The sequence below is a fragment of the Dermacentor variabilis genome, chromosome 7, assembly GCF_050947875.1.
Source record: "Dermacentor variabilis isolate Ectoservices chromosome 7, ASM5094787v1, whole genome shotgun sequence".
Lineage (NCBI taxonomy): Eukaryota > Metazoa > Arthropoda > Arachnida > Ixodida > Ixodidae > Dermacentor > Dermacentor variabilis.
In genome coordinates this window covers 135,671,442-135,743,530 of record NC_134574.1, presented here as the reverse complement: position 1 = coordinate 135,743,530, position 72,089 = coordinate 135,671,442, and the positions used below count along the sequence as shown (strand labels likewise).

The 72,089-nt window shown below is 43.2% G+C and overlaps 2 protein-coding genes and 1 long non-coding RNA gene across 4 annotated transcripts; all 3 read right to left on the bottom strand.

The window, feature by feature from the left end:
• Positions 1-14,218: 14,218 nt before the first annotated feature.
• On the bottom strand, positions 14,219-21,308 carry LOC142588860 (amblin-like). Its single transcript, XM_075700680.1, has 3 exons — positions 21,254-21,308; positions 17,634-17,816; positions 14,219-14,463 (listed from the first exon to the last, which is right to left on the bottom strand). Exons 1-3 carry the CDS (start codon positions 21,306-21,308, stop codon positions 14,219-14,221), a joined length of 483 nt encoding a protein of 160 aa, XP_075556795.1.
• Positions 21,309-35,512: 14,204 nt separating this feature from the next.
• Positions 35,513-47,406, bottom strand: LOC142587160 (papilin-like). Of its 2 annotated transcripts, XM_075698050.1 has the most exons (5): positions 47,269-47,406; positions 46,025-46,210; positions 42,952-43,131; positions 38,830-39,009; positions 35,513-36,113 (listed from the first exon to the last, which is right to left on the bottom strand). In XM_075698050.1, the coding sequence occupies exons 1-5, from the start codon at positions 47,318-47,320 to the stop codon at positions 36,022-36,024; spliced, it is 690 nt and encodes a 229-aa protein (XP_075554165.1). In that variant the 5' UTR covers positions 47,321-47,406; the 3' UTR covers positions 35,513-36,021. The 2 variants fall into 2 exon arrangements, with proteins under 2 accessions (XP_075554165.1, XP_075554166.1); XM_075698051.1 differs by lacking the exons at positions 46,025-46,210; positions 47,269-47,406 and adding an exon at positions 44,937-45,225.
• A 6,084-nt stretch (positions 47,407-53,490) lies between these two features.
• Positions 53,491-63,663, bottom strand: LOC142587159 (uncharacterized). Its single transcript, XR_012829378.1, has 4 exons — positions 63,496-63,663; positions 61,584-61,766; positions 57,064-57,243; positions 53,491-54,086 (listed from the first exon to the last, which is right to left on the bottom strand). It is a non-coding gene; the product is annotated as an uncharacterized LOC142587159 (long non-coding RNA).
• Positions 63,664-72,089: the final 8,426 nt, after the last annotated feature.

Sequence of the window (72,089 nt, the reverse complement as noted above, 5' to 3'; positions counted from 1 at the left end):
TTTACACAAGCAAGTAATCTACTAAATCCTTGAATTATTTTTTTTTTGAAAACTAAGTGCTGAAACATCTGCAGGCAACTTGTAAGACATCAGGCGCATTATAGGTTCCCACAGGTTTGGCATTGCGGGTAGGTGACCGGGGAAAAGTAAAAGGAGCTCTGGCGCGCGATTCTCCATCAGACACAGAGGAATTACAAAACAGTTACTACCTGGACTACTTGGAAATGCTCGTTTTCGTAAATACACGCCATAAATATGGCATACAAAGAAAAGAAAACAGAGAGACGTTGTGGTATTTCTGAACGCATACATAGGTGAAGATAAAGTTTCTTTCAGCTCACTGGCAGAGCTCATATGGTTGTTTTACTTACCGAACAAGTACTATGCGGCTTCCGTTAAACCAGCTGGCGAGTACTTATGGTGCTTTCCATCAATATTTTGAGTAACGTGAAAAGGTTCAGTCCGATATTAGGAATAAAGCCTGAAGTTGAAAAATGACTCCTCGAGCCAGAGCGTACATACTTGCTTACGCGAAATCTTTTGGCCATTCCGGCACAGTAGTGGCTGGGAATACACCACGAAAATTAGGTTTGTGGGCAAATTGAAAAGTCTACTTACCTGAAGTCCCCGCATTTACTTCCCTCCAGAATGTATCACTATAGGTGATTGCTTTGGTGAACGCACTACAGTGTTTGGCAGGACGTCTGATGTGGAACATTTCGGTGGCAATTGCGGAAGAATGCTTTTCCTTTCTGGTCAAGCTTGCTGCCAATAATTAACTTGTGCATTCAATTCGAGCAGGTTAATAAATTGTTTTCAAGAAACGTAGCATTGCTGAATGCACGTTATATAGATATTCATTTACTCGGTAATTAAGATGATTCAATGTCAAAATGAACAAGGAATTATTCGAGCACCATTACTTGTATTCAATGGAGTGTTGAGCACCTTGACAAAAAAACTGGGTACCTTTCACCCATTTATCAACAGTCGATCATAATTTGTTAGTCACGCAGAGAACAAAACAAAATGTGTTTCTCGCCACACGTTGTTTTCTTATGAAAAAGCATGAAGTATGCTACACATGGAAATTTTGCTTGAGTTAGAACAAAAGCATAAAAGAGGGCAAGAACTTGGAAGACTCTTAAGCTTCGTCTTTACGAGTGGAACGCGATAGCGTTCATCAGTGCATGTCTCGAACACACTTCAATATGTTAAACGCAGCAACCCACTCACTGAGTCTCCCTAGTATCCACACCTATGGTATGTGGCCACCAAGACGGACCTCAAACGGCAGCTGCAAAAGGGGTTCGTGTTTGAGTTTCCGCATAAAAGAATAACATTGCACTTATTCTTTCCCGCCACATACCCGACACTCTAGTGTCGCTTTTGCCCTGTCCCCATAGCAGATCCCTCCCATATCATGTGGCAATGCCACATCAAAACTCCCCCCCCCCCGCACGCTCAAACCATTAATTAGTAGCGAGGAGCTGTGGGAGACTGCCCTGCGCAGCTCCGATCCCACCCTACAGGACTGAGTCCTGAGGTGGACTGAGGAGGTAGCGTAGGCTTACCCCGTCCGGTAGACGGACTTCTAGCCACATAATGTGGTGATGGACGCCTGCTGGGACTGGAGTACTTAGACCTCCCTCTCTCCCCCCCCGGCCCCTCCCCTTTCTTAAACAGGGAATAAAGTTCATTCATTCATTCATTCATTCATTCATTCATTCATTCATTCATTCATTCATTCATTCATTCATATATTCAAATTACAGTCCGACGCCATAATGTCTGTAGGTTGTGTATAAGTCGTGCTGAACAAATTTTCTGAGGTATTTGACTTTCAGAAATTCAATTAATTGTGTAACGCCTCTGCGCCCTGCGGACGACTTGCATAATTGGGAATGCTTAATTAGGAAAGATTTTTCGGTAAGGGACAACGCCGCCGACACCAGATTTTCTGCGACACGGGGCCCCCAACGCTTTCGCCTTCAAACCATGAGCTTGGAGCAGTTGGCGACATATATATTGAGGCTGAACAAACATTACCAACACCATCATAAATATAAATTATCAATGCAAGTGGTATTGCGTCTTGAGAGGTCTTTAGAAAATATTGGAAAAACTTAGAGTTCACGGCAGTTGATCGAACTATTCTTTACTATGTACCGGGTTGGGCAAATCGCGTGCGAAAGTAATCGATGGACCAACTTTATTCACTGGGCATAGACAGTGGCTTCTAAAACGAACTTCTTTCAGGTCACCGCAGGTCTCTGGGCACATGTCACTGGGTGTTGGCCGCTGCCCAGTAAACCCTCTTTGACGTCATTTTGTGCGACTGGGCGAGTGCCAATGAATATGTGTCACTATTTGTAAACGCCAAAAATGTTTTTAATTCATCCGGCGTTGTGCGGAACGAAACGCGTGACGTACATAATTATTTTTGTCGGTGGATGTAATCAGGCGCTTGCCAATCGCCGACTTTGCGGAGGCACTGCCAGACGGCACGACGTATGTGCAGAGGGAAGGTGCCAGAGAGATGTCCAGCTTGCATACACGTTTCACGCACGACGCATTTCGTCTGTGTTGATACGATGCGTGGCTCCACTGCTTCAATAGTAATTGCAATGACGTCGGTGTTCCATTGCGAGATTGCTCCTGCAGGAATGCTTATGCATTGCTTAGACTGAATTGAGCTTGTTGCCAGGATGACCAGACAAAAAGCTGCAAGTAGCAGCTTGAGAGGAAGCCGGCCGCCTCGTACACATAGTTTGTTAAAGTCCTGTTATGTGTGCGATGAATAGGAATGCACTATTATAGGAGTACACACAGTCCCGAACGAGTTCTTTACATCGTACCTTCTTGCAAGCAGAGAGCAAACAGACAAATAATCTGTGCCATGTTTTTGCCGTTACGAATTGTTCATGTCAAATTTCACAAATGTGTCATAATTCATTTCATGAAATGAATTTCGTGACATGTGTTATTATTATCATCGCATTGGGCCTTCGGGTTTTCGGTCGCTCACATGCGCCTTTTCAGAGTAATGCGTTTGGTCGGCCATCCTCTCTAAAGTGGATATTATTGCTTCTCCAATATTTCTTTCTCTTTACTTGACTTTACACAACCATATTCATTCGAATTATTTATATGGTTACCAATGCTAAGGTGATCCTAGTTTGTAATACAAGAAAACACTTAATGTTTCTTGTTAGTCAATTGTTTTCTCAGTTTCAAAGATGAACATTATCGGCAATATGCGCTCCTCAATATGCGTTATCAATGTCTATGCTTGCATGTCAGATTTGTAATAGATAACAGTTATCAAAAACACTCAAATGAAAACGCATTCATTTTTGTCCCGACAGTTACAATAGGCATCTTGAGCAACACCATTTATTTCAAGGCCGCCAACAGTTTGCTCGAAGATTACTTTAACTGCAGTGGAATATATATCTAAACTTCCTTGTCTACTTAGGTGCTTCTTGGAGCAGTGACTTTTAATGAGGTGGTGAAATGTGCGGCAAATGTTGACGGCATGGTTTATGGGCATTTGATGTCAGGGAGGTACCAGATGACTGAAAGGAAATTGGTATCGTAGTGCTTGAAGTTGGTTGGATGGTAGTGGCTGGTTGGAATGCATTAGATGGCAGGTTAGTATTAGATGATCGGAAGGTGCTAGATGACGCATATGTATTGATTGGTTGAATGGCATTTGGTGGTAAATTATTGACTGGTTGGAAGCCATTGGTTCCTTGGAAGGTATTGAAATGTTGCATGGTATTAGAAGTTTGAATGACATTGGGAGCCTGGGAGGTATGGGATTGTTGGATGGTATTAGATGGTTGAATATTTGGACGGCTGGTGCCATTTGCTGGTATTGGCCCCTTGCAGCCCAAGCAAGATTGCTTATCTGGTGGAGAAAAAAGAAAGGGCATGATAAATTCTGGGTAGTTAAAAAGCCTTTCTAAATTTAAGATATATGTTTTCATGTTGACAAGAAATTCGTAATCACTCTTATTTAGTACACCAATCGCAATAACTCTAGATCTTTGGTTATCTCCTAGTATTCGTTTCATGAATGGACATCATACTCTTTCAGTTAATTGGAAGGAAATGTGTTTTAAATAAGGTGGTGTAGTGATCGAAAAGTCACCTCCACCCACAAAGCGAATAGTAAGAAAATGGTCAAAATTGCAGTGATAGGTATCTAGTACTGCACAGTTCACAGGCAGTCCTTCCTGTGCCTGAATCATCTAGGTTGTGAGTGTTTAGTGCATTTCATTTATGAAGAAAACAATTGAAGCGGTCGCACGTTGAACATCACCGGGCAAATACATCGACCTTAACGGCTGTCCCGCCCACTCACCGGAAGCTATGCCACATCAAGGTGCCACGAAATATTATGAGTAAGTGGTGACTTTTTATGCCTGTTTTCTGCACTTGTAAATGTTCGCCATCATCATCATCATCATCATCAGCATCATCATCATCAGCATCAGCCTATCTTATATTCACTGCAGGACGAAGCCTCTCCCTGCAATCTCCGATTACCCCTGTCCTGCGCCAACCGATTTCAGCTATCGCCTGCGAATCTCTTAGCTTCAACACCCTACCAAGTCTTCTGCCGTCCTCGACTGCGTTTACCTTCTCTTGGAACCCATTCTGTAACGCCAGCGGTCCACCGGTTATCTAACCTGTGCATTACAGGACTTGACCCAGCTCCATTTGCTTCTCTTAATGTCAATTAGAATATCGGCTTTGCCCGTTTGCTCTCTGATCCCACACCACTTTCTTCCTGTCTCTTAACGTTACGCCTTATATTCTTCGTTTCATCGCTCTTTGTGCGGTCCTTAACACGTTTTCGAGTTTCTTTGTCTCAAACTTTTTGCTCATATGTTAGCACCAGTAGAATTCACTGATTGTGCACCTTTCTTATCAATAATAATTGTAGCCATTGCAATGTGTTTTACTGCAACAATTACTGCAAAAGTAATTTTTCGAAAAATTTAATAGGACGTGTCCTCTGACGCCCTAGAAATACGGAACATTCAATTATCGCGTCACTCTTCTCCACTCAGAGTACGTTCGGAAAAAAAGCACTTAGCCGCTCTTAAGCGGTAATCACTATGTCATTAGAATCCAACAAATCTTTCGACGAAATAAAATTATGATACAGGGAGCGGGTAATAAAGAAGTATAGGAACGTGGCCAACGCATAGGAATTAAAAGCACCCATGCGAAAAGTATGCGCGTACTAATTATTTCTGAGATTGTTAGTAGGTTTTATTGGGAGTGCCTCATAGCATGTCTATTTTGTGCGTTGCATGGGAGTAGCGAAAGGGACATTTTATTTTCACTCTTGTGACACTACCGCAATGTAATCCGTGCCCTGATTGTACACGCTGAGCTAGTTGATTCTGATAGTTTGGGGTGACCATACAATGAGTTACTTGACAATTCTATTATCTTTTTGTGAACCGCTTAGAGTAAGCTTAGAGTAACTGTCAATCTGAGTGCACGATATCTAGAGTAAATAAGCCAAATAAAAGCTTCGTTGCAGCTTTAGATAGCTCAGGAAAGCCGCACATCACGCAAGAGCCAAATTTGAAGCTATGGATTGCTTCGATTTGGGATTGTATAAAATTCAGCTAATATAGGCACCTATTGGCACTTGTATGTTTCATTCCAAAATGTTAGTTGGCCTTTAATGTGACTGTATGCCAGCCAGGTGAGCCAGAAATATTCTGCAGTTTTACGTGCGGAAACCGCGACATGACTATCAGGCGCACGGTAGGGCGGGGGGGGGGGGCGGGAGACTCCGTATATATTTCGACCACCTCTGGACTTACTATGCACCTACTGCACGTACGCGGGCATTTGTCCATCTCGTCTCTATCGAAATGCGGCCGCAGAGGCCGTGGTCTGATCGTGCGCCTTTGGGCTTAGTAGCACAACGCCATATCCCCTATACCACCACAGCGGGCGTTATCCAGATGGCTTGAGAGAACCTTGCTGTAATCACTTTCGGGTACCACATTCTAGATATGCAACCTCTTGGCAGTATTCAATGGACGCGAGCATCTGGATTTGCGGTCAAAAGAAGGGTTTACATTGGGATGACGAATCTGGCCATAAAAAGCACAATATACAACGAGTTTCACACATGGTCTTGCCCAAGAGATTCTGATGTGAGTAAATAAAAAATTAGCAGTGGATGCAGAATCATTACTCTCTCTCGCTCTCTCCACTCAAATGAACCCGATTTACCTCTAGCACGACCGGTATACTGGATGACATAATCAAAGAATTCATGTGTTTATTTTTGTAGAGCCGATTTCTAGTTTTTGAGGAAAGTGAGATCACGAACAACTGCAACAAACTGTGCAAGAATGGTGCATAAGTATACTAATTATTGCATAAGGCATATTGCAAGAATGTCCTGAAGGACGAGATTGTGTTAAAGTAGATCCACTATGTTATGGACCAAAAAGACTGCAAATCAGGACATCTTTCATGCTGTGGTAAGATAAAATCTCTGACCCTGATGCGTGTTCTTGTGCTCAGTGACCATCGAATGACTGTTATAAGTATATAAAAAGCACAGTGTTAGAAGATATGAGTTCATTTGCCGAATTCTCGTGGAAAAGTGTTTGATTGAAAAGATTCCCCTGAAGACGGAGCAAAAATAATCGCATGGTTAGCAAAGCTTTTGGTGAAAATAATATTTAATTCAATGGAGAATTTCAGACGGCAGCAATAAATTCTCGTGAAGTGCTGTCCCCGATGGTGTAATTTGTATTCATCATCATCATCAACCTAGTTACGCCCACTGCAGGGCAAAGGCCTCTCCCATATTTCTCCAACTACCCCGGTCATGTACTAATTGTGGCCATGTTGTCCCTGCAAACGTCTTAATGTCATCCGCCCACCTAACTTTCTGCCGCCCCCTGCTACGCATCCCTTCCCTTGGAATCCAGTCCGTAACCCTTAGTGACCATCGGTTATCTTCCCTCCTCATTACATGTCCGGCCCATGCCCATTTCTTTTTCTTGATTTCAACTAAGATGTCGTTTACCCGCGTTTGTTGCCTCACCCAATCTGCTCTTTTCTTATCCCTTAACGTCACACCCATCATTCTTCTTTCCATAGCTCGTTGCGTCGTCCTCAATTTCAGCAGAACCCTTTTCGTAAGCCTCCAGGTTTCTGCCCCATATGTGAGTACTGGTAACACACAGCTGTTATACACTTTCCTTTTGAGGGATAGTGGCAACCTGCTGTTCATGATTTGAGAATGCCTGCCAAACGCACCCCAGCCCATTCTTATTCTTCTGGTTATTTCAGTCTCATGATCCGCATCCGTGGTCACTAGCTGCCCAAAGTAGATGTATTCCCTTACCCCTTCCAGTGCTTCGCTACCTATCGTAAACTGCTGTTCTCTTCCGAGCCTGTTAAACATTACTTTAGTTTTCTGCAGATTAATTATCAGACCCACCCTTCTGCTTTGCCTCTCCAGGTCAGTGAGCATGCATTGCAATTGGTCTCCTGAGTTACTAAGCAAGGCAATATCATCAGCGAATCGCAAGTTGCTAAGGTATTCTCCATCAACATTTATCCCCAATTCTTCCCACTCCAGACCTCTGAATACCTCCTGTAAACATGCTGTGAATAGCATTGGAGATATCGTATCTCCCTGTCTGACGCCTTTCTTTATAGGGATTTTGTTGCTTTCTTTGTGGAGGACTACGGTGGCTGTGGAGCCGCTATAGATATCTTCCAGTATCTTTACATATGGCTCATCTACACCCTGATTCCGTAATGCTTCCATGACTGCTGAGGTTTCGACTGAATCAAACGCTTTCTCGTAATCAATGAAAGCTATGTATAAGGGTTGGTTATATTCTGCACATTTCTCTATCACTTGATTGATAGTGTGAATATGGTCTATTGTTGAGTAGCCTTTACGGAATCCTGCCTGGTCCTTTGGTTGACAGAAGTCTAAGGTGTTCCTGATTCTATTTGCGATTACCTTAGTAAATACTTTGTAGGCAACGGACAGTAAGCTGATCGGTCTGTAATTTTTCAAGTCTTTGGCGTCCCCTTTCTTATGGATTAGGATTATGTTAGCGTTCTTCTAAGATTCCGGTACGCTCGAGGTTATGAGGCATTGCGTATACAGGATGGCCAGTTTCTCTAGAACAATCTGACCACCATCCTTCAACAAATCTGCTGTTACCTGATCCTCCCCAGCTGCCTTCCCCCTTTGCATAGCTCCTAAGGCTTTCTTTACTTCTTCTGGCGTTACCTGTGGGATTTCGAATTCCTCTAGGCTATTCTCTCTTCCACTATCGTCGTGGGTGCCACTGGTACTGTATAAATCTCTATAGAACTCCTCAGCCACTTGAACTATCTCATCCATATTAGTAACGATATTGCCGGGTTTGTCTCTTAACGCACATATCTGATTCTTGCCTATTCCTAGTTTCTTCTTCACTGTTTTTAGGCTTCCTCCGTTCCTGAGAGCCTGTTCAATTCTATCCATATTATAGTTCCTGATGTCCGCTGTCTTACGCTTGTTGATTAACTTAGAAAGTTCTGCCAGTTCTATTCTAGCTGTAGGGTTAGAGGCTTTCATACATTGGCGTTTCTTGATCAGATCTTTCGTCTCCTGCGATAGCTTACTGGTTTCCTGTCTAACGGAGTGACCACCGACTTCTATTGCGCACTCCTTAATGGTCCCCATGAGATAGTCGTTCATTGCTTGAACACTAAGGTCCTCTTCCTGAGTTAAAGCCGAGTACCTGTTCTGTAGCTTGATCCGGAATTCCTCTAGTTTCCCTCTTACCGCTAACTCATTGATTGGCTTCTTGTGTACCAGTTTCTTCCGTTCCCTCCTCAAGTCTAGGCTAATTCGAGTTCTTACCATCCTATGGTCACTGCAGCGTACCTTGCCGAGCACGTCTACATCTTGTATGATGCCAGGGTTCGCGCAGAGTATGAAGTCGATTTCATTTCTAGTCTCACCATTCGGGCTCCTCCATGTCCACTTTCGACTAACCCGCTTGCGGAAAAAGGTGTTCATTATCCGCATATTATTCTGTTCTGCAAACTCTATGGCATAGGCTCTAGGAATAGCAGAGGAGAATTATTAGTATTGCGCCACTGACTTGTCTCCAGCCTGCTTCTTGCCTACCCTGGCGTTGAAGTCGCCCATCAGTATAGTGTATTTTGTTTTGACTTTACCCATCGCCGATTCCACGTCTTCATAAAAGCTTTCGACTTCCTGGTCATCATGACTGCATGTAGGGGCATAGACTTGTACCACCTTCAATTTGTACCTATTATTAAGTTTCACAACAAGACCTGCCACCCTCTCGTTAATGCTATAGAATTCCTGTATGTTACCTGCTATTTCCTTATTAATCAGGAATCCGACTCCTAGTTCTCGTCTCTCCGCTAAGCCCCGGTAACACAGTACATGCCCGCTTTTTAGCACAGTATATGCTTCTTTTGTCCTCCTAACCTCACTGAGCCCTATTATATCCCATTTACTACCCTCTAATTCCTCCAATAACACTGCTAGACTCGCCTCACTAGATAGCGTTCTAACGTTAAACGTTGCCAGGTTCAGATTCCAATGGCGGCCTGTTAATAATCGTTAATACAAATTACAAATTACCGGACAGTAATTTGTACTAACGATTACCAAATTGCGCTGACATCTTAGAGCGAGGACTGAAAGAAAAGGTAATGCAAGGTAAGAAAAAGTGAGGAAGTAGGAATCAAAAATTAATTTTATGATTCTCTTGTTTATTGACTGCCGTGGATTCGTGTGCCATAAATTTGTACCTGAATTTTATTCCTGTGAATGCAGGTTTTTGCGTGAAAGTACTGAAGCATATATAAGGTTCTGAGAGCCGCATGTGACAAAAACTGTCAAAGAACGGCGCTGGATTCTGAACTGTAATAATTTCTTTGGGCAGCCTGCGTTATTGTGCGTCAGCTTTTGACGCGAAATTTGATCCCATATTTGCAACAAGCTCCCTAATTGAAGACTTATCCCCTTGAAAACTTAAAGTTGATGTCCTCTGAATGTAAACTACTGTTTCGGGGGCAGCAACTTAGATGTGCAGCGACAATTCAAAAGTACACAATAATGCTGCCATATACCTTAAATAAACAGGTCTTCAAAGGTGTCTCCAAGCTATGGAAAAAGATGTGGGACCAGTGGGTTGGGTTTATAGTGGAGCAGTTTGAAGCTAGTCACATTGATATATCTTAAAGGTTATGTTATTTTATGGTAAAACGCGCTGCGCAAATTTATAGGACAGACCTCTTGTAAGAATCTGTAGTAAGAATAAAGTGATTGGGGGGTGGAGCTCCGACTTGTGTTTGGTTGTTTTGCTGCGAAATTACAATATAATGCGTTTAAAAAGGCGTCGCTTAAGGGTGCAAAAAATGTGGTTACTTCATTTGAGCTTTTCTGCTAGGTTATTTTAAGGTCCAGAACTTTTAATGATGGTAGTTCTACATCTGTTAACTGCCTCCTTCGTGGACACCCAGTTTAAAAAAAAATTCGGGAAGCATCCATGAAGACCCAGTCAAAGATGCTCAGGAGAAACAAGTACCAGCCAATCACGCCAGACTAACTTTCTTTGTAAAGGTAGAACAAACACCAAATATAGTAATATAAACACGGGTGAACTTACAGCTGCATCTCCACAGGCAAACTTTCTGAGAAATGAAGCCGTTCGCATTTTTTCCACACCATCCACGGTCGAATTTCAGGCAGGTGTCCTGCTCCTCATCGAAGTACCATTTTGTGTTGAGGTTGAAACAAAGTTTTCTGGCCGGCTTGGCACTGCAGATTGGCCTTGGTTTTCTCATCACTGAAATAATAAGTTCATATGAATATTTATTTGTACAGCGCCCGAATTACCAAGAGGAGGCGGTTATCTGGTTGAAAAACGAGAAACTTTCATTATTGTAGGAAGCAGCACTAAGAGTATTACTACTCCTTCATTTCCGGGTTCTTGTTATCATTTACGCTCTGCCTTGACACTCGAATGATCACAATCCGACTAGTCTAACTGTAAGTTATTTTCGTTCTTTATTACCAAATGTATACTGACAAACCTTGTTGATCTATATAATGATTGTCATGATGTTTGGGAGAAATGAAGTACAAACTCCTCAATGCCTGTCAATACTGTACGAGTCGCATCATGTCTGGTATTGTATGAAAAACTATATTACATATTTTTGAAATAAATTAACATTTCTACATCAACGTGACCATATTCAACTTACAGCATGAACAAAATTAAAACAGCTTTAGAAGTTCGGTCATAATGCAAACTAGAAAATAATTACAATCGCAATTGCTGAACATCCTTCACCACCCTCAGAGGGGCAAAAGAATATTTATAATAAGAATGTTTGAATAGTGTAAATAAGGATAATATTTGTTTTGGCCTGTCTTCAACGGGGTCGTGTTAAGGCTTTTCGCTGTTATGGGTGCAAAAATAAGCGCATGATGATGACTTAAATAAGTTAGGACTTTGTTTTACAGCAAAGGGTACAACTTTGTGAAAGCTTTTATAAAGAACACGGGAAACAATTGCCGGACCAATCAGTTAAGAGGAAGCTTTAGTTCAGGTGCTCCTATCTAAATACACGTACAAGGAGAAGCCGTTTTTCTCAGCAACCGATGCACAAAATTTGATGAGGTTTGTCGCATTTAAAAGAAAAACTTAAAATCTAGTGATTGTTGGTTTTGAATTTTCGTTTCAGGTCCTCAATATGTTATAAAAGTAGTCAGAAATCGAAAATTTTCAAAACATAAAACTATAAAGTTACAACTCTATAACTCAGCAACGAAAAAGGATAATACAATTCTGTGAGTTGCATCGGGTAGTACATCTAAAGCGGACAACATTTGTGTGTTACATATGAATCTAAAAAATTGTAATATGGAAATACAGCTTTTTAACAACCCTTCTAAACAACGTAACAAATCACGTAAGACACAAAATGACGTATCGAATTTGTCCGCTTTGAATGATCTATTGGATGCCCTTTATAGAACCACGATAACTGCTCTTGATGCAAAGCTATGAATTTGTAAACTTTGTGCTTCTATTTTTTTCAAGCTTTCCAACTTTTCAAAATCTCTTTAACAACATTCAGGAAATAAATCGAAATTCTCCTTCCATAAGTCGCTAGAATTTACCTTTCTCTCTCAAATACAACAAACTTCATTGAAATCGGTCTAGGGGTTATCTAAAAAAACGTTTTTGCGTTTTACATGTATTTGAATAGGCGGCGTCGGAGTGTGGCCCGAGCTAATGCTTCCTCTTAAACACGCGGGGCACAATCTTTAACATGTCACTGTAACACATATTTGCAGATGTTGTTTCCTGTTGTGTTAAGTTGCCAGTCCCTCGATGTCATCTAGCCATCTGTAACAATAGCTGTTCTCCACACAATTATATCGCAGACGGGACATTTACTCTTAAAAAAGTTCGCACTATTTGGGGCTTATCTTGTCCCACAACAATAATCACCATTTGCTTTGTTAGAGTTGCCCTTCTTGAACAATCTGCGCTCGCTACTTTCCTGTCGAGAATGCTATGTCATGCAGATAACGCGCATGCCGTTCGTGATATTGAAGTACCTGATTCGAAGCGGTAAAGAAAGGAAACGCAAGCAAGGCTTACGACAATTATTGTTCAGGAACAAGATATGCCCGAAAGGGTGCTAACTTTTCTAAGAGTGAGGCTAACAGAAGACAGCTTGAGAGCTAATTGAGAGTCGCAGGGCTACCCCATCGTGCAAATGGACATTTGCGAGGCTTCGTGGATTCGTTATTTATGGCCTAAAATGGTGTCGATTATCCACAAGTTTATATAACTTAAGTGAACTTAAGAAGTGATCCCAAATTACCCCAGTCTCCCAATTCATACGCCGGAAAATGTCCTAACGTCTTTCCATCACGCAATCTGCTGCCATCCTCGACGGCATTTCACTTTGCTTGTCACGTTATGATTCGTTCTATTACATTCACTACCAGTTTTTTTCCTCTGGCTTTACTTGCCAATAAAAAACTCTACTTATTACTGTGAGCTGTATTATCTGGGTGTCGTGTTCTCTCTCTATGCAGCAGCAATCAATTCGGGCATCTTCAGGTTATGTGCCTAAATTTTTCTTGCGTCGCTCCTTCGTATCTGATGGCAGTATTATGCTGCAAGTGTCCCTACCCTAGAATAGTACTGATATAATGCAATAAATGTACACTGTAATTTCTAGGCAGCAAACGAATAGTAACATTTTAGTAGCCTTAACGGCATCATTATGCTATAACCCTTGTTTTTGACGAACCGCTTCAACAAAATTACGCCGTATTAAGAGAAGCGCGTTTAGTCAATGCGAGAGGAAAGCTTCAGAAACTTAACGTATCTTCTATTTTCTACAGACACTCAGCTGGCTGTGAAACACAAACAGCCTAAACGTGTTGATGTCTCCGCGGTTGCCCATTTAAATTCAAGGAAAACAGCGAATCGGTCGCGCTTTGATCTCTGATCGCACATACATAACAAAACACGCTACTAGGCTTGCCCCTTTATTCAGCACAAAGCATATCTTACATCCTGCTCCAAACTTTAGCTCTTATAGCGCACGGCGATAGCTGAATAGTGAAGCCGGCATATGTGAAACTCCTTGCAAGAAAAATGAATGAAGTATTCGCTACATGCGTTTCATACAAATAAATATATTCTGAAATGCTATGGCAACAGGTAGTGAGTTTTCTAAAAACCCAGCGCTTGAGCGTCGAAGTTAACTTGTATGTGCTTTATTGACACGTAGCGATTGTTGAAGCCATCGTCAGTAGTGGCAGCGGAAATTGTATTTTTTTTAAAGGGCAGACTTCGCTTAGCAACCGGCATTTGGAGGATGTCAAAGATAGCCCGGTGAACATGGGCCACGGCGCTGTGTTTGTACTGTTCCTCAAGTGTTTAGGCCTACTGTGACCTTGCGCTTCAAGAAGTGATGTTTGCCGAGTCATCTTCAATAATAACGCAAAATTTGTGCCGATAAGATGACCTTTCCAGGATATATTCATATTGATGATTTTGTGAAATAAGTTGAGCATCTAAAGCACTATAGCGGTGATAAACTTTCAATTTTAAGTTTCCTTCCTAAAATGCAGCTCATGTACTCACGAAAGTAAGCACGAGCTTACTTTCGTGGTGCTCGCGCACTGTGCAAAGAGGAACAAGTACTCACTTTCACACACTTCTTGGCATTTCAGTTCAGTCTCGAACCTGTTGCTATTACTTCCGCAGAGGCCATGCTTGAACATTTTGCAAAACTTGAGCTTTCTGTCATAATACCAAGCTCGAAGAGTGTCTCCACAGTTGCCGAGAAGGGGTTGTTGCAAGCAAACCGGTGCTTTCTTCCCTACTAGATAGGGAAAATTCACACAAAGGCGTTTGCCTTCAAGGTAATGTGAACAACATGTTTTTCTAGGGGGGGGGGGCGGCGGGGTCTTCAGGAAACAAAGATATTAAGTGGGGAATGGCCATGTCACAAAAAATATCTTGGAAATGTTCGTGAGAAACGTGGTGTCACTGTTAGACCTCCTTGGTGGTGGCCATTTTCACGGTGGAAGTAATAGATGCGAGCTTTTCAAACTCTTTTTCCAGAATATTGAAGCAGGAAAGGAACAGATCATGCAGGCATGACTAGCTTATTTCGCATGACGCTTGTAAAGTAGATACTTTTTGCTTCAAATAAGCAAAAGAAAACAACTTATCTAAGATTTCGAAGTGAGATATAGGTCCCAACAATTTCTGTGGGCCATTGGCACGTGTTTGCTGTGTTTCGACAAACTATGACAGAGCACAGTTGATTTGAGCTAAATTCTTCGCTGTCCTTCAACACATCTTAATAGGCAGCAAAATAGAACACATCTTTTCAGATGTGCACTTCACAAGTGCCCATGGCTAAAGTAGTGATACCCAATAAATTTTTAAACACTGAATAGCACTACATTCGCACACAATCTGCATACGTCATTTTTGCCCCACGTGCCTGACAACCTCTTTTTAATATATGTACGTCACAAAAAACACGGCATCAGATTGAATACATTTTAACTCGATTTCCTTATGCACCTCTTCATCATCAACATCATCAGCCTGGTTACGCCCACAGCAGGGCAAAGGCATCTCGCATACTTCTCCAACAACCCAGGTCATGTACTAATTGTGGCCATGCCATGCCTGCGAACTTCTTAATCTCATCCGCCCACCTAACTTTCTGCCGCCCCCTGCTACGCTTCCCTTCCCTTGGGATCCAGTCCGTAACCCTTAATGACCATCGGTTACCTTCCCTCCTCGTTACATGTCCTGCCCATGTCCATTTCTTTTTCTTGATTTCAACTAAGATGTCATTAACTCGCGTTTGTTCCCTCACCCAATCTGCTCTTTTCTTATCCCTTAACGTTACACCTATTATTCTTCTTTCCATAGCTCGTTGCGTCGTCCTCAATTTGAGTAGAACCCTTTTCGTAAGCCTCCAGGTTTCTGCCCCGTAGGTGAGTACTGGTAAGACACAGCTATTATATACTTTTCTCTTGAGGGATATTGGCAACCTGCTGTTCATGATCTGAGAATGCCTGAGAGATCTGAAAAAATGCAGCCGGAATTTGAGAATGTCAGTCTGCCTGAGAGCATTGTAAGCTTTACGGAAAAGGAGAATACACGTGGAAAATAATGGTTCGGAGCTGTCGTGTAGTGCTACTCTACACTGGTAAACATCTAGGGTAAAATTCACAAAGATCGTCATTGGTTACTGCTTCTTTCCATTCGCTAGCTGTCTCGGATAATATATATGTTCAGCATCAGGATAGGCTGGACTCAGCTCTAGTGAACAATTTTAGTCTAAAGTGTTTTGTGAATACGGGCTGTTATTCTGTTTATTTTTCTGAACCGCGCCTTCTGATTTTTGATAACAAAGGCTAACTGCCGGTAGGTTTCAGCGTCTTCAGGTAGGGTGAATTGCATGTGATTTTCGCGGTTACCTACCACTTTTCTTAACATTCTTTAATTGAAACAACACTGGAAATAAATCTATTGGATCTTACCTCGACTAAAGTTGAGGGTATTAGTACTACCTGGGGGGGAAAGCACTGAAATTGCAAGGATATTTCACAGAAGGGGCATTAGCAAGGCTTAGAATGTTTCTGTGCAGGTTCTTTTTCTCAAATTCTCCATGGAATTTTTTAGGTCAGAAAAAAAGGGAGCGGGGGTATGTCGGTGGGAGGATGGTTTTGGGCAAGATTGTTCATGCTCATGAGAGCAACAGGGCGAAATGCGTAGCATATAAGTTCGTTCACATTGCAACGTAGTGGCCGTCCTTTCACAGAGCACTGCTCGAAGGAGGTGTACAAGAAACAACTAACAATATTCACGCGTACAAAAAACAGTATTTCATAAGCAAGGTGGCTGTTACCTCCGTTGGTAAATACATATTGTAGTTACAGCAGCGGATTGTGAAGTTAAACGCCAATAAACATAAGAAATCCCTGTGACCTAATTTCAAGGTGGATACTACACAACTGCGAGAAACGAGTCCATATATTGGCTTTTGAATGGAATGTAGAAATCACCCAGTTCGCATGTGTCTGAACTCCATTGCAGCGAAGCAAACTACGCCTACATGAAAAAGAGCCCATTCGAAAATTGCAAAGCTACGGCAGTTATTGAAGCTCTTAGCCCTTTCAGACGCCACTTTTTCCCGTTGATTGAAAACTTGCTTTCACCACATCTCTTGCATTTTCAGAATCATAGAAAGTGTACGGCTGCAGAAATTATGGAGGATTTTCAATTGTTTAGTGAGTTTTGTCAAGCTTACAAAATTCCGACTCCATGCGAAAACTCCCTGCAGGAACATCAAATATGAGAACATTTACTACTTTGTGTTTTCAACAGCTTGAAAAGCACTTATCCAGCCACTTGAATATTGTACCTGTTGCATGACATTATGAAAAACAATAAAATAAGTGAACCCGCTACATACAATATACTGACCCAGAGTAAGAACACCTGCCATCTACCTTCCCACTCATCTTGCTAAAATATTCTGCACGTTATTCAAAATTGCAGCACAGTTCCAATAATAAGTGTTTCAATATGTATGAAACGCATTTTAAATATTCTTGCTTTCATCAGTGCTTTCGCTATTGATGCACTACCCTGCTGTGCACAATTGTGTAGACAGCGTCTCAAAGGTTTAGGCTCAGTTCTCGACAGTCTAAGAAGTGAATTTCTTGGAGGAAACTTCAGTACATCAGCTTTAGATGCTTGATGAATGGCAGAATAAGGAAGCGAATAATTTTTAAGCCTTTATTAAACTTATTGTTTGATGTTATTCGCATTGGAACGCGCTTAAACAATAGCAAATTATCAAAGCGTATGGCTGGGGGGTCTGGGGCGTTTCTCGGATACACACGATCGAAATGTCCATTGTTCTTGCTCCATGATAAGCAATTGATTAGGCACACTGAATGACGTTATATGAATAACAGGAGTTTTCCACGCAGTTGCATTATGACTGCAATGAATACTCACCCATGCACACAGTGACGCATTTCTCTTCCGTCGGGAATATGTTGCCGCCGCCGGCACAAGAGCCCATTGGGAGCTTCTGGCATCTGTTAGTTCCAGGATCGTAGTACCAGGACTGATTTAACGGGCTGCAGATACCTAACATTGGTGGCTTTCGGCAAAAGTCTGGCTGTACTCCAGGAGCAGCTGAATAGTTAAGGTAGCTGTTAGCAGTTCAAGCAGGCCATTTTTTAGGAGTGTACAAGTAAATTGTTCAATTCTTGCCTGCTGTGATGTCCAGAGGCATTATTCCCGTGAAAACATTGAAGGCATTGCAGGAAGAAGTGAACCGTATGCAGTTCAATAAATCCGTACAATTTGGTTATCCTTTCCGCATATATTTACGGCACTGATGAGGATTGCATTTTGCTTCTGCTTATTGCACGAGAAAAGGTATAACACAGCCATTTTATATGGCAAGCGAAGCTCGTTCGTTTCTGCTAAGTGCAAGATATGTCAGGTGCAGCTTTCACGTATGTTTCCAAATTTTCTTTCAGTTAGTTTTTAATGAGTACGATTATGCACGTAAACGCTCTTGCGGTAAAGATAATAATAATAATAATAATATTTGGGGTTTTACGTGCCAAAACCACTTTCTGATTATGAGGCACGCCGTAGTGGAGGACTCCGGAAATTTTGACCACCTGGGGTTCTTTAACGTGCGCCTAAATCTAAGCACACGGGCGTTTTCGCATTTCGCCCCCATCGAAATGCGGCCGCCGTGGCCGGGATTCGATCCCGCGACCTCGTGATTGCGGTAAAGAGGTACATATCCCTGCGTATGACGTTATTTATTTATTTATTTATATATATATTTCAAGATTACTGCCAGCCTCTGATTAGAGACCTTAAGCAGGAGTGGTTATATACGTGACGAACAATACATTAAGTACAAGGTGCGAAGCGTGAGCAAAATGAAATAGCACTGAATTTGAATATGTGAACAGTGCGTCATCTTCGAAAACGTAGCAAATAGCGCTATCAATGTAAAACCATTCCAGAAGAAGAAGAAAATGCAAACTGCTCGTGCACTTAAGCGAGAGTAAAACAAAACTAGAAGAATATATGTATATAAAGCGTGGCAAACGATTTCAGAACACACATCCTATCAGACAAAGATAATATAGTAGCGTGTATAAAAATATGTAGCAGTAGCAGATGCATCAGAAACCACGTGCGTTCAATTACGTGGAAGGACAGGCCGAAAAAAGAAAGAAAGGAAAGGAGGGCAGTGTTGTACCGCGCTCATTTATACAATTTCCTTAAGCAGCTTTAAGAATGATTCAATGGTGTCGCAGGCAACCACCGCAGCAGGAAGTACATTCCATTCCCTAATGGTTTGGGGAAAATACGAGTTTCTAAACGGTTCTGTTTTGCAATAGTAATCTTTAAGCTGCTTAGCGCGGCTAGACCGAGTTGATGGACGAGCGAGAGGCTCGGTATACGTGTGCTTGTCGATGCCTAATTTTACATGATAGAGCAGATACATGCGCTTTATACGTTCTTTATATCTCCGTTTTTGTAGTGCAACTAGTTCTGCTGTTTCGAGCATAGTAGTTGGTGATGCATACCGGCAAAAGGAATTGAATACAAACCTTATCGCCTTTCTCTGAATTTTTTCCGCCTTTTTTATGTTAATATCGCTATGTGGATCCCAGATGACGGACCGTACTCAAGAATCGGGCGGACGATAGTTTTGTAAGCTAGTAGCTTTATTTCACGGGGTCAATTTCTTTAGCAATGCCTCAAGTAACCAAGCTTCTGCATGGCTTTCTTTTCTATGTATGACACGTGCTCATTCCACTTTAAGTTCGAGCTGATAACTACGCCCAAATATTTAGAGCTTGTCACGCGGTCTAAAATTTGCCCATCGATTGAATACTGATTGTTTAAAGGGTGTCGTTTCCGCGTTACGGTCATCGCTACAGTTTTTTTCGCATTGATTTTCATTTGCCATGTGCTGCACCATGATTGCGCTGTAGACAGCGACGTGTTTAACAGCGATTGGTCAGCGGGACTACGGATTTCTCCGGATTTCTCCGGATTTCTACGGATCTCCCAGTGATCTCTAAACCTAAAATCATGAGCACATTATAGAAAGAAAGTTGCTAATAATTTCTAGCGCATCTGATTCCGAGCTAACCACGTATAACTTTGTAGCAGTAGGATGCTTGCTTGACAAGACGGCTAGTACACCAGAAGTAAAAACGACCTCTACCCATCATACCACCGTGAGTCTGCTCGTCCGTCGTAGATTTAGCAAAGAGCTAGCGATCTTAAAAGACGAGTAAAATTCCCCTTAGGACACTGATGCGCAAACCTATAACGGCCATTTCTGGTATTGTTTGATTATGTACTGAGCGCTGTTTCCTGCCAAATTTATCTAACAACCGATTCGAACACATGCGGTGCTGCAAAATACGTTCACTTCATGGCGGACTTTTCGCACCTTTTTTGATGTAAACTCCAAGCTTCGACTCATCAATGGCACGCACCAATATGCTCGCCACCGCTCAATAAAGAAGTTGTCTCTATAGCTACTCTATTACTTGGCGTCGGTAATCTCAGTACGCTTTGGAAGACTGTACGGCAGCCACAGCAAATGAATTCGTACTGAACTACTAAACGCGATCGTTTAGTTACTGACTTCTTGTTGTTATCTTAAGATAAATCTGATTGTCGTTTCAACCTCAAAGAACTGTATTTCTTATTTCATCGCAGAAAATATTTGTGCTTGCTAGTGAGTTATAAGGAAGGCACTAATTTTATTGCGGACGAATTTGGTTACGACGACCAATAGATGGATTATGACAGGATGTTGCTTTGGTTTGTTGACAAGTGTGTCTCTGCTTCAATAGTGAAAAATGTTTTTTGTTGTTGTTGAAAGAAGACAGCAAAACCATACTGCTCTACAGCTTTTGAGAAGGAGGTGCGGTATTTTCGCGGGTTTCGTCGTCTTTCGCAACACAAATCGTCAGTTATAAGTGAAAAAATAAGAACACTGAAACAAAAATAAGCCTCAAACACTACTGCCGCATGAAACGCGGTAGTTATAAAGTTTCTATTAGGGGAGCGGTGTATAGATATGTATTGTGAAGTCACTATGTTGACAAGACCGGGCATGAATGTGCCATGAACAAAAAAATTTCTGAGCAATATTTGCTTCAATTATTTCAGAAGACCTAATTCCATTAGGCGAGTGATGAGGTTTACAGCGAACTCTAGAGACACTAACGAGTATTCCTTAATTTCTCTTGCATTTGTGACCGAACATTTCCTCGGGGAGTGAAACGTTAGCATGTCTTACCTCTTTTCCTGCCGAAAGTTTTCGAAGGCTTTGATAATTTACTGAAGCCACGAAGCCAATGACAAAATTGTTATTCTAGTATTTCAGGGTCTACAGGTTTTGTTATGTTTATATATAGGACATATTGTCCAATCTATTCGTTTGACATGCCAAGTACTACACAAAAATTTTGACGAGGACACAAGTTTCGGAAACACGACTGATAGAAAGCAGTTCTCACAAACTATTCTGCAACGAGGTGATGATTGTGTTGGGAGTGTGAAAGATGATCACTTACCTTGAACGCGAATTACAGCGATGAGAACAAGTGCAAGGTATATCCGCTTCATCATTACGTATCTGGGCTAGCTATGAGGGAGAAAAATGAAAGCTTGCATCCGGCGCTTTACATTTCCACTGTTTTACTTCCGCATACATTTCTTTGAGTAACGGCCTTGAAAAATTTATTTTTCACAAAAGACGCTTTCACTGGCTCACAAAACAATCTGCCTTGAAGAACAATAGATGTTCCGCACAGCTATACAAGAGGACATATTTTGTTTACTGGGACGTATTTGTTTTTTAAGAGAAGGTCCCAGAAATTACCATTGTCTGAGTATCCTTCGTGTCGTAAAAAGAACATTTGAAGGTATCTTTAAATAAGTCAAGATAGCATTGAATAGGTACTGACGGATATATTATAGAATGTGTGACTTGATGTAACCTGCGCATTTAGGTTGTCGAATATGAACAGATGAGGTTGGTGGAAGTAGCAAGAGGGTTGCACGGATACAAAGACCATACATACTCGCCACGTTAATTAATATATGGCAGCAAAGAGAAGCAGGCATACTTTAATGGCAGTCAACCTAACAAGGAGCATAACTACCAATGCCATTGCCACATGTTTCTTCCAGGCGATCACGTGACGCTGGACGTAGAGCATCAGTGCCAATCCTCCTTAACCAGCGCACTGTTTAGCGTGGCTTCAGTGGGGCAATTAAACAAAATGCACGATTCATTGGTGGCCAGAGCTGAGCTGGTTCACTCTGATCTGTTTCTATGCCTTTTATGCCAGTTGTCAGCAGCTGACAGCGTAGACACGTTTCCAGATTTTCGCATTTCATGATGAAATTTTGCACGCGTTTATGGCAATTTTGGCAGTCTGCCGTTGTTCATGGCTCCTGATCTTTTCGTTGCTGCTTTCACAATTTATTTGGCGTATGCACGCATTGTCCTGCTGCAGCGAAAATTTTCTATAAACATTCGCAGTTGTTAGTGATGCTTGTCCCATCTGTCTAGCATTGCTTTGTTCCTTCCATGGCGCTTCACCACAGTCAGATATGCATCACCAAGTGGCCCAAAACTCTTCTCTGCTAAAGGTTCTGTAATATAATTTTAGGCACTCCTTTGGTGATTTAGCTAAACACGAAAGAGACACATGCACCTTCTTATTCAATGAAGCGGACGAGTGAATTTCTCATGTTACTAGGATAATATGCTTGAGATAATTTTGTTATTGGCACCCTGAATACTAAAATAAAGTGTGGGCCTTCAATGCAGCCATTGTATCTTTCTTTTGCAGAAAGGCGTGAAGTTATGTTTTCGTGCAGTTAAGGTTTGAATGCATGCAAGATGAAGAATGCTTAGGTTGTCTGTTCTTCAAGCACGCTTGTGGCGTACTGGCTGGGTCACAGCCATGTGAGCATCTCCATGTCCTCAGGATTTTTTTCGCTGTTTATAATGAGCAAAATGCGTTGCTATTGGTTTATTTCGTACCCTTTTCTACGTGATTAGATGGCTTGGGGCGCACAACACGTAGTCTACGAGAGAGAGTCCTGTCAAGCAATGTAATCTTCCCTCCATAATTATTTAATATGGTCGTGGGGTTAATAAATGTGTGTATGATAAAAAACTTAAAGAATGAAAACTGCTTCAAGCTTAAGAAACTTGCATTGTACGTAAAGAAGTGTGCACGTGGTAAATTTGTCGCAGCAATGTGTGCTCGCGTTGGCACTTTTCCTTGCGTTTGTTCAGATTTGTGAAAGAGCTGCTACCACCGATGCAAAACGCCTTTATAGGCCGCAGGGTGCAGTATCTGGTTGTAATATTAAAATAACAGGTGGTAAAAACCGGCGTCTGCTTCCAGTTTTCTGATGCGCCGCATCGTGTAAACGCGAAGATATCACGGTGCGTTACATTCCATTCAACTCTAAACTCGAGCCGCTGAATATATTGCGGTATTTGATGAGAAGGTCAGTGTGCTTTAGAGATATCTATGAACGGACACTGTGTTTTCTGCTTTATTTTGGATTTTTTTATTGTTTCGAAAACAATTGCACCTGCTCGCACAATGTTTGCGACCGGCATAAAAGATATATCTGAGCCCGTTTACTGCTACTTCCATCCGGAGCATATGTAAGCTACATACAAATATCTTCGGCGAGGAAATGACCAGCACCAAACACCAGGGCAGAGGCAACGAAAGTTTTGTTTCGCAGTGAAATGACCTCAAGTTAGAGCCTTTGACTGCCACTCTGTAAGACCGTACTTGAAATCGGCGTGAGGCCACGCACAGGTTTTTCTTTACTTAATCATTTAGTGCTTCAAGAAGTTCTGCCACTGAAATTTGTTTATTTATTTAGTTTTGCTTATATGACAATACTGCAGACTCGAATTGGAGTCCAAGGAGGAGTGGGCGCATGAACCTAATGAAAACAAAATTACAAGAACAAAGGCAAAGAACAACAAATTATGCATTTACACTTTTCAAACAGGCAACAAAATCTATTACAACAATACTCTGTGATAGCCTATTCCAGTGGGAAACAGTATTGGGAAAAAAGAATATTTGATAATAAAGGTACAAACCCGGTATTCTTGTAAATGTTTACTGTCGTTAAAGCGAGTGTTTCCCGTGATACAGGGATGAGATAGCGAGCCTTGTCAACCTGCGTCATATTAATGTAAAAGAGGTATAAGAACACGAGCCTGTGTTCTGTGCATCTTGATCGAAGAGTCTCGAGGTCTAGCATATTAACCATATCTGTCACGCTGTCTGCCCTTCCTTAGTGGTTGCAAATGAAGCGAATGGTCATTCTCGGCACCTTTCGAATTCGTCTGTGTTTGTTTTAGTGTGAAGGTCCGATAAGCAGGACGCATGCTGCAAAGTGGGTCCAACCAGTGCTTTACACGCCGTAAGTTTCAAATTTGTCGGGGCTCTCGACCATTTCCTTCGAATGTTCCATAGGACCCTAAAGGCGGTGCAGCATATGTTATCGATATGTTGGTTCCAGCTTAAAGTTGCTGTTGTTGTTACTCCTAGGTATTTCACAGCTGGTACCTCTTCAATTACATCCCAAACAATTTTGTGTGCATGCTGTGACGGTTGTTTCTTGTTAGATACGCGAAGAACTGAACATCTTGGATATTTAATGTCATTTCCCACTTGTCGCACCAGCAGCGAATATTCCTAAAATTAGTGTTAAGGAGTTCTTGATCACGTGGTGACCTGACTGTAGTGATCACAACGCAGTCATCTGCAAAGAGTTCAGCACTGACTCCAGGGTCTAACATAGTCACAATATCATTGATGCAAATTTGGAAGAAGACTGGCCCCCGGCCAGAGCCCTGGGGTACACCTGAGGTCACGGGAAGGATATCAGAAAAACTATAATTAATGTTAACATATTTTGCCCTGTTGTCCAGGTATGCTATGACAAAATCAATGAGTGTGCTATTTATTCCAAAATTATAAAGCTTCTGTATGAGTTCTTGTGTGGCACTTTATAAAAGACCTTGGCAAAGTCAAGAAACACTGCATCAACTTGACCTCCACCGTTAATTGCAACAAAAAAGTAGTGGCAAGTAGTAATTAACTGTGTAACAGTGGATAACCCACACCGAAAGCTGTGCTGGACATCTGACAACAACATGTTTTCTTCTAAGCAGTGAACCAATTCCTTGCAAAGGATGTGTTCCAGTAGCTTAGAAATAACTGAGGCTATAGGTATCGAGAGGTAATTGGATATTGTTGAGCGATCACTTCCTCTAAAAAAAGGGACAACCCGCGCATTTTTCCAGTCGTGAGGCAATGAAGAGCGCGACAAAGAAGCAGTAAAATTACGTGAAGATAGTACGATATCCACTCTGCATAGTGGTGCAGGAATGCCGTAGGTACACTGTCTGGCCCAGCTGCCCTTTTTTCTCGTCCAGGTTTAGGAGTAAAATAAAAATGCCTTCTTGAGACACAACTACGTCACGAATTGTTAACTGGAACCCCCCTAGAACAGAAGCAATACTCTAATCTATAGGTGCAAACACTCAGTATAAGTACTTATTAAATTCATTGCCTACGCGTTGAGAATCTGTAACTTGTGCCCCATTAACACGTAAAGAAATTTCGTTTCACCTGTTTTCATTTATAAATCTCCAAAATTTTCTTCGTGCCTCTTTCTAAGGCCATCGATGCCATGAGCGGACATCAAATGACTAAGTACATAGCCCCCCCCCCCCCCATAACGTTCGTCGCTCTAAATAAGTATTAGTGGCACGTGGTTATATCTAATTGCGGAAGTGGTATTCTAAACATATATTTCAAGATAAAGTTTGGCAGAGTTTAATCCGGTAAGGCTGTAGCTAGTTCTTCGGGCATTTTTCTGTATCCAAACTACCTGAATGACGGAAAAGATGTAGAACTGCGAGAATGAAAGCGGATATGAACGAGGACTTGCGGTGTTACATTCGTCCTTTAGTTCTATTTATGTACATAACTATTATAAAGACACGCCACGTTGAGGGCATATAAAGTTGCACAACACAGTCAAGTGAAAAGGAAACCTTCAAGACAGATGCACACTTAAGTCGCCTTTGAAGTTAGGTAATCAAGACTAGCAGCATTCTCAGCTACACCCAGAAGCTACCACTACTCAACCTAACATTACAATCCTGAAGCTACCACAACACTCAATGTGTCGCATTTATATATATATATATATATATATATATATATATATATATATATATATATATATATATATATATATATATATATATATATATATATATATATATATATATATATTGTCGAAGGACGCTTTCGCGGAAAAAAATTTGCGTCGGCTGATGTTGGTCGCATGAGAGCTCAGTCTTTAGATGTGTCCAAATTACGCAAAATTCTGTCACAATCTACAGGGTTTCAATCGACAAGGCGTTATGTCTTTCCTGAAAGGGAGAGCCAATAAAAGGCTCTCAGATACAATGTAATAGCGCACCCACACCAATGAATATATGATCTGAATGACAACTGTTGTGGAAAGTTCTCCTACAAGACGGCCCCGTTGAGTGAAGGCGTGACCGCAATAAGTGACGATGTCTCCCAGTAAACCCTTGCGCCAAGTATACAAACCTCTCAATTTCATGCTATTTAAAGGTTTCACTTCGGCAACGTGGGTGACACGTAAGCGTACGGGTGCTGTAGCGCACACGACGCTTTCGGCCCTCGGTACGCCTAGATGCCTGCGCTGTCCGCATATCAGATCGGTGTGCGCGACTAGCAGGTCGTGGTACTTTGCGTGTAATCGCGGGCTTGTTTCACGCTCGGAAAAATACCTTTATGTAGCACGTATTGAGCCGCATAAAGCTGTATCGGGAGTTTTTCATGCGGCTCTAAAGGTTTCTCATATATACTTTTCAATCTAACTAATATTTCAGATCATAAATTACCGATAACCAATTATTGAATTAGGCGGAGCGCAAGAAATTATCTGAGTATCTCCAAGCGACAGCAAACAACGTTACCTTGTTTCTGTTCTGCTAAGTGGCATTTGCATATTTTTAAATCTTGGTGCATGACAGTTGGGACACCATGTATAGCGGCTCCGCCATTAGATGGATAGGGTGACGTATACATATAAGCCACCGGTGAAGCAGAAAAATGGAACCTCCGACCCAAGGGTACACATATCAACGTTGTCCCTATATTTTTTGAATAGGGCCACTGCATAATATATATTGTTTGAGAGGGCGCCATCACCAGCCAAGAAAGCGGTCCCGTTTGTGGCATGGTCTCTATGGAGCGTTTCGTAAACAATAGATTTCACGTGAAGCTGCAGAACAGTAGTTTTTCGGTGTCCCTCAATGTACTTCTTTTCTAGTCCACCATCCCAGATTTTGCTATTGTCTGCATAAATTTCATGACAGGAAAGAACATTTGAATCTTTTGTTCAACTCAACAATGTAGCATCGCAGACATTAAGACATCGAGGTTCTGCAGAAATTGCTACTCAACCCAGTGCTTAAGTTGTTGTTATACTTAGTGTGATTTTTTAGGAGGTCGAAAGTTTTTCTTATTTCCGCGGGAAGAGATCAGAATTTTAGTCCATCTGCTGGTGCATTCGAACAGGCAGGCATTACTTGCACAAATAATTCAAATGCATAATCTTTTAATAAACTATTTATAAATAATGTTGAGTAATTAGCATTTGCCACATATTGCAATTTATAAATGATAGTGGCTGGGACTACAAGGCATATCCACTTGTAAAGAATTGTGTGCATGACGCAACTTGCGACATTGGTGCTGTCAAAGTTGTGCGAGATATGCGCCGTAAAAATGCAGTATGGTTCAACTTAGTTTCTTAACTAAACGTCATTGTATGCTTTGAAGCACAAAAGTAACTACAACGCCAATGTATTTTTCCTCAAAGTTCAGGATACATTATCTTGAGACTTGTGCCTTGAGAATTCGTTCCAAGTGGATCCACCTTGCAGTCTCACCCTGTAGGATTTGGAAATTGCAATATGTACCATAAATTAATTAGTGGAAAATTAATCAGTGAGTTATGCCTAATTGGTCGATTGTGCATTTCAATGTTTTGTGCAAGTAATCTCTGCCTCTTCGAGCAGACGAGCTCATGGACTAGAATTGTTCTTTGCTGTCTGCCACAGGAACTTTTTTTTTTATTTTGAACATTCTCAAAAACCTCCGCTATGAAGATCTAAGGCTGTTAGATGCAGCGGGCAAATTTATTGCACTCGTGGAACTTGAGCTCCTTAAAACGCCTATGAACTACCGGTAAAGCAAACATATTTTGACATGAAAAATCAGTTTTGCATTGATTGAAACAGTTACAAGCACTCTTCCCTCTGGCCAGCAGGCACGAGAAAGCATGTTTTCTTTCAGGTACATTTAAACCCAAGATATTTCATAGAAGACAACCGCAAAAATGCATGCTTACTGTAGACGACTTCACAAAATGTTTACGATAAGTTTGTATTACAGCAAGAACATATACAAACTAGCACAGCCACTGCGCATAGATTACAGCCAGCACACTAGAAGCAATTTGGCTGTGGAGCATGGTTGAATTGAAGGACAATTGGAAAATGACAAATGGTATGAACACATACACAACAGAAAAATTGTCTGAAAATTCTTATAGGAGAAGTTAAGTGGGATGGTAGTAACTAAAAATGCATATTGCTTGTGTTTACAATCTCTGGTTCTCATTGGTAAATAGGCAGTGCAAGACGCTGCAATTGAAATTTGCTTCAATTTTAACACAAGTGGGACTAATAGTGAAATTGAAAACATAGCGCTCTGAATGACATATATGAGCCGCGGTGATAATACGCCCATCGAAGGTCAAGTACGTACAAAGGTCAGGCGCCTCTTGAACATCATTTTATAATTAAGTGCGTTCGATCTCAACTGCAGAGCCGAAGTTGCTATAGCGCTTGTTCACTTGAATAAAAAGACCATAAAGCCTCCCCTAATGTTCACATCAGCCGATTAGTAGCATCCTACGTAAGGATGGTCCAAATATCTGTATTCCTGTCAAGTTCCTAACACAGCTTACGTGAGAATAGACATTGAATACAAAACGTTTAAATACGCATTGAGGTGCGGACGAAAGCTCCACGAAGGTACTTGCTGGCGTTTCGTGTCATGTTTTGGGGCACTAGATCAGAAACTGACTACCTAAAAATACAGAGCCCTTTTGTACAGAAAGGTCTTGTTACCTAAATATACAATAAAACTAACTATGCGACAAGAAACAACAAAATCAGCGAAAAGCATACGCAAAAATTGCGCTTCGTCATGAATAAAGCAAAGAGGTTCTAGAGAAGTCCATAACTATGCAAGTTATTATGCTCCCGAGTATCTATTGGTGACCTGGCATGTTGTGGCTGCGGGTGATGTCACCGCCTGTGCTGCAGGCAAAATTGGTCAACCTGAGCTACAGCAGCCCAGCTGTTTCAGCAGTCCAGCAAGTGTTGTCGCATTCTCGGTGTTTATGTCAATGTGATATCAGCGTGCGGCCGCAGCAACATGCAGCAGGATTCTCGCCTAACTGGACCAACGCAAAACTCATTGTGGAGCTGCGGGCAGACTAAAACGACTCTGTGCAAAGTCAGCATCAGAAGCCGGGCAAAAAACAGTGGCGACTGGAATCCGGGAACTTCGCTCTGGTTCTGTTCACTCACCCATCTTTGTTTCGGCTTTTTAATATTTGTTTTCTATGCCTTCATTTCCACGTCCCACTCACTCAGGCATATTTCACCGCAAACAATCCATTTACGCGCATTTCTTCAATTCGTTGTCCAGCCACCCCTGCCATTGCCAATGTCATGAGCTTTTTTTCTTCGGGTATATCAAACACCACGTACGTGGGTTTTACCTATTCTGGAATTCAGGCAAGCACACTTATTGGATGCAATATGCTAAACTTGGGGGCGGCCCATGTTATGTTAACGGCAAGGAAACAACGCTGACAGAATGGAATCGTTTATGCCATGGTTGTCCGAACAGATGTGAGCCGGGTAGCTTGCGGGAAGCGTTTTATTTAGAGCCACCTTGCTTACAAATACAAGGGTGACAGGGGAGGGTGATAAAGCAGAAGCGTGGATATATATCGCCATGCTACGCGGTGCTATGCAACCTCCCTCCGGACCTGTTTACAACACTAGACTACGGAATGTAGCGGTCAGGGGTCTTCTGTTTCTAAGCGGGTAGCGACGCTTAGACAGTGAGGACTCCTGGCTAGCCTGGAGGCCGGGAACCCTGGCATGACGAACAAGGGGCTGGTCGACTTAGGGCTGTGGCTCAGGCTGCAGGAATGGTGCTAAATGCAGCGTAGTCTCATCTTGTGATGGTACACGCACGACACGATGTGGTTCTTTTGACGAACCCAGTGAAAAAAACCTTAAGGAATAACGACACTTAGTTTGTACGAAACTAGACCCGTCTGCGCGAGCACAGCAGCGGAGAACCATTTCTCAACCGGGCGGAAGTTCTTGGCTTTCAGACGATCACCAGCACTAAAGTGCTTGTCTTGGGCACCGTCGTAGAGTTTGCATGAGCTGTGTCGAACTGAGGGCAGTGCTAGAACAAGCCATGTGGGCAAACGTCTACGAAGCAACGGGACCTCTGAAACATTGCTTTCAGTGGTATGCACAGGGTTACAAGAGGCTTACAAGAAGTCCCCAAGTGCGCATGGTCGTGATGCAGAAGAATTCATGAGTAACACTATCTCCACAGCCTGCACAAAGCCTTCGTTGGACCCTTACGGCTAGGCGGATATGGTGCGGCGCGCGCATTATGTGGGCCAATGCTCCGCTTGTAGCTAGAAAAGTATTGGATGTAAACCAAGGGCCATTACCAGATAGGATGAGCGGTGTAAAACCAAAACGGCGAAACAAATTGCAAGCATTGGACTGTCTTCTCAGCTGAAGTGTCTTTCATCACGAACAGCTCCGGCCCCTTGGAGTGAGCGTCAATAACGAAAAGTAGCATGACACATTCGACTGGACCTACGAAGTCCACGTGAACTCGTTCCCGAGGACGGGTCGGTGAAGCCCATGGGTGCACCGCAGCGGGGCAAAGCAAGCTACGAAGCGACTGATAGGACTGGCAGGCGCTTACTTGATGTTCGATGTCGCGGTCTACGGTTGGCCACCACGCGCAACTTCTCGCCAACTCACTGGTCCGCATGATTCCTGGGTGCCCCTGCTGGAGCTCCTCCAGCATGAACGACGGGAAACGTTCGGAATGAAGACGCGAGTACCAAGCACTACGCACCCTTGCTGCAAAGGAAGCTCGCAGCGTCTGCTGAAAAGCAGCTTGAATTAATTATTTCGCGCACGATTAGGATATCCCTCAGCACGTACTGTGAGACAGCTTTGAACGACATGTCGTGGCTCGTCTCCTTAGATACTTGCCGATAATTCACAGGCAGCCTACTGAGGCGCAGGACATAATAGTTGTATTTCTGCGCTTCACCGAAGGCCCGAAGTCGAAAGACCGGAAAGACAGTCGGAATCACCATTTTGGGATGATAACATGAACTAACATGACAACATGATTTTGGGACGAGAACCGTCCAACGCTGTAATCTTGCGACAGCTATGGTAGGAATGCCTTTCTGGGGTCCGAAAATTGTGTGCAGTGTCATTTACTAGCAATGTTACGCCCATAAAGGTAATAATGAAAGTTCTCCAGTCCAAAAATTAACGCTAGTGCTTCCTCGTCAGTTTCGCTTTACCAAACTGCGGCCTTGCATGAAGTTCTCGATGCATAAGCGATTGGGAGACATTGACCACTTGGATAGATGAGTGAGCACCGCACCAGTTCCATACGCTGACGCGTCGCAAAACAACTGTAGCGGGAGGCTGGAGTCGTAGTAGATCAGTACAGGAGCACAGATAGCAGGCCTTTCACTCGAATCAAGGTATCCTCACAGTCTTTGCTCCAGAACCACGGCATGTCGCTGCGCAAAAGCCTTTTGAAGGGCGAAACCCCAATGAACAAATGTGGAATTAATTTGCTGTAGTAGGTAACTAGCCCACTTGACGAGCTGAGTTACTGCTTGTCTTTTGGCTTCGGCTCCTTCTGAATCACTTAAACCTTATCGACGGCTGGACGAACGCCATCGGTGCTTACAAGTACTGTAGCCACTCATTAAAAAATCGCCGTTGGCCCGCTTAATCTTGACGCCTCTTTCTGATAACCGCTTCAGCATGGCTCCGAGACTGCGCCCGTGTTCTTAGTCGGTCTTTAATCTCACTATGATGTCATTGATGTATTATGCGACACTTTCGAGTACTTTCAGTAAGTTATCCATTATTCTTTGAAACACTGCCGGAGCCGAAGCTATGCCAAATGGGAGGCGATTCACAACGTGCAGCGCTTTGTGAGTGTTCAACGTTAAGTAGCTTTTTCAAGACTCGTTCATCTCGACTTGCTGGTACGCTCTGTTGAGGTCCAACTTCGAGGACTTTTTCCCTCCTGCTAGGCTAGCGGAAAGCTCGTCCCCTCTCGATAGGAGGTAGTATTCAGTGTCCTAAATAGGGTTGAGGGTGACTTAGTAATCGCGGGAACACCTGATAGAGCCGTCGCTCTTAATCACTGGAACAACAAGCGTCGCAAGCTTGCTGCTTGCCTAAGGGAAGATAATGTCAAGTTTTTCTAACCTCAGAACTTTTTCCTCGCCAGCTAAGGCAACGCGAATGGTGCAAGCCTAGCCTGATAAATCTAGGCTGTTGGTTGTCCTTGAAATACGCAGTTGTCTTCTCAGCATTGATTCGACTGAGGTCGTCTTTCAACAAGTGCTCGTGCTACCGTAGCCGCGATAAGAGCGCCGTCCGAGCTTCCTCCGTTGCAGACTGCACCGGCCAAGACGGCGTTCAATGCCCGTATTCTGGCCCGGTCGAGCTGAATCTGCAGCCACTCTCATCCTAGAACAACTTGCGCATCTTGTGGAACAACGTAGAGTGGTAGCCACTACTTCCAGGTGTTGGTCTCGACATTGACGTGGAGCACGCCTGTCGGCTCGTTGGCTTCACCGGTATACGTCCGCAAACAATGACCGGTAGGCTCTTTCAGGTGACATACATCGCGGCCCCAGTCTCGAGCTTCACCTGCATTGGTACGCTGTCCACAAGAACAGTCACCATTATGGCGGTTACATGGGTGCTTGACCTAATAACACTCAAAGGAAAATTCTTCCCGCGTTTCGACAGAACTCACCATAACCTTTTTTTTTCTTTTGGTGTCTTGCCTTAAGGTTGCAAACGCGCTGAATGTGACCTTCCCGCTGGCACTGGTGGCGGGTAGCGTCTGCATCCGGAAACGCCGCGGCTCCACGGCTTGAACGGGCGCGGGCGCAGTACGCAGCCGTACTACAGAATACGTTCCGGTGGGAAATAAGGACCTTGAAGCCTGATTAGGTACGTACGACCACTGCCTAGGTAGCAGTAGCCACGACCTTGTGTGTGGGACACGATAGCTCTCCAGGAGCCTCTCGGGTTCTTCGCCGAGGTCAGTGCCATTACCCACGTAGCGTCTTAAATCGGCACCACTGGCGAGGTACGACTGGACTGGAAGGACACATTCTTCCGAGACTTGCATTTGTTGCAGTTCTTCGAGTTTATAAACTAGTGTCATATCTGACACCCATACTGACACGTACCTTATTGGTAGGTTTGTGTAGAGCGAAATCTTGAAATCGGGAAGTCTCGAGGCAGGCGTCCAGGGTCGCTTGAGTGATACGGTTGTGCACAGTGGACATGTCATATCTAGCAGTAGGCTTGATAACCACTTTCTACCACGATGTCCTTGGCGACACCGCAGACGTACGTGTCAGTCGTGCGGGCAGGCCTTGTGATGAGCGAGGCCTTTTCGGGGCTGCTGGAGCTACATTTTCATCCAATGGAAGGCCAGTAGCTTCCTTCGTTCTCTTGGCCGCGGTGGGCTCCATGACAGGGGCCTTTGCTGCTCCATGTTGCTGGTATACATCCCCAGGGTACCGTCTTCGCACGTTGCACTTGTCCATACGAAGGAGACGCTCCTGACTTGAATGGCAGTTGTATTGGTAATGTTCCCCTCCCTCGACGCAGCGGACACCAGCTTGGATGCTCCGCGCCGACGCGGCGAGTGCCGCGGGGGCACTCGCACTCGCGAAGCCACGCAAGAACTTGAGCTGGCCGACGCAGCAGGAGGGTGTAGATGCCGATGGACCTTGTAGATAGGCGCCAGTAGTAATTATGAACCGTCAAAGCGGTCCATAAACAGAAGCGTTCCAGCAGCGGTGAAAAACCAGCAAACGGGGCAAAAATCCGGAGCTACGGAAAAACACGTCCGAGCGAAGCACGCGCTGGAAACGCCCCCCTAAGGTGCTTTTATTTCATGATTGTGCGAACAGAAGTGAGCGCGGTGGCTTGCCGCGAAGTACTTTATTTAGATTCATCTTATCTACAACGTCAAGGGTGGCAGGCGAGGGTTCGAGAGCAAGAGCGCGGCTATCGCCGTGCTAGATGGTGCTCTGCAACACTCAGAGTTTAGATGATAACAGAATGGTTCCTTTTATAGGGAGCAAGGGGAACGACATCACAGACACACGCTCACAAAAGATCGCACAAGAAAAACGTGCAAACCGCTTGAACACAGTCAAGCGTTTATATTGCATTCGCGCAACCAGTCATATGATCCAGTCTTGTGGAGAGGTGATGCGAGGCAGCAACTTTGGGATTTCTTGCAAAATTAAATTGTGGGGTTTTATGTGCTAAAGCCACTATGTGATCATGAGGCACGCCGTAGTGAGGGACTCCGAAAATTTACACCACCTGCAGTTCTTCAATACGCACCTAAATCTAAGCACCGCAGGTGTTTTCGCATTTCGCCCCCATCGAAATGCGGCCGCCGTGGCCGGGTTTCCATCGCGCATACTCGCGCTTAGCAGCCCAACACTATAGCCCTTAGCAACCACGGTGGGTCTGGCATTTCTTGTCTCGTAGATCAGTTCCGTCCAAATAAATACGTATTGGTGGGCGCCGCCAGCAGTGGATGTCGTTTAAAACACTAATGATGAGGTTGATGTTCTGTCTCAGTAAGGCTAATTGATAATATCTTGATAATAAATGATTCCCTTCACTGCGAGTATCAACAGTTAAGTGGTTGAAAACTAAACTATAGGAAAATTATTTACTCTGATGCGTGAACTAGGCCCAGACAATGAAACGTTCCTTTCCTTCGAGCGTTTCCTAACCTTACGTGAGGCCTCCTTACAGCGAAGGACCGATGGAGGAAGCACGCGTCCTCTGAAAACTCCCTTCAAACGTGAGGAGCGGTTGCCGCAAGCCTGGGTTCGAGATTCTCTCTTAAAATCGTTACGCGAACTCCATTATTTCATCCCCAACCTACATTTCTCCTCGCATTGATCATCATCACAAAGTTGGAGTATTGCAGTGTAACTCTAGAGCTTGTCACGAGTCTTTTCTTCCAAGGACGTGTCAAGAATGGAACCACCTTCCCGCCACGTTGATTGCAATTGAAGACCAAGCACAATTTCGTACGGCCATAATCAGCACCATCGCTTCGGGCTTCACATGTGTATGACGACATCACTTGCTGCCTTCTTTGCTTTCTTTGTTATGTAACATTAATATATACGTATATATATATATATATATATATATATATATATATATATATATATATATATATATATATATAATAATAAATGAAATGAAATTATTCTACAAAAAATGCTGCATTGAAGAGCTAATATAGAGAAGCGCGGCTGATTTCTTCTAGTTTTGTTTACTAAAGTTAGAAAAGTCGCGCATTACAGTGCAAAATTTGATGTGCTCCATCAACGCTGGCATGCCGGCGTCGTGCAACGCTTAGCAACGCCTAGCAACGCTTTCATGCCGCACGCGTGACTAAAACGAACATGTCTGGCAAGACGTACCGTACTCGCGCTTCTCCGCAGGTGGGTGACAGCGCGCATGCGCAAGCAAACGTCACGTGGTTAAGCAGTGAGGTGAAGCGCTCGTTCAGGGCAAGGAGTGGCGTAAGGACGCATGAAGGTAGCTTTGAGGCTATCTTATGCTGAGGAAGCACTAAGGAAGCCTTCACCGAAGGCCCCTCAGTAAGGAAGCTTTCAGAGTGACATAAGGTAGCCTCACCGCAATTAAGGCTTCCTTACGGAGGTAAGGAAGATTTCATTGTTTGGCCCTTAGTGCTTATGAGGCTTTCCAAAAATGTAGCTCGAAGGCGCTTCAAACTCAGGGCCTGTGCTTTCCGGTACTTCTTCCTTGTGGCAGCTCATTCGTGACGAGTTGAGAAAATCTTGATGAAGATGTGTGGTTTTCATAATCTGAGGAAAGTTCAGAAAAAAGCAAGTGTAAGGAAAATATATGGCAAGCAATAATGTACCTCGCAGTTAAGCTTTTACAGTTACTGTGAACAATTTTAACCACACTCCTGCGCCAAATAGTGCCTTTAGGCGTCCTACAACAGCCGTTACACGACCTTGGGCTATCCTGTATGCTCCGACAAAAACCAAATAGTTCTCTCTCATTTGCAGCTGTCACTTCTTGCGCTGTTGAGGACGGATGCCGGCAAGTGCAGATTAAGCGCATTAATCAATGTGTGTGATGGAACGCTTGACCAGGCTTTCGCCTAAAAGTGAAGCATTCCTTGCCTACGTGTGAATTTGGTACGGCTGTTTTCTTCCTCGCATTTAATAGACGAATGTGTGCGTCACGTGGTAGCCGTGAAAGTACAATACTTTCGCAAGTACTGGTTATTTCGGTCAATTCTTCTCCACCGAGAATTATCTCAAGTGGAACTACAAAATTTTCTCCTGAAATCTAGCTTCATGCGTTCTACATTGCCCCGCTATGTCACATGCGATGCACAGAATGACTTACAAGTACATCAGTCCCGAAATGAGGTACCAGTCCATAGGTCAAGTTACACACAGTTACCCAGTGAATGTAGGACATATCTTACTAACAAGCATTCCATCGCATAATACATTCGGACTAAGCTGATGTTGTAGAATATAACTTATTTGTAGCCGTTCTCAATACCGCTTTTGAAAGTTCTCTCTGTGTGAAACATAGTTTTTATGATTCAGTATTAATCGATTTTGCACAATCTTTTGCACAATCTTTTGCACAAAAGTGCGATTGTGCAATTTTGCACAATCGCACTTTTGCTTATGCTGAATGATCTAAAACATGTTTGTAGAAATACTTGACAAGATAAAACTTTTTCTTTCTACTCAAACTCAATATATAAGTCCTGGCTAAGGAAATAATCGAGGCTTTCTTCATAAAAAGAGCTGGAAATAAGTGCGTTAGCAGGCGTCACCAGCATTATTTGACAAAGAAATGTCATTCGTAAATGACAGCCTGTAATCCACGCTAAGATTAGAACGTGCAGCTGCCACATTTGGTTGGATGCGGATTCTGGGATTACGCCTGTAATGCATGCATGCTCGTATGTACCTGCCATGATAATTCAGTACACATCACTGGCCTACGAGCAGTGTTAGTTCTTATCAACCCTGCCTGTCTCTACTGTGATTACTTTTGAGTGTGGTTTCTTGTATAAGCGTGAGTGGGTTCTGGTAAATAAATATTTGGGGGTGGGGGGAGTTGGCGCCCGTATGTGTCGCTGCGTCTCACTTAGTCCTGGTATGCTTAGAGCCATAAGCATTGTTTTTAATCTAACAGAAGTAATTCTATAATTTATAATGTGTTAACTAGTGTTTGCAAGACCCTATTGGGTCCCCTTCCTCTATTATTCTACATTACGGATCTTTCCAACTGTGATCTTTCATCAAAATTTAAGCTGTTCGTGAACGAATGTGTTCCCTACCGCAAAATTATTTGCCCTTCATAGTTGACAAGAAATTCAGGACGACCTTCATCTTGCAACCTAAGGATGTTCTAATTGGTGCATGTACATTAACAGAAGCAAACTTAAGGTTGTGTGTATATCTCATTTCTCTAACACTGCCGTGCACGCGTATTTAATTAATGATGCTTACGTGTCGTGAGTTACCTAATACAAGTACCTCGACCCATAGCGAATACCCTCTCTTGGTATGTGCATGTTAACTACATAAATAAAAATGCCGACCGCATGATTTGGATGCTTGAGGCGTGCCTTTAGCTGTACGCCTGAAAATAACCACTGAGGAAACACTGGTTCACCCATAATTAGAGTACAACTCAGCCATTTGGAATACGCTTAAGTCTTCACTGATTCTCAGTTTAAAGAGAGCGCAATGCGCCATGCTATAACCACATTATTCCATATCATACCACGCCATACCATACCCTACCATCCCTAATTTCCTCAAACTACTGTCGTTGTGCTAGTGCTACATCTATGAGAAAACTCTTAACGTACCTGATTTTTGGTAACATCGGTCTCATCATTTTCTTACAAAACTGTCTATTCGAACTCCCCTTTAAAATGATCCTTTTTTTGCTCCTCCATCTCATATTTCGTTCCCAACTGACGACAATCTAACAGTGGGTGCCCTAATGTGGCGTAGAAGCCTTTACAGTGACAGCTACTCCTTCATCCCTAGGACAAGCATGGACGAAAATCGCCTTTCTTCCATCAGTCACACTCATCACCGACACGAACAACTTCAAGACCACTGAACAGAATGCCTTTCGTTAATATTCTTACTTCATTCAGCTTTCCTTCTTACCCCCCCCCCCCCCTGCTTTCTGAAATGTCTTTGGGCATTGAAAGTATTCGAAACAAAACACCTGAATGTACATCATTTAGGATAATATCCTGCATAAACTATTGATCTGATAATAGGCGGTATTTGTGGGGAGATGACGCGGCCGTTTATTTTGATATTATCTGATAGTTTCTACAATTCAATTGCGGTTTCTGGTTCGACAATATTACTACTGGATACTTCCTACGTTTTCGCAGGCTGCTTTAAAATTTGTCTGGCACATTTTGCAACTACGCGCTTTCATAAAAATAGTTAGGTTAATTGTAATAAGACACACGAATGTGTTCTATATATTCACGCAGAAGAAACATCGACTTACAGCTGCATCGCGCCATGCATTCAGGATATGTCCGAAAGCTGTTATCGCCTTTTCCGCACAGATTCTTAGAAACCGGAAAGCACCTGTTTTCCTGAGCCACAAAAACCCATTTCTTCATACTTTTAGAACACTTTCCTTCTTTTATCATCTGGCTGCACACTGGTTTTGGTGCTTTATGGGCTGCAAAATAAATGAAGAGGTTACCATATAGTTAAAAAAAAACATTTGAAAAAAATTAAATTGGGCGGATGACGCACGACGTGTTTACACATATAAATATCAACTTTCTTCCAATAGATTTTTTTATTCAGTTTAGTTCACTTATATTGATAGAATTGGTGGGGGAAATTTTGCTTCTTTTCAATAGCATTCAAATCAGTGGATTATGCCTCCTGTGTAGGGAAGACTTAGGTATAGTACTAAGCTATTGGTGGCACAGACAGCATCAAATCATTAAAAAAAGAAATTCTAGCACTTTACGTGTTAAAACCCCCAATCGATAATGTGGCACGATGTAGTGGGGGAATGCATAATGAGTTTGACCTCCGGGACTTCTTTAACGTGCGCCTAAAGCTAAGTATGCAGGCTGTCCAATCTCGCAGGCTGTAAAATCCAACGGCAGGGATTCGATCCCCCGTCGTCGGCCTTTAGCAGCACAACGCCAAACCCACTACGCCAGCGTGGCTGGTAGCATCATGCAATACGAATTGCGCATTAATGTGTTTCTATAATTACAACCGGAGTTATGCGTAGATATTAAACTGTGCGCAAAATGTAGAGGTGAAATTGGCTTACAGGTATTGACTGTGTTGTAATGAAGCCGGCATGGCTCGTAGGTGTTTTTGGTAGGAGCCCGAAGACGTCGAGGATGACCCGTGTAGTAATAAGCAAGAGAGTTCGGGCTGTTCGCTGCTGCTAGGACGCTTGAAGAATAGTTTTCTCATCTACATAAATCCCAATAATGCTTGCGGACGCTGCAGGAATCCCAAAAGTCACCATGTTTTTTTAGGGGTGATAATTTGTTTAGCAGCAGGGTTCCAGCAGCGGACAGGCCGTGCTCTCTTGAAATCAAAACACCGGTCGGTCTTGTCGTCTTCGAGCTGCTACCGAAAACGCGATACGCGTCTGCTCTATGGCAATGGTAATAATGTTCAAAATTCTAACCGCTCGCACACGTTCCCTGTCGCATCAATCCCAACACGTCGGCTCCCGCAAAAAAGGGTAAAAAAGGAAAAAAGAAGTCTCGTTAGGGACATCCGAATTTTATAGCAATTCTTACGATATACGGGGCCAAGAGAGTTTCACTATATTCTGAACGATGGCTCTCCTTCAAAAGGCCCCTCACCAGGTTTGATCATTGCAAAGAGGGCAATGCGGCACCTAAATTGCAAGGGGTTAGTCTTATCTGCAGCATATCAAAATGTTTCCCGCCGCCTCAATTATTGCAATTCAAAGAGAACCATAGAGAGCTCCTTCCTTTCGAAGGAGCGCCGCTTCAAGGTACAGAATCAAGGCCAGGCGCACAAATGCCTCTACACAAAACGCACTGCCTGCAACGTCACTGGTTGGCCACGTCGGTTCCGTAAATAATCAAACGCAGAACCCGGAGCATCCACCAGTGGAATTGGACCGCGCTCAAAAAAAAAGAAAGGAAAGGAAGGGGCCGGTTATGACATAGACATGACGCGGTCTTCGAGTTCCAGTTTGGGCGAAGCCAGGTAGGGGATGTTGCGAGGCGAGGCAAACGGGCGAGTGTCTGCACTGGCAGAGACGCTCGCTTCCTGACGGCGCATCAGTGTTACATTTTTAATTTCTCCTATGTCGGCAATACGTGCCGATTAAACAGAAATCCTTGGGGTAAAACACTAGCTAGAGTGCGCCCTGTAAATTCCATTGTTTAATCAGAATCTGGAACGGAGCCTCGTCAGCGGTCTTTTAAGGGTACCTCCGGTGTAATAAAAGTGGCTGGCATACATTCTGAACAGCAGACATTTCTATTGGCCTGCTCCCTCCGCTATATTAACCAGGCCTGTACTGCCCTAGAAAACATAAACGATCGCCAGAAGAAGACGTATTCACTACGAAAGATAAGTTTCATATTCATAAATAATGGTTTTTGAAAGAATGTTCAAGATATATATAATGTACCTGGAATCAAGCAACAGGAAACCAGCAAACGTCACCCCTACCTTTAAAAATTAGTGAGAAGGTTACAAACATGATAATGGCGATATTGCATGATGCTAGTTTAATCGGCTTGCAGAACTGCCACGCCTGTATTTCCTGAGGTTCTAATATGTAAATGCTCTTTCCCATTGACCGGCTTCCTTCGCTATTATTACGCACACCATTACGATTGACAGGCAGCGGTTCTGACAAATAGGTTTAGCACAGCAAGTTTTTCGGGATAAGGCTCCTGACCTTTTCAGATAGCATGCGGTCAGCTGCATTTGAAAATTTTTGAATCATCTCTAAACACACGTTGTTTGTTTTATTAAAAACAGTTAAAAATATAACGTAGCACAACCAAGTGTTTGTACTACATTTGCTGCATAAGACACTCTTTCGTTTGCGTAAAATAGAAAAAGAAAATAACGCTGGAAAGCGCGGAATGCGCATGCACGTAGCCGGCTACGAAATTCATTCGAACTGTGGCGTCTTCATGTGTGTCCTCGCTAGGCTTAGCGACGTAGTTAAGCAAAGCTGGAGCAGACATGATTATGGCGCCTACGTTGCGAGCGAATCTGTCCTCCTCCGCGACCACGATAATTCTTCCACAAAATTACAACGAGATAAGGTGTGCAAGAAACTTTGTCATAGTTATTAGGAACTAGTTGCGTCACGGACCAAGTGGTCTTGTAAAAGCGCACATATGTTTCGTATCCGGAGGGCTTACTTGCTCACACTGTGGTAGGCAAGAGCCGTGCGTCGTTTCAATGCCAATATATGAAGCGTAATATATTCATAAATTGTAACAGATTGGAGCACAAATCAAATCTACTCCCAGTTGCATATTTTTCACATTTTCTGATAATAAGTTCAAGATATTATCTGTATCTTTGTTCTACTGCACCTTCCAGCGAAAGTCATAGCAAATGCAGTCGTATTGTGGTTATTAAAGCGCAGCTGTCTGCTTCTTGCTGTCGCTTTGCGAATACTGAGTGCTTTCAGCTTGTCGATAGTGCAGCAGCTTCGGTGTCTAGGTATGCACGTGATTAAAGAACATGGGTACCTGGTTATGTGCAACTGTGCGTGTGGCTGTTACCATGTATATATTCTTGGCCAACTTTTATGACTTACTAAAGAAAATCTGGAATTGTACGCTCGAGAACAAGTAAGTGATTATTAGGCACGCCGCAGCGGTGGCGGGTTGCAGATTAGTTGAGACCATCAAAAGTTCTCTAATGTGCCCCCAATGCACGATACACGAGCGTTTTCTGTTTTCTTTTTTTAACACGCTCCCACCAGATTGCGACTGCCATGACTTGCACCAAACCGGCGAAATAAAACTCAGAAACGCTACGCCGTACCTTTGGGATACCGCTGCGGGTCCCCCAAATCATGTGTGCGCCCAATAAGCAAGCAGAACAAACGCCAAGAAGTAAAAAAAATGGCGTGAGGAAATGGAAACCACCGAAAAAAGGAGTGAGGAAGTCGGCAATGTCAACAACATGGGCTAGACCACACACTGAGTCCGGGTGATTAAGGTACAAATAAAGGAAGACCAAAAAGTGAAAACATTTCAGCAAGAAGTGCAGAAGGCTACGCTTATCACCGGTTCCCACAAGTGCATGATTAACGCCGATTTAAAAACAAAAAGCCAGTAGACGTTCATTTGAGAAATCAGATATAACAATCAGAGTAGTTCATAAATTTTAGAAAATACAATTACGGCGATTCATACTTCAGTGAAAGCACTTGTATTTGGTCTCGCATTATTCAGATGGTGCTACCTGTTAAAGTAACACATATTGCTGCAGGACTGCTTTCCTTTTGCAGCTACACCTCGGTGAGGGGCAGCACAGTGTACATAAGTCTCGGAAAGGAATATGCGCTGCATAACAGACTTCTTGTGTTCACCTTTATTGCGATAGTATTTTAGAGGAAACTTATTATACTCACGTAGGCAAATGACTTGACAAAGCGCTTCTGTGGTAAATACCGTTTTCATGCCCTTACAAGCGGTGTGGTTCAGTAACTTACAATGATGGTCCTTGGTATCATAAAACCAAGCGAGATACTGCGTTCCACAGCGGCGCAAAAAGGCAAAGCTGCACATTTTCGACTTCATTCCTTTGAGAGCTGTAAAAAGAAAGCACACGTATGTAAGTACTCATGCGGCTTTGACAAAACCAGGAATTGGTGGCACTTGGGCGATTCACTGTGTCAGGCGGTGAGCCGTTAGCTCTAATATATGATAAATTCCCGTGATGGACGCAACCAGTCACACATTGCACCAATGCAGACGAGGAGTAAGCTGTATCGAATGAAAGAAAAAATAAGCACCCTCTCTACACTGGTGACGCTTTTGTTACCTTCCCTTTCACCTCCCTTATTGAATAAGGCTGCCGTTCCATTCACAACAGAGTCAAATCCCTTCACCGTTACGTATAGCCCACTTACCATGCTCTTTCCAACGCCAAGGCAAAAGACATTTTCCACCTACATGCACCCTCGCGAAGTTTCGCCATCCTGCTTGTAGAATGCTTCCGCCTTGTAACACACACAACTCAAAATCATGCACCCGTTCACCTAATCGACGAGCTTAACCTTCTTTCATTTCGCGTCCAGTCGCTACTTGTTCGAAGGCACCGGCACAGAAGAACCGCTTATAAGTAGTGCTTTCGCCTTAAACTCGCAATTGTTTGATGAAGGTAGAGGTTTCGGAAGAGGTCTTTGCTGGAACCAAAACTGGCAGTTGAGGTTACCTAAAAGCAGAGTCATTGAAGGCTGCAAACCTCGTTCCGCGACATTGAAATCCACACCGTATTTTCTTCGCAGATGTTTGTTTTTTTTCACTATTCACCACGACTCCAAGACTTATGGCTTCGAAAGACCTCCGTTCTTCAAACATTGCGGTGGCTTGACAACGGACTTGCCACCCAGGGATAAAAAGAAAACAGCTCATTTGAGATGTTAGGGCAGCCACGTAGTTCCCATTTGTCGTGAATTAAAAAAAAATGAGCTTCCCCATAAAAACCGTGCCTGTTGTAGTAGCGGTGAAGAGGGAGAGATAGTTGATGATGTCTCGAAATTTGTGTCACGGAGATGGGCAGCACCTCGTCGCCAGTATTACTGATAAAATTAGTACGTTGACTTTTTTTCATGTGATAACTGTGTATCTTTCCTTAAAAAACTGTAACGAGAAAAAGAGTTGAAGCACCCACATTGCTGTCCATTTAGACAAGAAAATATAATAATTATTCAATCGTCTAGCGTTTAGGCCTTTATTCTTCTCGGAAGAACGATGCGGGATCTGTTTCTTTGCCCTGGCCAAGACATCCTCTGGCAGGAAAGTTAGAGCTGAAGAGCTAGAAGAATGCGCAGCCAGGAATTTAAGTATTTATTTTACGGTACTGCAAGACCGTGATGTACTCTTGCAGCCTGAAAATCAAAAGAAGAGACGCACGAAAGGCGCAATATAAAACATACGCGGTCGAAAACCTCGAATTCAGTCATAAAATACAAAGAAAATTATTCTCAGGCACAATTTACACAAGCGGTAGTCCCAGATATATCGGTATTGCTGCGATCTACAGTGGCAAATATGTGCAGGTAAAGATGTTTTTTTTGCGTATATATGTAAACGTGTGTAGGTTAAGATTTTGAAGCATAACTTCTGCTCTGAAGTACCCTGCCGTACATGTAGGATGCGATTCAAACTGAATTTTCTGCTACGTAGTTCGTTCGCAAACTTATAGTCAAAGTAGCGGCGATGCAGCACTGATGGGTTACTTTGCCCGCCAAGCTGAGGCCCCGAACAACCAAGTCATGCTTACACGACAAATTGCCCTTCGCCGGAGCGCGCTGATCACTCCCTCATCGTGCCCTTTACTACCATCTACGGGGTATCGTTATTGTCCACCGACAAAGAGCGTCACTATCACCTGCTTCGCCCATTTCGTGGGGTCTCTGCCTGACCTTCGTAGTTGATGCTCGTAATGCTGCCTCCGCTTCTAATGTCGTCCAGTGGAGCCGTCAACATTGCCAGCCTAGCAGTCAAACCACAGCCCTCGGCTTAGGTAACAAAAGCATACGCACGAAAGTGCAAGGCACTACTACTCTCAGCGATATCACAAGCACCATCAATGACTTTCCCTGGCATCGCGCTATCTACGGCGACGCTCCCCGCTATTCAGGTAGCCAGGACCCCTGTATGGGAGCTAGCTAGGTCACAGATGCATCGGCGTGCCGCTTCCCTGCCGTGGCGCCATCTGGTGTGGCTTTGTTTGTTCGCGATCTGCGTTAAAGGCGGTGTCTAGGCAGTCTGGTGCGCCGACGGCTCGTACCATTGTGCTGCATGTTCTCGTCGATCAAGTTACGTTGAAGCGACGGACAGCACGAACGAGTGTGACTTCGCTTGCTGCTGCGGCGGCGCTTCTTCGAACCAGCGTTCTAACGGCGGAACGTCCGCGTTCGTGTCTATATGTACATATATATATATATATATATATATATATATATAGACTGTGACTCGTTCATATTTAACTGTGCCCGTGGACGCCGTGCTTGTTACTTTAGTTAATAAGCGACTGTTTACACGTTTATACGACCAATAAAACCACTAACCTTACTTATTAGGGCTGTCTACTGATTTGCTATCGCAATCGATGCTTCGCCTTTCGGGCGAAACTGCGACGTTTCAGTCCTACATCTGGTCTTTGGTACACCAGAACGGTGAAATTGAACCTGAATCATTACAACTGTACTTTCATAATCTTATGACTTCACGGGTATTCGTTTCACAGACATTAGAATGCGAAATGTACGGTTCGGAGACGCGTGGTTTGTTAAACATGAAATTGCTGTGATTTTTAACTTCACTCTTCCTGGAGTGCTTTTTTTAACCAGACGCAATTAGCACGTGTGCAGTAAGAAATTGATCGAATGAATGCGGCGTTTTGGTTACTTTTCTTTTGTATTGCCATTACGAAACATTCAAGCAAGCATAGTTCTCTGTGCATTATGTACTCACGTTGGCACTTTTCTTTGCATTTCTGCAGCGTAGGGAAATGGTTGCCTCCTTCAACGCAATAACCCTGACGTAACAATCTGCAGCATTTTTTCGACACATCATAATACCAAGCTTCCCCGTTTGACCCGCAGATTGAAGTACTCGGTGGGGGATGCTTGCACACAGCTGGTACCTCGTGGTGTGCCCCTGAAAAGATTACGCGCTTAATTAATTTCTGTTAAGCTCCTGACCCCCCCCCCCCCCCCATCTAGTGCTGCCCCACTAAAAAAATATTGAACTAAGCATATTCTGCGCAAATGGTCAAACTGTTTGTCTGCTTTCCTAAAGAAGCACTATGTTGTACCAAAAATGTGTAAGTAAAATACACCTGTGAATCCCCAGGCAAAGACGCAAGAGGAAAAATTCCTTATTCCTGACGGAAGTTTGGCGCGCAAGTGAAGAGAAAGTGGCCTCGCGATATTTGCTTTGATGATTTGTTTTACTGCTCTCTTTTTGTAGTACACAAGTGTACTTTTGCTCTTAAACAGTGGTTGAAATGTCACTGCTTCAACGCCGCCTCAACATTTGGCATTATTTTCCATTATTGTATATGATGAAAACTCTTTAACGTGTCTATATAACGATTACTCTTGCTTAGGTGTTTCATTCAGCAGCGTTTCAAAAATCGGTCGTCAAAGAATTTTGTGACACGGCTCATGTACAAACCAATCGATGTTTAGAACTGTTTCGGAGTCACTTCTTAAATGGTTGATAATTTCTGTTTGCAAAATTGCCAGCTTCTCATAAAAATGTATTTAAAAGAAAACTCTATGCATCGCTGCATTTCTTGAGCGAGATTACCGTCACAAATAATTGTGGTGTAGCCCTTCCGAATGATACATACGTAGCGCCCCAAAATTGGGTCTTTAATAAGCCGAGCTAGCCGGAAAGTATTCTTAATAATATTTGGGGTTTTACGTGCGAAAACCACTTTCTGATTATGAGGCACGCCGTAGTGGAGGACTCCGGAAATTTTGACCACCTGGGGTTCTTCAACGTGCACCTAAATCTAAGCACACGGGTGTTTTCGCATTTCGCCCCCATCGAAATGCGGCCGCCGTGGTCGGGATTCGATCCCGCGACCTCGTGCTCAGCAGCCCAACACCATAGCCACTGAGCAACCACGGCGGGTGAAAGTATTCTTGCCAAGGAACTCTGCACTATGGGCGACCATTACGCTTACCGTGTGTAAAATGATACCGTACCTTGAGCATGCACTACGGAGATGAGAACAAGGACACTGTAGGGCAACTTCATTAGGTGTCCCCGCTGTTGCTAACCCATCAGCCTTCTACGAGGAAGAGAAATGCGTCCTTCGTATCGCCATTACACATATCCCGTGTTCTTTATGCTTTTGTTCTAGTAAGGACATTGAAGAATTACTATTGTTTGAAAGAACCGGCCACTCGGTCACAAAACACTTTGGTACGTGGCAGGGCTTGTGCGCGTCTCAACGCCGCCCTTGGCAAAGAATAGAAATTGCAAGCAGCTTCAGTACAGCAGATGCTCGATGCACAGGAACGTGACTGTTACTCAATCCACCGACCGGTACAGCACCACTGTCGTTGACAGGATTTCCTGCAAAAAAAGAAGCTGCTTTTCAAGGTTTTTTTAGATTGTCAATGCACCATCGCCGACATTGATACAGTCGTAATATAGGAAGTGCAATTGAATATAAGGTCTAAATTCAGGTTTCTTTTTATGATGAATATCTAAGGGTGCTGAAAAGAGCTGTAAACTTTTGTGCCTAGATAAGCCTTGCACTCGCCAAACGCGAACGAGTTTAAGGCAGCAAGGAGCGCAAATGATACTTTTCATTACAAAGATATGCAGATCTACTGGAGATTTTTGGATTCTATCTGAGGCGATGCTTTCGCAAAGCCGTTGATAAAATATTGGCCTAAATTTGGCCGTTTCCATCTTCTGCCTATGGCGTGAAGGAAACTGACGTGGGCGCATGTACTCTTCCGCACCCGGGCTATGCACTTTGACAGCTCTATATTATATAGCTTTCTTTCTTTTTTTTGTGTTGATTTTAAATGTACTCCTCGCCTCCTTTTTCGACCCTCCCCTGTTGGTGTGTGTCATAGTGTGTGAAACATCATCATCAGCACAGTGCCATCATCTGACAGAGGTACTTGGTGTAAGCACAATAGAAGTACATGTGCGATTGTGGGCTACGGAAATTATCTATAGCATATTGTCAAAGCGACAAGCATCAATGTGTTATATTAAACAAAAAGTTCGTTTACTTTCTGTAATATCCATGACGCTACTTTATATATTTTGCGCGAAAAAAATACAACAGTCCTGTACAGATTTGCCCGGACCTCTTTTAGTCAAATAATTAGTAAACACCTTATTAAGCACAGCAGGTGTCTGACTTAGTGTAGATTCAAAGCAAGCTGTTGTATGCTTACCCGTACAGAGGACATTAACGTTCTTTGGCCAATATTTCAACTTCCACTCTGTACAAACACTTCGAAATTTTGGCGACTATTTAAACCTGTTTCGTCTTCTTTCATTTTGAATATTTGAGCGAAAATGTTGAGTAGTACGGAACTTATGAAAACCTAAATCATACATATTTCTTTACTTTACTGAAGGAACATTCAAAAAATTATCGGTTCCTTCTAGAGCGACGACAGTATTCTCATGTCTTAGATACAACACGGGGTTTTCACTCAACTAAAAAAAATAAGTCTCATATTTGCATTCCTGAAATAATGTTGCTTCTCTTCTTAAATATTATGTTCTAACTAAGGTGTTGTTGGATGAAGAAATTTGTAACTAAAAAGAAATATTCACTGAAAAAATGATTCTAGTTCGTTCTCTCCCGTGACCACTGTGGAATTATTGATTGAAAATTCAAATAAAAGCGCTTATTCAATGCAGAGAAATATGTTCCTTATACAAGTCAGAACAGCTGTTTTCAGAAATCTTCTTTTAAGCTTTAACTGTTCGAGCACTCTAGCATGCACCTGGGTCGTAGTCTACAGCATCCTTCATCAGAGTTTTTTGCGAATTCGTTCGTGGTACTTGCTACGGTTTCCCTTCATTGTTTGCATCGCTCCTGCATTACTTTATTTCTAATGACAATTCGAACATAAACAATATTTTGGGAGCCAAGTCCACTTTCACGTGCGGGCATGCATCAGAGGCGAGGTTTTTCTAAATTGCTTGTTGTGCAACTACAACTGCGCCCCTTGCTGGACATGTTCTCCATAAGATGAAGTATATATTGGACCCACTTTTAAAAAGCAAGGTATTTCGGGAAAATTTAGGGTACCGTTGACCCTAAAGTAGACGAACCAATATTTTGTTTAATTAAGAAACTAATCCTTCGCTGATGACTGCCAACCTGAGCAACTAACACGTCAGAGAGCGGTGCTGTAAAAGCCATTTCTACCACCTATCGGAAGTACTATAGGGTCTTTCCCATGCAGCATGCTCTTTCACCACTGCAGCCGCTCAAATTCTTAGGACGTATAACGTAGAGCGATTCGAAGCCTTCCTATTGGATTTGTGTTGAGCTGCTATAAGCACGAGGTTGCGGGGTAGAATCCCGGCCACGGCGGCCGCATTTAGATGAAGGCAAAATGCGAGAACGCCCGTGTACCTAGATATGGGTGCACGTTAAGGAACCCCAGGTGACCTAACTATTCCGAAATCCCCTAGTACTGCGTGCCTCATAATTAGATCGTTGTTCTGGCTCGTGAAACCCATATTTTTTGCAATATCGAATTTCTGCAATCAGCTCCCCACGATTGGTGAAAAAATATTCGAGCCATCCCCACTTCGCCTGTCTGTCAGCACCGTTAGGAAAACTGACAATCTGATATCACGTATACACACTATGTATAATGTAACTGAACAAAAAGAACAATTATTTCCGATCCTGCGCTTCTTTTCGCTATCAGCCTTCGGCTGTGGGTCAAAAGATTTGGGGCTGCGCCCACGTCGTCGGTCTTTCACGCAACGTCACCAAACCGTGAAAACTCACCACGTCAATGTGACGGGTACGTATTAAAGATCCATTCATATGCCGAATAAAATTGACTTTCTTTTTTCGGATTACTCGGATACTACCCCGCCACGATATATGAATAGAAGACGGTTGACCACCGATCGCTCTAGGACTGAATACCCAGAGCGCCTTGGAGAATGACTTTTTTTTTTGCGTATAACAAGAATGTTTGCCTCACGGCCCTTTCTGCACCTATATGACATTGCTTTGCCAGCTCTTTTTCGCGGAGGATTGGTTTTAGCTGTATCTTTTACTCTTCGGTAGAAAGCCGTCGCGATGTTCTACCAGCCATCTAAAACCAAGGAAAGAGAAGTGCGCGATTCGCTGACGCTGGTACAACTTTCCTTATTGGATTGTCCCATTTCACTGCGCTGGCCCGACCCCACCGTAACCCCTTTCACTTCCAAGTGCTTCTCGCCTCTTGTTAGCTCGTTAGATAAGAAGAAAAACGTCAAGGTAGACAATGGTGTTCGCTTCGAAAGCAAACAAAAGTGACCTCCTTTAAACGAAGAGTCTCAGTGGCCTGTTCAAACAACGCTGCGGGACACCGCCTGATGCTTGCGTCGGTGGTTACGCAAAATTGTGATAAAGAGATTGGAGTAAAAACAGTTTGGAATTGTTTTATGTTAGAGGGGCCGGTGGAGCAGGTACAACTCGACGTTAAAACAAAAATTACCTATTACTGGTAATAATACTAGCTTACGTATGTTGCAGAGTACTTGAACAAGGTATGTGCGAGCCAAATTTTATTTTTCTACTCGTTAAAAAGTACGTCTTAGGGCGAAAATTGAGGGCTCTGGTTTTTTGTTGATTACACATTGGATAACGAATAAAGGGAAAATCAGACATCCACCCGTTCGTAGCAATTGCTACAAAGGAAACCCTTTGCTTGCCCTTGCTTCGTGTTGTCGACAAATTCGACTTCGCACTGCCATCTGCTAGCCGCCTGGTTAGCTCAGATGGTAGAGCGGCTGCCCCGGAAAGGCGGTGGTCCCGGGTTCGAGTCCCGGACCAGGACGAATTTTTCTTCAACTATGAGGCTTTTCTTTCGAGGAACCCGTATGGGTTTCCTTTGTAGCAATTGCTACGAACGGGTGGATGTCTGATTTTCCCTTTATTCGTTACTTCTCTCCACCTTGCGGGTTTCCGCGGAACTACTATGTCAAACACTTGCCCTTGCTTCGTGTTGTCGACAAATTCGACTTCGCACTGCCATCTGCTAGCCGCCTGGTTAGCTCAGATGGTAGAGCGGCTGCCCCGGAAAGGCGGTGGTCCCGGGTTCGAGTCCCGGACCAGGACGAATTTTTCTTCAACTATGAGGCTTTTCTTTCGAGGAACCCGTATGGGTTTCCTTTGTAGCAATTGCTACGAACGGGTGGATGTCTGATTTTCCCTTTATTCGTTACTTCTCTCCACCTTGCGGGTTTCCGCGGAACTACTATGTCAAACACATTGGATATTGGAAGCACCATGGCACGGCATTGGTCAGAAACTTCCGTTGAATTCGAGTCACCAGCTTCGCGGTAAAATGCAACAACGTTAGCATTACGAATATTTGTGGAATCTTTGGATACGGGGCAATAAGTGGCGACGTCTTGCAGTTTTCCTGTGCATAGGTGGCACAACTACGCTGGCTAATATAACTGGTCGAAAGATGACCCGCCAAGTGATCTGGAGAGTGCTCCGGCCTTGATAGCGTGCCACAGTGATCATGTCGCGTTAGTTATTTACCACTGCAATATTCATATACAGCTTCCTAAATATTTGCTCCATTATTTAATGCTTCTTTGCAGATTTTTTACAGGGAAAGATAAGCAACATGTCATATGTGCCGTACAAATAGGGCGGGCACAACTTTAGTAAATGCCCGTTGGAATTGGAAATATTGTCTTGTAGTGTTCCGGTTTCATTTTACAAATAGTGTTTCGCTCATGCAGGATCAGGTGTCATGCTATGCTGCGTATAGCACTTGCACTCGAGAAAAATATTTGAAGGATTGGACGGCGCAGGCCGCTGGACAAGCAAAAAAAAACGCTTGAGGTGCATTGAGTTGAGCCCACTTCGTTGTGTACAGGCACACCTGTGGTTTACGAACCAGATACTGTCGGCTGGGGCTCCCAGTGGGAGACACTAAATCGACAAGTGAAAACAAGTGCGATAGAGTGGTCGCGTACGGTACCAGCAGCTGCATCCGGGCAAGCGAGCCCCTCTTCTGATCGGCCCCGCGGGCAGTCACGTGATAGATCCCAGGGGACGACAAGCACGACTGTAATTGGGCCCGTTGTGTGTGCCCCCGCTCCGCCCCCCACAGTTTATGCACTCTTTGGTAAGTGAAGGTTCTTCGCTAATTCTCGAGTACGCTTTGTGACATTAGGTAGGTAGGTTGCCGAACCGGCAAGAACACGAAGCAAGGAAAGAATACGGCGAAAGAAATTTGAAGTCTGTGCCAGAAAGAGCCGAGTGTGTAGGAAAGAAAGGTTGCAAAACTAAATGGGACAAAAACAACTTGAGCTAGAAGTAAGTAAAATTAAACCAAGTCGGCAACACAAAATTGAAGAATTCATCTACACAATAGCGTAGCGCACAATTGAAACAGCCGAGTGTGAAGAAAGTATAGAAATAATTGCAACAAGTGCGTGTTTTGAGCTAGGTGCGTTGAGCTACAAAGAATTAAAGAAGATGCAGGCAACAGAAAGTTGGAGCTTTCTACATAGAAGTTAACAAGTAGAAGTGAGAATATTTCAGTACACATCAAATATTTTTTATAATCACTGATTCTCACTTGTACGTGGACGCCGCCTCTTCTTTCACTTTATTTGCAGCATTGAGGTCCTTGAAATAAAGGGCCTGCAGGTGTTCTTCCTTTCTCTTGCAAGTTGCACTTATCAGTAACATCTATTTCACGCACATTTACAGCCAATATTCCGTGTTTAACATTGCACACAATTAAGACATGCTTGAGCTCATCAGCTTCACAATATATTCCAGCCTAACGCTTATCGCTGTCGCATTGACTAGATAAACACGATATATGATCGATGAGGGGCCGAGAGGTGGAGTAGCACACTCTGGTAAAAAAGTTAGATAAATGGAGATAATATGTCTCAGAAAGGCTGGCCGACATTTTTGTGGGTGGACCTATATTTGTCAAAGCATTTCAAAAAGATGCGTCCACTTAGAAAAACGTTGTACAGCCATTCTGAGGCACTTTATCTCTGTTTATGTAACTTCTACACCACAAGAAACAAGATCTGTAATCAGCTCAAACTGTATAGCGCAGAAATTGCAGCCACAAACTTTGGGGCAAGACTGTTCATTTTCCCCAGGTATCTTATGGCTGTATTATTTATATTTTCACACTTTTCAAAACAAACTGATTGCACACAGCTGGTGGTGCAAATTTCTTTATTTTAAAAATCAACTACTGTCTTTCAGGCCTCTACCGATCTCGCATACTGTGTATTAGGGAGTCTAACTTCACCTACTTATCCCGGCGTGGATTGCAAACAGCCGTTCTTTTTTTCTGTCCCTGAGAGGTACGCAAGCCACGCGCGTTAACCTTTCGGTGGATTTCAAATTCTGCGTCTAATGCTTTATGTCAAACCGAAACAATGTCTTTACTCTATTTTACAAAATGTGTCCACCGAACATTTATCGCTCCTCGTGGAATGAAGCGAAATTATCTGCAAAGCAGCTAAGACGCTGGCGTAGGAATAAAAGCCGGTATGCTCACTGTCCACGTGGTTCATGTTTCAGTCACTAATATAATGAGATGAATCGCTTACTCGTGTAAAGCAGCTATACACACTTGCAACAATTGGAAAGTACACTGTTAGATAATCCAGTCCGTTAGTGATTGATTTCTTACGTGCTACGTTTTCGACAATTGTCTCTTGAATACATTGCGAATTCAGTGCTTCTTCGTTATGTCTCTTCTAAATAAGTCATTTGTGAGTTGCTTCGAGAGCTTTCATGATTGTGGGTTGTTTTTCATATCTGAGGAAGAAAGAAAAACCAGATGTTAGTTTAGGGCAATACGGCAGCAGGAAATATATCGCGCAAAACAGCATTTGAGATTACAATGAAATAACTTCATATTGCTGCTCACTGACACAGGCCACTGATCCACTCCCTGTAGGCCGCGTTGAAATAATGACGAAACGCAAATAATGTCTCTCAACTCAGCAACTATATTCGTTACCTTTTTATATGTATTTGTTATTTTAATAATTATTAGAAGTATAGATTAATAATATAGTTGTTTTAGCTCACTTGATTTAATCATTGTAGTATATGTCGCGACCATTACGTCCATGCAACGTTTTAGCAACAAATGTTGAGCCGTGGTGGATAGCAACATTTATAAATATTACGCAATGCAGGGTCTAGTAAGTCAAAGGCGACAGTCTAGTGCAAAAATTTTGTGTGGTCGTCGGAATACACCTACATCATTTACATTATACAAAAAATCGCAGACATCAGCAGGCGTTTATTCCTAAGAAATTATTTTTGAAAGGCCGGTACTAGCATAGAAACCGCGAATATTTTCGAACACGACAACGCAGAAGTCGAAAGTAAGCAGTCATTTGAAAAGTTCTTGCAACGTCGCGTAACTCTTACAAAGCCAAGATTCTTTATGTGTGTTTTTGCAAGACAATGTCATTGTTATTTTAAGCCTATTTGGGAATCTGGATGATTATGAACGAAGGCATTGCTCAGTGTTTCAAGCACAATGAAAATACCTTCGTTGATTTTCCAGAACTCCTGATAACCCCCAGTGTAAGCATGTTTGATTCCTCACATGAACAGCATTACTGCGAGCATATTGGTTGACAGTTACACCTGACGTTTTCGCCAAACAAAACCCACCATCATTTGACCGCTATATTTCCGTCAATGTAGAATTATACGAAGGAGTTAGTCAGAACGTGCAGGGCTGCGAAAGAACGCTGTAAGCAAACTAAATGTGAAGTACAAGTTGAGATTGTTTCCTTCTGTAGGAACTGTGCTTGATGCTTGACTCCAATCTGCTTAGAATGAAGATAACGTGTAGGTCATACCGCAAAGCTACGTTCGAATGCGTCATCAATTAGGCAAACTCAAACGGGAAACTAAGCGCACTCCTAAATTTTGCTTGTACGTGCGTAAAAATAGATACAACACCGTATATATATATATATATATATATATATATATATATATATATATATATATATATATATATATATATATATATATACCGCTACCGAAAGCGAAGCGTATTCATTGTGTATAGCCGCATGTTTTTTTTCCTTGTTCAGCGTCTTTACAGCAATGTATGATTTCATGTAGGAAAGAACCTTATTTCTGAGAATATTTTTGTTGCGATTCTATAGCAATTTAAAAGCATTCTTATTGTTGGGCTCTATTGCATCATGAGGTTATAAAACGCCGGATATGCGGAGATATCTTTAGAGAAAGCACCTCGAACCTGATTACAAAGCCTAACAGAATTAGGAAATATTATGGTGCAAAATACGAAGCGAGTTACTATTATACAATCCGATACGTTTGGAGTACGTACATTAGGTATCAGGGTTAAAAAGACTTTCGCGATATCTCGAACTTAACCCTGTACACTGCAGTTTAACGAACCACAGCAGTAGCTCAGTGGCTATGACGTCACGCGGCTGGCGTGGAGGGCAGGTACAAAATCCAGGCGACGGTTGTAGCATTTAGAAGGGGAAAGAATGTGAAAACGCTCATGTGCCATACGTTGCCGGCACCTCAAAAACACCAGGTTATAAAAGTTATTCCAGAGTGCTCCACTACAACGTACACCTTAAAACGATGGTTGTTTTAGCGCGTAAAAACCCAGAACTTCACGACAACTGCAAGACACTTTTAGTAAATTGATGAGCACCACCGCTTGCTAGCGAACTTTCTGAACTAAGTAACATGCAGAAACATAGGAAGTTTCGACGCTACATGCAGCGCTTGTACGCCAAATATAGTGTGCGGTTTTCTTCGGAAGTGGTACATGTCACAAGTGAAATAAATTGTATTGCTCCGCGCAATGCATGTTCTGGCAGGTGTGTAACTGAATGAAAAAGCACGGCGCTTGGCTTCTTTGCACAAGCAGAGACGTTGGCTGACAAGCCTGACGTGTCTTCTCATGTCGTTTTATTTTTTTCGCAAAATATTATGGCACATTGCGAAAATGCTCTTTGTAAATTTGTGTTCAGGGAATACGTCAGTTTGCGAAGTCTGTAAGTAGCGGTTCGAAAGAACAGCCAACATTTTTGGCTTCTTCTCAATCGGATAATGTGAGCTTGTTGAAAATACGTAGAACATTGACATGTGCGGCGACGATGCTAGGCAAATATGTTGTCACGGCTCCTTGAGTACCGCTTTGATTTAACAACCCAATCTGCCACCCAACTTTCATTTGTAAAACTGCAGAGTTGCAACAAACAAAATTTGAAACGAATAGCTTTCTACGTTGTCCCGTGCGTGTGCGGGTTGTATCAGGCAGCGTAATATGGAAGCAGTTATAATCTGCCAGCTATTTTCTCAGGTACTCAGACGACACTTCTCATCCAGGTCTTCCTGACACGCCAGTCATACATAGGGAGTGTATTGGCAGCCCACTATGCTGGTGATAAGACTCATGCTGCGCTGCTCACGCGTATATATATATATATATATATATATATATATATATATATATATATATATATTGTTTGGCAGCAGGAAAGCTGAAGACGAAGTTTACATCGTTTCTTAAGCTGCTCTGCGATCACATCCATGGTTACCACTAGGGTGTTCTGGCTGCGCAATTTTCTTATGAAGATTTGATACAGTTGTTGGGCGCGCCTGTATATTGACTTCATTGGCACTCACAGCCCATATACCTTTTGCCATATTTCACATTTGTCAAGTTAACAGAAACACATAACTTAGAACGTGAATGAAGAAAAAGACGCTGACTTACAACTGCATCTTCCCATGCACTTGTCGTACGATGAAAAGCTATTATCGCCTTTTCCACAAAGCTTATTGGCGAACAGGAAGCAGGTGTTGTTCTTTTCCGAAAAATACCACCTGCCTTGTTTTATGAAGCACCGTTCAGGCAATGGGACCTGGCTGCAGAACGGTTGTGGCTTTTTTCTGGCTGCGTGTAAAGTGAACATAGCGGTGTGTAAATCTCAGAAACAAAATTAAAGCAGCATCAATAAAGGAAGTTATCTTGTGGACTCTGCTAATTACTGCTAATGTATGGCATCCTGACTCATTTTGCCTCACGCATAATAATCTGATTAGCCTTTTAACATTATTCCACTCTCTTTCCGGTGTCTATCTATTTTAGACTCTCGCGTTTTCCCGCAAACTTGAGTCACTGCGTAGCCTTAGGCCTAATATACGTAGCATCAGGCTAAAGTGCCCAAGGAATCCGGTTCAAACCATCATATCGTCACACCAACCTGAGTCACTTCGTACGTAACACTGGGTATGTGGAACTCATCAATGAACCTGTTTGCCGTCAACTGGATCACTAGCTATACGGCATCCTTGAGTGATAAAGAAAATATATATGCTAGAGTCATTTTCTGGTGCTTGGTGCTGTGAAAGCTGCCTTACGTAAATTCAGACAATCTCTCTTAATTATGCATTCACACATGTGCCACGTGCGCACATTGCGGCGACGTCACTAGAGGGCGCAACACGTTCACTAGGAAGCGTGATAGAGGAGCCCCGTTGGACTCACGCCTCGTAAATGGCGGGTTTCGACGTTTCCAACACGCTGTGTTGCGGCATTGCTTGCTTCAATGCAGATCGAGTATTACGCAGTGCTAATGCTTGATTGCGTATGTGCTGAGTGGTACGTACCGGACGATCAATCACCGAGGCTGGCTGAAAGAGGTTCACTGAAGAAGGTGGAATCTGCCCACTGTTAAACCAGTGACCCAAGTTTGATCCGATGGTTTGTTTCAAGCCAGATTCGTACAGGTGAGCAGCCCAATTCCCTGCTGATTAGACCTCAAACTGCCGAGTGACTCAAGTTAGCGTGAAAGAAGTTAGATACGAACAGACAGGCAGGCATGCAGACAGACAAACTGGCCACAAATTAGGTGAATGTCGCAAACAATTGTAATCCTGTTCTCAAAAGCTTGGTAAGGTATATCTCCAAATACTCGTTCTGTGGCGCCGCAAGAAAGTTTAATAACACCCCCTTAGTACTGTGATGTCCTTCACATGCATTTTGCCGACGTAGTGCTGTCAAAAATATAGGCTGACCCTGGAGGTACTGCAGTCCAAAAAATTACCGACGATTACGTTACTTCCTAATGCGAAATTTGAGCGCAGCAAATAAGCTGTTTCACCTTTTCGATAGATTGAGGCAAAGAAATCGAGCAACACATGTATGCGCTATCACAGAATTTTCTTTTATTTTTCACACGTATTCCTTTAACAAAGACTCCACTAGGTAAGCTTCTGCTTCGGCGGCACGCACCTCTGGATTCTGACGGCGACGGCGCTGGGCCTCTGCTCTGGCAGCTCGTTTAGCAGCAGCAGCAGCAGCAGCAGCAGACGGAGGACTTCCATCGGTCGTCTCGCTCATGGCTCAGAAAGAACTGGCAGATAATTTCGCAGTGGCGAACGGCAGCGGCAATTTCGGCTCGGGCGGTGCACATATACAGATCCGCCGCCACCGATCTGGCTCTCTGATTGCCACCGCACAGGGCGAACGGCAGCGGCAATTTCGGCTCGGGCGGTGCCATATACAGATCCGCCGCCACCGATCTGGCTCTCTGATTGCCACCGCACAGGGGTTGCATTGGAGGAGGAGCGAAGAAAGGAATTAAGTTTGATCCGGCGCTTTGACAACCGGAGACTCGCAGGAAGAGGGGGGAGGGGGGCGGCGTGTACACCCAGCGGCAAACGATGGGGGCAGAAGCGCGCGCAGCAAGCGGACAACACGATAAAGGGAGGAGGGAAGAGATAGCAGCGACTGACTGATGCCGCTGACGCCGATAGTGAGTCAACCCCAGCTGCGAAGTTGGTTTCAGGGACAACGCCGCCGATGGCGACACAAACAATATGATACCCTCGCTTCCGCAGCGCTAAGAACCAGGTCTAGCCGTGGGAAGGTGGTCACGTATTCGTCGACGTGCCGGGGCCTACGTGAAATAACCGGCGCGTCGGCAACTGAAGAGCACCCTATCCGCCACACAAGAACAGGGGGGGGGGGACCCTTTCCTCCTCTTTCTGCATGGCGGCGACGGTGTTCTATGCAGTCACGTTATCTTCACACTCTAGCGGCGTCAGCGGCATCCAGCGGTATCAGTCGGTCGCTGCTAGCGCTGGGGGGATGAAAGGGGGGCGGAGCTGGTTACGAGGCCGACGACAACGCCGACGACGACGCGAAACCCAGGAACGGACGCCAAAGAGCTGCGCTCTAAAAAGTAGCCTATTTGCGTGACACTCTGCATGTGTCACAGGGTATGTGCCACACGTCAGTGAACATCTGTGACGCCAACTCCGGTATATACCCTCTGGGTATGCGCGGACTTCATAGCAAAATCATCAGAAGGAAGATGCAGCGTGTTCAGACGAAAGTGCGAGCGAGCAACCCGACTGTTCTCACCGTTGCATGATCATCATAGATGAGTAAAATGTATTCCAGTAAAACACGTAGCAGGGCTAGTTGGTGCGTTGCAGCGTAGGTGAGTTCTGCAAATTTTCTCCTCGGACCTCATTGCATTAGCTCCTACGTCATGAATGTTGCACTCTTCACATACGTGAACAATACGAAACATTAGTAGGGTGACAATGATCAGCACATGTCAGAAGGCTAGTCGCCGACAATGTGCCACGTCACGCGATATTTCACACAGTTTTGAGCACAGCGAAGCGCATATCTGTGACAGCGTACTGCCACGAATATTGCTTGTGGAGAAGACTGTGACACTTTACAAAACGGGGCCCCTGTGCAGGGATGTATTCCGAATGCCACTCGGGCAGGTGGGGAACAAGGATTCTGGTGAAACTTAAATTCCGCTTTAAACGGTGTACACGCCATAAGTGGAGGCGTCAAAGGTTGATGGAGGAGTACATGAAAGAGGTTACGCAATATTTGACGAGAAGATCCGTGAGATGGAGTTCATCATTTTAGGTTAGGAGCATCTTAAAATTGTACACAGTTTTTAAGCCCTAGTTAGCAAGGCCTTTCAAAATTGCGTTGCACCTTACGTCGACAGGCTTGCATTCATGCTGTTGGCAGTAAGCTTCCACAGCTGTAGATTTCATGGCCTTGTGGTTTACCAGCTAATCAATGAAACAAATGGCTGTTATGAAATGTTTGTTGCCACGTTTTAACTAACACCGTTTTCAGGAGAACTTAAAAACTTAATTAACTTTCGTTCTTGCTACAGAATCTATAGCCGATGCCATGTCGCATTCGTGGGACTTTGGAAACACACCCTATGGTGTCGGTTTAAATTGAGCCTGAGTATTGTGTGGTTCCGACAGAAAAGCCGGAAGCCGACGGTAGGAGCTTCGCATATAACAGGTTTTGCAACATTCTCCCCTTTCATTCCTCACATTCTAGACGAAAAATGTTATCGCAGAACGGAAATCTTAGGTGCAGTGTTTCATGGCCGCCTAAAAGATTCTTAGTGAAAGGAAGCCGAGGAAGGCTACGTTAAAGAAGATCACTGAATATTTGTCTTAAAGTAATGCCTTATATATATACGTAAACACACATGGAGTCGCATGTGGAGTAGGAACGTCAGCTTTATAACTGTAGACAGCGCTTTTGCCTTTAAATTGTAGGTTATTTCAAGTGGAAGGTCACGTACATAACAAAAAAATGCGCTGTACAGTGAATGGCAGCCTGATATGTTTTTTATGTTCCACTGATTTGGACCCTAAAAGGTTCATCCACTTTGAGATAGCTTTTACTTGCCAGAGCTTCCTCGCAACTAATTTACCATATTTTGAATCACTCGACTTCGAGTTGCTTATTGATCCGAGCTCGTTTTGCCATCTGGTGGCTTCTTGCTTAGCTCCGATCGTAGAGGGACTCCCTTGGAGTGGCGCCAGTCCGTGATTTAATCTCCGGTCTACGAAAAGTTTTCATCTATGATACTTTCTTTCTGAGAAATCCGTATGACGTTTCTTACATAGCTTTGCATTAAGTCAGTTGGCTAACAATTTTTCAATCCAAAATGCTGAGGAGAGCTGCCATATTGCAGAATGCACACTTATAAAGACGATGGATTATTATAGCGTTACAATCAGGTCTGGTGCCCCTCATAGTGTGCTAGAGGCTAAGTTGACGCTTGCTGTGCAACAAGAACTAAGGTATGGCGTATACTGCATCGCTTTGTTGTGGAAGACATGTAAATATACGTGCACCAAAGTATAGCTCTTCTAGAAAAACAGCTACTGAAGCTATTTATAGTCCCCAAGAATTTGGTGCCGAATATTTTTAAAAAAAGTCATACTCACTTAGGCATGTGACCTGACATATCGTTTCTGACGTAAATATGTTGTTCCCTGTACACCAAGCAGTGTTGTTGAGCAGCTTACAATATCTTTCCGTATAGTCGAAAACCCACACATAACTGTGGCCTTTGCAGGCGCGGATGTTGGGTGGCGTCAGGCATAGAGCTGATCTCCTTCCTTTGGTTGCTGTAAAAAGCGGAAGCTCTGTAAGTTTCCATGCGACTTCACAATCTTGTGACGCTGGTATGCGACTGCTACTGTAAGAAATCAGTCTAATATCGCGTTTATGGTCCCGTAACTTGAGTGCTCCGCTTTATATAGATACATATAAAAGGGACTGAGGGCAGTAAGATTCTTGTAAATTCAGTTAGCAGTTTAACAAATACGACCGTGTTGACCCAACGGCTAGAGAATTCTGCAGCTCAGCATGCGGTTGACAGTTTACATATCATGCTAGCAGTGGCCTTCGCAGTGGTATTGAATACATTTTTGCGTGGAATTTTACGTTCCTATTAAGAACCAAAGGTGGTGAACAATTTTACGCAGCCTCTTACTGCAGAAGTTTTCTATGTCTGGATTACTTAGCATATATAACGCGAGAACCCTGTTTCAGCATTCTTCTCAGAAACAAAAATGCAGGAACCTGCGATATTTAACACAGAATAAGCATAACTGTACCATCGCCATTGCACTACTTCGAAACTTTTCACATTCATTATGTTGCTCTGGTGGCCCACGTTTTACTTAAAGAATGGTACAAATGCAAATGCGAAGTGAAATACTATACGGCGATCTTCACACTTTCTCAGTTGTTTGCCATTGTCGCAGTCAAACTGCATCTTATTGTGTGAATCAATAAGTTCGACTGTCTTTCTGTGTTGCTGAGTCACACAGACACACTGCCTATTTGTTTCTCATGAAAGCACCAATGTACTAACAAAAAGGAGCTCGTCTCTGAGTGGGGTTCAAATAGAAGACTTTACGCATACCAACTTCGTGCTGCAACATTTGGACCATTTCTATGGTCGCGGCACAATGCAAAGAAGCGAGTCGTTGGTATGCCAACACTGGTGCAGGCGTTGCTATCGTGACAGGTGTCGACCGTCGAACAATGAGAAAATCGCTGAAATTTGCGACACGTAAAAGAAATGAAAACGGACACAGCGCTGCATCCTTGGGTATTTTGCGCTCGTGCTTGTCATTCTTTCTCAAAGCAGCGCATATCAGTCTCCGCCAATTTTTCACACACACACAAAAAAAATAAGGTTGTCCGCGTTTCAATTCTTGCTGGGGTGTCATTTGTGCTCACTGCATGAGAGAGAAATAGGAGTTCTTTGCTTGCGAATTGGATCCTACAGCCATTCCACAAAGCAGTGGAAAAACCTAATCTTTATGCTAAACAGTCACGTTTGTCAAAATGGTCCTAAAACAGACGAGGTGAGAGGAAGGTTACTGCACACGCGAGCGCTGGTTCTGAAATGAATGTTTATATATGCATACATGCATACTGAATGAACAAGTTGACAAAGAAGGAATTCAGATAAATGCAAAAAAGATTCGAGTCCTGTCGTACGACTATGTCCCCTGTCAGGGAGGGCAATGGCGAACTTCCGCGACACATTTTTTTTACTCCTTCAAATCTCTTTCCTAATCTTCGTCCTTTGTAAAATCTTGTGATTTCTTTCTCAAATCTTCGGGAGCAGAACATGTAGTATAGAGCAGGAAAGTTTGCTAAATGCTCAAATTCTCCACTTTGATTTGTTTTAGAGATTTGTTTGGTTCTCCTGCTTGCGCTAGATCCGAAAGCTCTGGGAGCACCAAATATAGAGAGTACTCTGGTTTCACAAAGACAAAGTTTTCATTGGACGTAGAAACCATTGTTGTAGTTGTATTTCCGTGCGGAATGTGTACTCACGCTGGCACTTTTCTTTACATCGGGGAAGCGTAGGAAAATAGTTTCCTCCTTCGACGCAGGCACCGGCGGGCAACAATCTACAGGTGCATGTTGTAGTGTTGAAATACCAAGCCTCATATCTGGGACCGCAACTACCAAAATCCGGCGGCTTCCTGCACACTTCAGGCATCTCATGAAGTCCACCTGCAAATAAATCTTCATGCATATTTTTCAAAATATAATTGTAGTCACTTCGATAATGCACATGGACTTCTCCAAAGAGAAGCGCATTCGGAACATATGCGAAATTACTTTGACTACACGAGCTCTACTTTTGTAAAAAGACATGCAGAACAAGGCAGATAATGTGCCAATTTTCACATTTTAGCAATGATGCATTAAGTTGTGCATTTATTTAAACGGCGAAAACAATGGAAAATGTCTACTAGTTTTCTGTGACGTGAAACAATGCTGTATATTTAAGACATGATATTCACTGGACTGTAAAATTTTACATGAATATCGGATGTTTTCGAGTCTGTATAGAAAAAGAAATATTGAGATAGTAAGGGAAAGTAGAAGTCTAAGAGACGGATTTATCAGCTTTCGCATTCGTACAAATTTTCGATAACACAAGACTTACTTATACAAGACATTTGCCTGCATAAAGGATGATTATAGCTGATTTCTTTCTCACGCTACAGGTAATTAGGGCTATCAAAACTGTTATTAGTGTGAAGCATTCTTCTTTTACTTATAGTAATGGTAATATATGTAAGAAATAATTATGTTGGGAGTGATGTATATCATATTTTAATAGGGAAACTACATCTTATCTTATGCAGAAAAGCTTATTGCGTAGCCTTGGAACATATGTTCATGGCCAATATAACTCTACTGTAAATATTTTCTTCCCTGTGGCTACTTAGCCTTGTGTAACATGTTAGCTCGGCCTGCAATTAAGGCTAATCGGCGCCTAAGTGGACATTGTACTGTGAACTGGTGCAAAAGCCGGTCAAAGAACATTTACTTAGTGCATTGTATAGGCAAGCGCTTAAATGGAGAGTGTAGCATCGATCTAGCGATGCGCGTAGTAGAAATACAATCCGATGGCCGGTAATTTCCGCTATAAGATAACGCACGAGAAAAGCAGACAATTGTTTTCCTTGCTTGGTCACACTCCATCAGTGGGTGGTATACGTGGTAGTCGTCGTACAAAGCCAACGTCACCTCGCAAACGTCCCACTTCTGTCGCCTTTGGGCACCAGCGAAAGCTGCTGTGTCGCTTGGACATTCGTAGTGACGTTAGTCTGCCTCATGTGTAAATATCATTATCTATCCAAATGGTAGAACGTTCTTTTCCTTCCATGTGGATGTCGTCACCAGGCCATTCGCGTCTTTTTCGTTAACATGGCTCAACACCGAATAGAGTATATGTAGTTCATGGCAACTCTCGCGTTAGTTCCGATGATGACATGCTATCTCCTTCGCGCAATTTTAACTATCATAACAGAACGCGAGTGGGGGGGGGAGCAAGCACAAGGAAAAAGACGTGCAAAGACTGCACTAGTCTTAAATGTGTGTTCACATGCAACTCTAGTATATGATCTATTGATTGCGCACGCATCACTTCACATCATCGCGTCACTGCTGAAAAAAAGCAGGACTGAACAATGGGGCTTGCAAAAAAACTTGAATCCATGAAATTAAAGTTGAAAGAGTAGTTATTGCTTTTCTCTAAATTGCGAGATTCACAACTCAAGACCAACTAGCCGCAGTCAGCTTTTAAATAAGTACCGTCTCAGTTCTCACTGCTATCAAACAATGCCTGCGTTTATATATCGTATCCGGGAGGCGATATTTCTGCATCTACATATATGCTTTTTGCGTATGCGAAGGTATCATCACAAGTTTCTTGGCCTGAAATCTAGATCTCACAACGATTTCGAAACGACCATCTGAGACAGAAAGCGCCATCTATTGGGAAGCTACCGTACAAGCTTCAACTTGGTGCGTGTGCTAGTCGGTAGCAGGCGCTCGCTTGATACAAGGCACGCTAAGTAGTGATAAGGATGAGTACGGAGCCGTGATTAAGTTCGTCGATAAAAGAGGTGCTTCTCCAACTATTATCAAACAACGTTTGGACGGTGTCTACGCGAAAGCTGTCTACCCCTATTCCACCGTCAACGACTCGGAAAAACAGTTTGGCCTAGGAACAGAGAGCGCTGAGGTTGAGTCCCGCCGTGGTTATCCCGCGGAGGTGATGGCCGAAGAAGTTGTGTTTCTCGTTGACGAGCAATGGGGGGGAAGGGGGTGCTCAATGACAGGAGGCTGAAGCCGAAAGAAATCGCGGAACGCGTTCGACTCTCTTCAGCGACCCTGTGCCGAATAATCCGCGAGAAGTTTCACGTAACAAAGGGCAGGGCAAGATGGGTGCCCCGAATCCTTATTGTGTGTAACAGGAGCGTCGTGTGATCTCTGTCGAGCTCTGAAAGCTCTGCCGTCTGAATGACAAAGAAGTTCGGGAGTCGTGTGTCAACGCGGATTATTCACTGCCCGATTCATGGCCGATCCCCCAGAGTGGGTTGCGCCATTTGACCAGATAGCAAGAACAAGGATAAAACTACGGTTTTGTGCTGCGATGCCTTTGCGTAAAAGAGAAGCCAGAGAATGGCGCAAACCAGGAAGAGCGCCACCGAGAAAAGCCGATGTGATTCACTTTACCAAGAAAATCAAGCAACACATTTTGGGATTGCTGCGGGATTTTCTTGGTCGACATTATTGTTGCTATGAAGGCACAGTATTGTGCTTCCCTTCTACACGAACTGCATGATCTAAAAAACTAGAACAGGCGAAGAATTTTCCATCGTGGCGTTCGCCAGCTTCACGAGGAAGCTCCTCTTCACACACAGAGTGTTGCGAAGGCGGCATCTAAGGACTGTGCTTTCCAAGGTGTCCAGCACCCATCCTGTAGGCGAGACGTCTTGGACAGAGACGAAGACCAGACGAAGACTAGAAGAAGACAGGCCGAGTGCTAACTCACGACTAAATCTTTATTGAAATGATCAACATATATATAAATGATTGGAAAAACCGTAGCAAACGGTCCCGGTTACAGTCTTCGACTTTGGGACCCTCGTCTGTAAAACGAAAATGTAACCGTTTCTTTGTTTGTAATGAATAAACTTGATTTGATTTGAAAAAAAAACCACACATAACACGGTCTAAAGACTATCCGACACCACATAAACACATAAAAAAGAAGGGAAGCCATAAAAAGCTAAACAAAAAAGGCACTTCTTCTGATGGGAGCACGTGCTGAGTCGATATGTAAATTCGCTTTCTAACAGTGATATTGATGCCTGGCTAACACACATCTCCAAGTCTTTTAATGTGAAGCGACTCAATTATTTAGCATGTACTTTGGCGTTTGTGTCTTGAAAGGACCTTTGTGTCCTCAAGCAAAGGTTTACAACCGCAATTAAATGAATGCGACGCTAGATGTGAAGCACTAGGGTTGTTAAGTGAGTCTTTATGTTATTTTAGTCTGATATTGAGGCACCTACCGCTCAGTACAATATAAGCCTTCCCGCACTTGAGTGGAATCTGATAAACAATACTGACTCAAGCTTTCTACTTATGATAGGGCACATCAATATCGATTTCCGGGGGAGGCAAAAAAAGTGTATTGACGTCATACCCACTGGCCACATTCCGTAAACCATGTGACAACCTGTGCACATAGAAAAATGACAAGGTTTGCTGTGGTGCCCCGGTTTTCGTGTTGATTTTTTGCTGCACTCTTTACTCCCTTTGAATGCTTTTCACAGTTTAGTAATAACGAATGAGCAGGATAGCCAGCCTTCGTCAGCCTCTCTATCTGTTGCAAAAAGCTTTGTTGTATACTGTGTGGAGATGACATAGCGATGGCAGGCCTAACGGCTGAGTAACTATCCCCTTTTTGACAAGTTTGGAATGGTAAGAACAATGATCAAGCAGTATCTTTTCTTTCCCTTGCCGAATAGCACGAACAGACATGTTCCTTTTGGAACGTTAGACAGAGATCTAAAAACTGTAACTTATTAATATCGATAAGCATAAGCGTAAAACCAAGGCCCCGATCACATTCCCTAAAGTCTTTTAAAATATCCGTAGCTTTCTTGACGTAGTTATCGAATAAAGAAAACACCAGGTAATCATTACGTATTCAAAGGTACGTACAGCCAACTCCTTTAGATTCTTCTGTAGTTTTCTACGGACGCGACTTACGTACAAATCACTCAAAACGGGTGCATCTTTTGAGCCCATGCAAACTCACGATTTCTGTACATACACAGTACTAACCGATTTTACCCCAAGGGTGTTCTCTAGATAAAACAACAAAAGCTCCAAAAAAGATTGCAAAGGTCTCCCACAGGGTTGTGTAAGCCGGATCTCATCATTGTAGGGTGTCACCGCCTCTATAAAACTACACATTAGTTCCGCTAGAGGAAGCGAATAAAAAAAACGTCTTCTAGATGTACACTGCTTGCCGGGAATATTATGTATCCATTTCCTCAGTGATAGTCTTTAGACCATGTCCGGCTTGTTTGCTACGGTTTTGATATCACTTATGCATACTTTGATCAATTCAATAATGATTTATTGAGAGTTAGCGCACCTCCTTTATTCTTCTCTTCGTCTGTGTCGCCCCGTCGCTATTCTCCAGCCGACTGTCCAGCCGTCTGTCCATCCGACTGTCCATGTCTGGCCTATAGTCGAGATGTGGCTCCCAGTGACTACCTGTTCTGAAAGCTGAAGGAAGATCTTCGCAGCGGAAAATTTGCTGCTGATTATGAAGCGGAAAATGCAGTCTGTGGACGTTTCGAAGACAAAAGTCGAGAATGTTTTTTTTTGAATGGCATATAAATGTTAGTTCTGAGGTGTGAAAAATGTGTTCCAAGTGAAGAGAGATAACATTGAAAAGTCTTATTATTTAGTATCACCATTTAAAGTTAGCAATGCCGGAAACTGAAGGAATTACTCCGTATTTCTCTCGAAAGACCTTGCTAAGCATTACATGGCAATTTACACAAAGCTTATGACGAAATTACAGTCACGAGAAATTCAAATCGCCAGATTGTTTAGGCTGTAACGATGATTCGATGTAACTTCTCGGCTTTATTCGCTCACAACAAACTTCCTACTAGAATCACAAATCGAATTCCATGGACCATTACCGGCTTTTCGGAAAGCTCTGGTATTCTTGGAGATAGTATTCCTTCCAATAACTTCTTGGGCATCTCGTTAACAAAAATGTAGTAATTTCTTAACAAATCACTCAGTGTATTTAAATTCTTTTCTCTCAAGCGCGAATTTTATATTTTTATGTAGGAATGTGTTGCAAAACTTGAATCCGTGGATTTTTTTTATTGCGTACATATTTTGAACTGTAATTCAGGAAGCCTCTATTTTCACCATCTTTCTCGAAGTATTTGAGGTGATGCCTCAATTGTAGTATGCTGTGTCAGATCCCTGTATGATTAATGGGATTACAATACACCGTTTAACTTCCTAATGATAATTATCGTGAGGATTTATTTCCTTTGATGATAACTTATCCCTGACAGCACTTTGAAATCAAGTGACCCCCTTTAGGCTACAACAGTATTTTCTAATAGAGCACGGCTTGATAACGTATCATGCCCTTTTGCGTCTTGTCTTTTTTCAACAGCTTGACTGCAAAAAAAGAGAACATCATGGCACCTAAAACCTTTTCGAACAAATTCTCACGGTTACATTCAAAGTCAACTATAGCTTGTTTAAACATAGATGCACACACCCACACCCACCCACACACACACACACACACACACACACACACACACACACACACACACACACACACACACACACACACACACACACACACACACACACACACACACACACACACACACACACACACACATGCACGCACGCACGCACGCACGCTCACCTGTATACTTCGTCGAATAAATTTTGTGCATCTATAAGAGAACCTCTTTGTTTCGCTAGTCCTGTCCTTCCCAAAATTCTGCTGAGAACAATTACAGGTTTCCAGAGCGGCAGCGTGCTGCTGTAGTTCCAGCAGTGCGGAAACTCCGCCGGCATATATGGCGGCCACATTATGGTTGTCGATGACCAAGACAAATTCATTCCTTACCAAAAAAGGAAAGAAAACTTATCGGGTCGATTGTGTCACGGCGGTCTTTCAAAACAGTACAATTGCACTGATGTCACCAGTAGGTCGGAAGAAAATAATTCATGATTCTGACGCTCGGTCTCGTTGCCCTATAACAACAGCTAATTGTTCACCAACGCCTTCAGCAGTGCACAAGCGCGTCCTTTTCATTACCTCTACGTGAAACAGCACCAGGCTGGCTAGGCTATGGCAGCCAATCGGTTTTCTCCGCTGGTAAAAGTGCCGACCCATAGTGAAAGAGTGTGCATAGGGACCAACGAGTTTCCTGTACACGCCATACATCCGTGTTCTAGGATAATCTTACTGTTCTATCTTTCTAGTGGAGTTCTGTGCTGGTGTATTTATGACACGGGTACAACCACTAGGCTTTCTCCAAAGTAAGGCTTTGGGAGCGTTCTACGGCGATTCGATGGCTGGTCATCTGAGCTGACATGAATCCGACAACACGACGCGAACTTTGTTTTCTTTGCGTGGCCTCCCTCTAGGCGCTGCAAAATGTCACTTCCTTGCGTGTTCGTTTAACACCTTAACCGGCCCACTTTTGCCCACGTTAGGGCTCTGCAACACTTACGTTGTCGCCATTCGCCCTTCAAGGTAGTCGGAGTACACTTGCAGGTTTCCCTTTGTCTCGCGTCCAGCAGCAATCTTTGCAATATGAGTCGGCATATTGCTGCTCATCCGGTTTTCTATGCAGTGACAATCTTTCCGCACTCTGCCACTCTTCCGAGATCACTGACTTCCTTCTGCGACACATGCTTTGTCAAGCATCTTAGGGTATCCGAGCGCCTGAAGCAATAGCTTTCGTTTTTTTTTCCTATTCGCAATGAAGTTTTGTTAACCAGCCACCAGTGATTGTCATCGCCGTTCCTTCGGGATAGAGTTAGTAGACCTTTCGTTTGATGCACTATATTCAGTGTTTAATATTATTCCTTGCTCAGCGAAGCCTTCCCTTCCCTCTCGAGGGGAGATAATGTGACTGATATATCAAACTGTTAGCTATGTCGTTTATACGTAGCCGCATGAAGCGTAAGGGTACACCTTCATGCTTCTCTTCTGTAGATGCCGTCATGTGGGTACGTGCCATCTTCTCTGTCATAAACTTCTCCGTCACCACGGAATGCATTAAGATAGTTTCACACAGTGCGACATTGCTTGCACTTTTTAGTTTGTTTGTAAAACCAAATAGTGGCCACCGGATTTAAATAACTATGACCTTAGTCCTGATTGCAATGTATCGCTCCATGCGTTTAGGGAACAGTAGCACAAGTATTACCGGTTTACGTTTACATACGGGGATTTTGTTGTTGTTTTGTAGAAAGCCGGTGGCACGAAAATTTCTTAGCAGATTTCACAGACCTCGCGATAAACTTACTGCAACGAGAAACCAAAAAACCACGCCAATATCTTTCTTTTCTTATTTTGTCATTGCATTACACAATTTTTGCGCTGGACCCTGAACGAGCAATACCAAATTTCTAGATGGCATCAAAAATCGGGCTGCTTATACTAAAAAATTACTCCAGACACTTCCAGATGCCGGGTGCCTTTCCATGAGAAGGATTTATTACTCGTTTAAATTTTCACGATAACGACACATTTTTGGATTCAGTTTGCCTTCAGGACTGATGTCTCAACCATTAAATCTCATGACCTCTTCTATTGCCTGTATAGTTTGTTCTGTTTTTTAGAAACCCTTTATTCCTAACGCTCCTTCTTCAGTTTCTTGTGGTAATGCTTGTATTCTGCAACTGGAGCTTCCAATCTGAATAAACACGTCAGAAAGATGCTATACATGCTTGGTTACTTCCTGGTTATTGTAATTGCTACGTTCTATTCCCTTCATCTTAGCATGCCCTCTGCAACAATTTTAAATAAAGTGATTACTTTTAGCTTGCATTAGTTCATGCAAATTGCATGAAAATATAATTGAGATTGAAGAAGTATGATACCCTCTTGAAATTGGCCTTTTCTAAACGTCTTGATTCCTGAAAGAAAAATCGACATTGTAAGACATTTACTAGCCCAGAAACCATCACAGGTGACTTTCATATTTTGGTATATGTTTCGTAAAAGCAACGGTTAAGCACACACCATGCCGAATACACTTGCAGCCCGCCAAAGGAAGTACCTCCCAATAAAGATGTCACGATTGAAAACTCCTTTCCCTGCGACCGAGCTTAATTGCTCTAATATTGGTTTGCCTGGTCCGTTCATCCCTCCATTCAGGTACGCTGATGACAGCCGTTGGCATGGACAGCACACAATAATAATTTTTCACTTCGTCAGAGCTCTTTTTGATCGCCAGCTTCAAGGATGCGGCCGCATGAAAAAAAAAGAAAGCTTATCTCCCAACCTTCTGACGATGAATAACTTCTTCAATCCATCCATTCAC

What these genes read in the sequence shown, in the direction of transcription:
- LOC142588860 (XM_075700680.1), bottom strand. Translation starts at nt 21,308, where the DNA reads ATGATGAAGCGGATATACCTTGCACTTGTTCTCATCGCTGTAATTCGC. An exon ending in CGCTGTAATTCGCGTTCAAG is followed by an intron (nt 17,817 to 21,253) that starts GTAAGTGATCAT and finishes TTAACTATTCAG; the next exon opens with CTGCTCCTGGAGTACAGCCA. An exon ending in ATGCGTCACTGTGTGCATGG is followed by an intron (nt 14,464 to 17,633) that starts GTGAGTATTCAT and finishes TTCCCTATCTAG; the next exon opens with TAGGGAAGAAAGCACCGGTT.
- LOC142587160 (XM_075698050.1), bottom strand. Translation starts at nt 47,320, where the DNA reads ATGAAGTTGCCCTACAGTGTCCTTGTTCTCATCTCCGTAGTGCATGCT. An exon ending in CTCCGTAGTGCATGCTCAAG is followed by an intron (nt 46,211 to 47,268) that starts GTACGGTATCAT and finishes TAATCTTTTCAG; the next exon opens with GGGCACACCACGAGGTACCA. An exon ending in ATGCAAAGAAAAGTGCCAAC is followed by an intron (nt 43,132 to 46,024) that starts GTGAGTACATAA and finishes TTCTTTTTACAG; the next exon opens with CTCTCAAAGGAATGAAGTCG.